This window comes from Adiantum capillus-veneris, chromosome 18 (assembly GCF_014529385.1).
Source record: "Adiantum capillus-veneris isolate H3 chromosome 18, ASM1452938v2, whole genome shotgun sequence".
Taxonomy (NCBI): Eukaryota; Viridiplantae; Streptophyta; class Polypodiopsida; order Polypodiales; family Pteridaceae; genus Adiantum; species Adiantum capillus-veneris.
Window position 1 is genome coordinate 137,567,190 of NC_140948.1, and position 72,089 is coordinate 137,639,278.

At 41.5% G+C, this 72,089-nt stretch overlaps 1 protein-coding gene, 1 long non-coding RNA gene and 2 pseudogenes across 6 annotated transcripts; 1 reads left to right on the forward strand and 3 right to left on the reverse strand.

Moving 5' to 3' along the window:
* The first annotated feature begins 29,828 nt into the window (after nt 1–29,828).
* On the forward strand, nt 29,829–34,978 carry LOC147436497 (uncharacterized). 4 transcript variants are annotated; one of them, XR_015185196.1, is made up of 5 exons: nt 29,856–30,126; nt 30,854–30,925; nt 31,321–31,407; nt 33,903–34,081; nt 34,839–34,978. It is a non-coding gene; the product is annotated as an uncharacterized LOC147436497 (long non-coding RNA). The 4 variants fall into 4 exon arrangements; XR_015185197.1 differs by lacking the exon at nt 30,854–30,925 and having other exon boundaries at nt 29,860–30,126; XR_015185195.1 differs by lacking the exons at nt 30,854–30,925; nt 31,321–31,407 and having other exon boundaries at nt 29,875–30,126.
* Nucleotides 30,133–40,167, reverse strand: LOC147436498 (uncharacterized; annotated as a pseudogene). Its single transcript, XR_015185193.1, has 11 exons — nt 36,021–40,167; nt 35,069–35,896; nt 34,729–34,962; nt 33,875–34,059; nt 33,191–33,536; nt 32,999–33,110; nt 31,930–32,720; nt 31,601–31,843; nt 31,343–31,446; nt 30,834–31,173; nt 30,133–30,751 (listed from the first exon to the last, which is right to left on the reverse strand). The product of XR_015185193.1 is annotated as an uncharacterized LOC147436498 (transcript).
* A 22,761-nt stretch (nt 40,168–62,928) lies between these two features.
* Nucleotides 62,929–67,104, reverse strand: LOC147436499 (uncharacterized). Its single transcript, XM_086488176.1, has 5 exons — nt 66,776–67,104; nt 65,169–65,226; nt 63,652–63,689; nt 63,456–63,524; nt 62,929–63,376 (listed from the first exon to the last, which is right to left on the reverse strand). Exons 1-5 carry the CDS (start codon nt 66,915–66,917, stop codon nt 63,297–63,299), a joined length of 387 nt encoding a protein of 128 aa, XP_086344302.1. The 5' UTR covers nt 66,918–67,104; the 3' UTR covers nt 62,929–63,296.
* Nucleotides 67,105–71,962: 4,858 nt separating this feature from the next.
* The window catches only part of LOC147436500 (uncharacterized), a 1,020-nt pseudogene continuing 893 nt past the window's right edge, over nt 71,963–72,089 (reverse strand).

Genomic DNA, 72,089 nt, shown 5'->3' on the forward strand with positions numbered 1-72,089 from the left:
ATACGTTTTGTTTGCAGATGATACAACCTGTAACCTTTGCTTTCAGCACTATAACCAACAAAAATACATTTGACAGCTTTATCATCCAATTTTCTGCGCTGCACTTGTGGCACCAAAGCATATGCCAAACAGCCAAAAACACGCATGTGCTCAATAGAAGGCTTTCTATCATGCCATGCTTCATATGGAGTAATAGACTGCAAAGCTTTCGTAGGACACCTGTTAAGTACATAAGTGGCACACATGATGGCCTCAAGCCAAAAAGAATGCGGCAAAGCTTGACTTTTGACCATACATCGTGCCATTTCCGTTAGTGACCTGTTTTTCCTCTCAGCAACACCATTTTGCTGAGGTGTATAAGGCACTGTACATTGGTGTTTTATCCCACGACTAGCCAGAAATGCATTAAATTCATCAGACATATACTCCCCCCCTCGATCGGAACGGAGGGTGTCCATAGTACATTTTGAGACATTTTCAGCCATAGCCAAAAATTCTTTGAAGCACATAAAAACTTCGGACTTCGCTTTAAGTGGAAATACCCATGCATGCCTGGAGTAATCATCAATGAAAGTCACGAAGTACAGGTAATTGCCCAAGGACGGAGTTTGCATGGGCCCACAAACATCACTATGTACAAGCTGCAACCTGCATGTGGCCCTAACTGTGAACCATCCTTTGGAAACTTAGAACGCTGCATTTTACCGAGAATACAGCCTTCAGAAACATGTTTGACAGGTGCTTCAAGAGGCGGCAAAGAAGCAACCATATCAGATTTCTGCAAACGCAGCAAACTGGCAAAATTCAGATGACCAAAACGTGCATGCCAAAGTTTTGCATCTGAAATAGCCCTTGAAACTGCAACAGCATTTGCAAAATTTTGTCCACACTTGTCATACAAAGTGAGCTTATACAGCCCATGGCACAAAAGCCCAGATGCAACAATTTCATCACCAAAACTGAGATCATGAACTGTACATCTGTCATCCACAAATTTGACTACAAGTCCAAGTCTAGCAAGTGCGGATACAGACAAGAGATTCTTCTTGATCCCAGGTACATAAAGTGCATCAACAAGTGTGAAGGAACTGCCATTAGCAGCAGTGAGCACAATCTTTCCAACTCCCTGAACTGGATAAGAGGCGTTGTTGGCACAAGTGACTGAATTCCCATGAGGGACAGACTCGAGAGAGGTAAAACAATTCACGATGTGAGGTAATGTGCTTTGTAGCACCACTGTCGAAATACCACACATGTGAATCTGCAGCAACTGACAAGCATGCATCATGGACAGCAGGATTGTAAGTGCACTCTGCGCTAAAAGCCCATTCTGCATCAACATCAGCATCACAGTCTCCTTTCACAGAAGACTCAACAATGGCTGCATTTGTAGTGGAACCAGCATTTGCAGTGGAACCACCCACTTTCTTCTTAGCCTCTTTGGCCTTCAACTTAGGACACGACTTGATCAAGTGATCATTGGTTTTACAATAATGGCAACGCATCTTCTTTTTGCCCTTATCACCAGAATTTCCAGACGAAGTGCTGCCACCAGAAGCATTAGGAACAGAATTTTTGCCACTCGCAGCAGAACCATAAGAAGTGGCTACATTGCTGTTACCACCCTTTCTTTGAGAAGCAATAAAAGCCTGTTCAACTGCACGTTGTCTAGTCCTTTTTTTTTTGGAAAGTGACTCTTGCAACAGCAATGTGCATAATGCATCAAACTTGACAACTTCTGGATTTCCTTGGGTCATAAGTCTCCAAGTACTAGCAAAAGTCTGGTAGGAATCTGGTAAGGCATTAAGAACAGTCTGCACAAGGGAACTGTCTGAAATGACTTCACCTGCAGAAATAAGCTGCTCATTGATATCCTTGACACTAGCAAGGAAAGTGTCCATATCATCTTCCTCATGCATAATCTTCGACTCCAGCTCTTTACGCAACAAAGCAATTTTAGCCTCATTGCGGCTTGCATAAAGACCTGCTAGAATATCCCAAGCCTGTTTTGCAGATTTTGTTGAACGGATGTGAGGAATAATGGTGCGCTTCATAGACAACACAATCAATGCATGAGCATGCGCATCCTTAACATCCCAACGATCTTGTTCTGCCGTAGGCAAAACAACTCTAACAGCTGCAATCCTTGCAACAAGACCTGCAACATCCTCAACATCGCCTACATCCTCAGAACCAGGACGTACATCAATGCCCTGCACAATGTTCCAGACACCTTTTGACACAAGAACATGTTGCATCATATAAGCCCACATAGGGTAGTTGTCCCCATCCAACCTGTCCTCAGCAGCAAACATCTTGAACACATCTGTGTTGTTGTTGTCAGCCATGGTAAATGCTGCACCTGATGTGAAAACTGCCCGAAAATAGGAGAAATGGAGCAGGAACAACCTGTGCTATATAGCACAAACCGTAGAAGACTATAAGGCACCTATTATGCAGAAAACGGCACTAACAGAAAATCTGCACAAAATGACAAAATAGCCTATGCAGTACTGCCTGTAGTGGAAACGGAGGCCGAAATGAGCCCAAATCAAAATTCTGAGCAGACCGAGCTCTACGATTTCTCCCAAAATATTTGTCGACCTGCGAACGCTCGCCAAAGCTCAATGAAATCGGAGAAAGTGAGCAGGCGTGTGCTGGAGCAGCTGGCGACTAAGCCCGGGAGGACGTGACCTCCTCTGATACCAATTGTTGGAATTAGGGTTGCAGAGAAACACACACAGCTTGGAGAAGACGAAGGAAGCTCAAGGCACACAATAGAGAGTGTGTTACTTAGTGTGCAATGGAAAGATAGATAGCCCTAGAGTGATGGGCGTATATACAATGCACAGGGGAAGAAACCTCCTAAAGAGGGAAAAAATGCCCCGGCGGTCCTAGTGTGTTCGCACACATCACTACCACATGTATATGGTAACATAACCTTGGGCGTGAATGGCTACAACCTTCTCTCCCATATCCTCTGCTAAAGTACGAAGCTGCTACTATCAACAAACGGATAAAAGAGAAGCCAACAATGCCATTGTACAAAGCAGATATCTCCAAACCTGAAGGGGTCAAGCTGATAGTGGATTCTCAACCCAGGTGGAGAAAGGCATGGCTCACAAAATATCCTCAATATTTAATCCATCTGGTAGAGGCACCTAAAGTGATCAGAGATAACCTCAGATTCTGCCCTCTACCAAGGATGAGGACATGGAAAGCCCACGATCTGCTGCAGAGAAGCCAACCCACTTGGCTAATTACCTAAAGCTGCCAAGCTTGAAGGCAGGCGAGATAATAAGTGAGCAATACATGGTGAAAACCCTAACGGGTGCCATCAAATTGTTCACTGGCTCGCCTGACCTATCTTGCATCATGATGAGGAAAATATGTAAAACCCTTTTGGCAGTCTTCGAAACATTAAAACCTGGCCAGGCGACATACAGTATCTTTTTCTTTCAAGATGCATACAGATGTGCATACGATTTGTTTGGTCCGCCTTCTCACGAGGTGAAACATGCATTGTACCAAAGAATTATGTTTTTGCCTTCTTATCACCTCCAGGCCTTTGAAGAAGCCTTCTACACTGGCTTCTTCACAATCAGCATAGATATATTCGACCTGACGCTACTGACTCGGCATGCAAGATATGAGTCCCTCTCAAGATGAGAGAAAGCCTACACTGAAGAAGCAGCTCAACAGCCATGTCGGGGACGACATGATCAAGGAGGGGGGAGTGTTAGCAGCAGGACACAACCTACGAAAAATGACTGCTCGGTGGAATATTATTTTTTGTAATTATTCTTTGAGAAAAACCGACATTTCACCTTTGTAAATATTGGGGCTTACAGAAGTTTCCAGATTGTATCCCATTTTTGACATTTAGATTGAGTAGATGGTTAAATTGGAACATTAGGGTTTGAGATTGTAAGGTATTTATACCACTTTTGACCTTAGTGAAAAAGCCCTTTGTCATTTAAAAAAATTTATGTCTGTGAGTGAGCGTACTGTGTACGAGAGAGAGTGAGAGATTCATCTTGACGCTACGCATGCACCGGTGGTCGGAATCGAGTGCGGAGAAGTGTAGCGTGTTGCCCCCGGTGAGAGCTACGCGCCGATACCTACATTGCGGGTGTACGGTTTGGTTTTGCAAGCTCGACCTACGAGCTTCATTTGGTGATTCGGTGAGCATACGTTGTCTGTTTTTGCATTTCAACATATCCACGCGTTCGCATTGAGTAGAGCTACACATTAGGCACTTTAGTTTTTGAAAACGATGACCTGCAAATTTCGACCAGATATCCTACGTGATTTTGCACCAGGTGTTTAGGGTTGGGATTTTGGTTCATGGACCTTAGGGAGAGCGACCTATTGGTGTTAGTAGGGTCTCCTTCAAGTTCTGTGGCAGATCGAGAACGTTTGATGGGTATTTGGCTCTTGGAAGCGTTGTAGGAAACCTCCTCTTATGCACTCCTGAAGGCTGTAGCTTAGACATTGGGTAGAGACCTCTGTAGGAATTAGTCGAGAGTTGCTCGAGTGTAGATCGATGCCCTATGCTTGCTTCCATGCGCCTACGGGTCGATCTTCGTCCTTAGCTGACAAATCTTGTTAGATGAGTTCTCGTTGTGCCGACATCCGTCGCGACGTATCCGCTAACAGATCCAATGTGCAATCAAAATAGAAAACATATTTTTCCTAATCTTTATTCCTAGAGTGAAGTGTATGGTATATCATCCTTCAAAGCACGTTCATCTAGTCATGCATCTAATTCAAAGAGAAGTCGTATCCATGTATTGGAAAAGGGATACCTACTGATCAGACTCTTCACCAAGCTTTTGATAAACAATGGTTATACATTGCTGCAATTAAAGACACAAGCATTTCTCGCATGCGGTATTCCATTCAATGTAGTGTGCAACTCTATCTTCAAAGATACATTGATGAGCAATGCCAAAAAATAATTTGTGATGTTGGATTATAATAAAATATACACAGAGTATGCGGACAAAGTAAAAGATGAGGTAGAAAGTACACTCAAACGTGCAGCGTTGGAATATGTTCCTACCTTTGGTTGTACTATAGCCTTGGATGGATGGCCAATTGTCAAAAGAATCCTTTGATCAATGTGATGTTAATTTGTCCCCGAGGTTCAATATTCTTAAAAGCCATCAACACATCTTTGAAATAAATAAAAATATCTCTTTCTAATAGAGATATATAAGCATGCCATATCAAAAGCTGGAGAGCCAAGGAATGTAACAGCCATCGTCACCAACGATGCTACAAATTATAAAGATGCGGGCCTTGCAATTCAAGCAAAGTATTCAAAATTAACATGGATACCATGTGGTGCGCATACTATCAATTTTCTTTTAAAAGATATCGACAAAGTTGATAAAATAAAGAGCACTCTACTAGAAGCAAACACAATAGTAAAATCCATTAGAGAGCATCAATTTTCATATGCTCTATAGAACAAAGTCACCCAAACAGGCATTATAAATCTTTTGTGCAACTAGGTTTTCCATTGCATATTATGTTTTGATGACACTAAAAGAGGTTCAACATGAATTGGTGGAGACAGTTTTCGCAAGCTTGCAGGTGTTTCTCCTTGGATTGCTAGGTCAACTCTCTAGCTTGCCACCTCCACTATGACATCATGCTCTTCTGGTAAAAGGACGACTCGATGCTTTTGCAATTGTGATGGCCTTTTCTTGGCAATGTGGCCGCAAGAGTTTCTCCTTGGATTGCTAGGTCAACTCTCTAGCTTGCCACCTCCAATATGACATCATGCTCTTCTGGTAAAAGGATGACTCGATGCTTTTGCAATTGTGATGGCCTTTTCTTGGCAATGTGGCCAAGTCCAACACACGTGTTTGGAGGCTTATCATCCCAGTTAACCCTTTTGCCCAATATGAATGTACATAGCATTGTTGAATGAAGTAGATGGCAACTTGGTTATTGTTGGAGATAGCACATTGTTGGTAGATAAATCATTGGAGAAGAACTCTTGTCAAGCCAACATGTTGCAAATCCAAGAGCTTCACTGGAGGATTTCCCTTTGCGTGGCCACTCATTCTGAAGTGATCATGTCGAACAAAGTATTTGGGACACAATTCTTTGCACTTTTGGTGACTTAAGGGTTCACCTTCTAGCATGGATTCATCCTCTTGGATGTTGGCAATGTGATAGGTCCGCTCGGCCACATCAAACTTGCTCCTTGCTGACAATTTCTTGTGCCTCGTTGTAGTCAAAGTCCTTAGCTATATCTACAAACCAAACACCAAAATTTAGCATAATTAAAAGCAATGGTGAATGTTTGAACAAGATGAAATTGTCACTTAAATCAATTTAAAGACGCCAACTTAAAGGCAATACCGTAAATTGTCACTTATACCATGATGTGACACTGAAATTAACTTTAAATTAACAACATAATGACAACTTCAACTCAAAAAAAGAGGCTTATATTTATTCATCTTTCGGTCGTAGACCTGAAGAAGCTACAACATCCATGCCAACTATGTGGGATCCATTTATACACAACAACAAATCAAAGGCAGAAGGTCAGTTTTGGAGATTTAAATCCTTGTCTAAATGTAGTGTTCTATGTATTTTTTTACAAAGGCTCTCTGTTTCAAGGTAGCTTGCTCAGGCATGCAATTAAGTATGCGCTTCAAAACCCAACATAAAGAATATACATCCGTAGCTTTAGAGAAGGGAGGAGGGTTGGTAGAGATGCACTTGGGGGTAGCCCAAGGGTAGTCTCAAATGTGACTTTTTCAACATTCCAAAGATAGATTTTCTAGCTTTGGAAATTTCTTTATAGTAAAAAGCAAGCTAGAAGTGTCCCAATCTGTAATGCTGTAGTAAATATCCTTGTCGAAAAAATGTAACATAATGTTACAAGGGTGAAGGTCATTGTGTAGAAAATCATGATGATGTGGATACTTCAAAGTTTGTAGAAGCACATTGACAATGCGTAAAATATTCTCTTGGAAGCGCTCTATACTACCGGTTGTCTACAAAAACTCCTTAATGGAAAACTTGCTTCAGAGACTTTCCTTGCCGGTGTCAAGGATCAACAAGAAACGTATGTTGCAGGCAAAGTCATTTTTGACAGCTCCCTTATGCAGATTGTTCTTAATGCTTTGCCAGATTCGTACCAGAATTTTGCTAGTACTTGGAGACTTATGACCCAAGGAAATCCAGAAGTTGTCAAGTTTGATGCATTATGCACATTGATGTTGCAAGAGTCGCTTTCCAAAAAAAAAAGGGCTCAATAGTGTGCAGTTGAACAAACTTTTATTGCTGCTCAAAGAAAAGGTGGTAACAACATTGTAACCACTTCTCATGGTTTGTCTACAAGTGGAACATATTCTGTTCCTAATGCTTTTGCTAGCCGCACTTTGCCTGGGAATTCTAGTTATAAGGGCAAAAAGAAGGTGCGTTGCCATTATTGTAAAGCTAATGATCACTTGATCAAGCAGTGTCTGAAATTGAAGGCAAAAGAGACTAAGAAGAAAGAGGCTAGATCAACTACAAGGTCCAATACAAGTGCAGCTATTGTAGAGTCTTCTATGAAAGGAGATTGTGATGCTAATGTAGATGCAAAGTAGGACTTTAGTGCAAAGTGTACTTATGATCCTGTTGTCCATGATGCATGCATGTAAGTTGCTACAGACTCACATGTGTGGTATTTTGACAGTGGTGCTACAAAGCACATTACCTCACATCGTGGTTTGTTTACCTCTCTGCAAACTGTCCCTCATGGGAATTCAATCACTTGTGCCAACAATGCCTCTTATCCGGTTCAGGGAGTTGGAAAGATTGTGCTTACTGCTACAAATGGAACTCCTTTCACACTTGTTGATGCATTGTATGCACCTGGGATCAAGAAGAATCTTTTCTCTATATTTGCACTTGCTAGACTCTCTTGTAGTCAAGTTTGTGATGACAGATGTACAATACATGACCTCAATTTTGGTGATGAAAGTGTTGCATCTGGCATTTTATCCCATGGGCTGTATAAGCTCACTTTGTATGACAAGTGTGGGCAGAATTTTTCAAATGTTGTGGTGGATTCTAAGGCTGTTTCAGATGCAAAACTTTGGCATGCATGTTTTGGGCATCTGAATTTAGGAATTTGATATGGCTTCTTCTTTGCTACCTCTTGAAGCACCTGTCAAACATGTTTGTGAATGTTGTATTTTGGGTAAGATGCAGCATTCAAAGTTTCCAAAGGGTGGTTTAGCTGTAGGTTGCAACTTGTGCATAGTGATGTTTGAGGACCCATGCAAACTCCATTCTTGGGCAATTACCTTTACTTTGTGACTTTCATTGATGATTACTCCAGTCATGCATGGGTATATCCGCTTAAAGTGAGGTATAAAGTGTTTATGTGCTTCAAACAATTTTTGGCTATGGTTGAAAATGTCTCAAAATGTACTATGGGCACCTCCATTCACTATGTACTATGTACTATGGAAAAGAATAAGAAAAACAAGTAGATCTCTTACGAAGAAATGTGCCCAAGGAGGAGGCATTTTCCTCGATCAAATAGGGATACGCGACCTATGAGGCCGAGTTACAATTGAATTGTAATGGATACCCATGGATTACGGGAGTTAGCATTGATGAACTAACAAGCAAAGCCGATGTTGTACTTCTTGTTGAAACTTGGGAGCATGATATACAAAGGATTAACGGCTTGGAGGATTACATTCATTGATGTGGTCAAAGAATGTCAAGCAATGAAGAGGGCAAGGAGGGGTAGCATGTATGGTTAAGAAAGAATTGAAAGATTTTGTATCAATGTGAAAGATGACAAGTACAAACGTTATGTATGGATGAAAATTATGACACCAATAAGAGCACCCATTTTTGTAGCCAGTTGCTACATTCCTCATCATGATTCCCCCTTTTATGCTTGCATGGATAGAGATCAACCATTTTTTTTATTTAGAAGAGGACACTGCTTATTTCAAAGGTGAAGGTGATGTTATTGTATTTGGGGATATGAATGCTAGCACAAAAACATTGCAACATGATACTCAACAATTTGATATGCCATTCATTTCAAGGGAGTTGGAGGAAGTTCACTTGTATGATCGTACTTCAATGGATGAGAAGAGCCAGATCACTATGGAAAGTTACTTTTACATATGTGTAATAGTACAGGTATGCTCATTTCCAATGGTGTATCTTTGTGGAGTGGAACCAATGGATTTACATGTAGAAAACATAATGGGGATAGTGTGATTGACTATATGCTACTCTCCAAAGCCATCATGTATCACATAAAGAGTTTAATGTTTGGCCAATGGACCCCGGAATTAGACCATCAGACCTTATGTATTGATATTGCATGCCGGAAAGCAACTAATCATGATAATCTCAACCAAACGGAAGAGAAGTTATCACTATGTATAAATTTCAAACGGGCACCAATGTACACTGAAATGTTTGAGCAAAAGTTATGGATGACAAAGCTTCAATATGATGTACCATTGAAAACTAAATGGAAAGCTTTCAATAAAGTTATTTGTTCTTGTGTTGAAGAATGTTTTGCCATAAAGCATCTACATGGTATCAATGAAGATAGATCACGCAAAAGATGGTTTGATAAAGAATGTCAAGATGTTTGAAAGTCCTTGATAAAGCTTGATCCAACTATGGACAAAGAAAACTGTCAAAGTCATTTGAATACATATAAAGCATTGATTCAAAAGAACAGAAGAAAATGGGAAGTTCAGCAATAACTTTTTCAAGTCCAAGAAAAGGCACGTGCATGTGGAAGATTTTGGAGAAACTTGAGGGGCAAGTGGGTTGAGAATTTTGGTATTTTGAGTCTTGTGGATATGTACACACATTGTAGGCAATTATATGAGCAACCAAATGTTGAAAAAATATCATTTTATGGTTCACTTCCATGTATGACCTCTTTTTTTTACTATTGAGGATGTATGCGGTGGGCTTGAAAAGTTGACCACTCGCAAAGTAGGAGATCTTCAAGGTATCAAGCCGGAGATGATCAAATGGATAGGAGATTGCACCCATGAGTGGATGTGTGATATGTTCAACCTTGCACTTCAACATGGTATGCCTTATGATTGGAGTTCTAATTGGGTAAAGCCGTTGCATAAAGGAGGGGATGTTAAGAATGTAAACAACTACCGGACTATAATGATTGGGTCTCTTATGGAAAAGTTTTTTGGGTGCAGAACGGAGATGAAATTGAGTGATTTGGCTAAAGAGAATGACAAGCGTGCAAAAGGACAAGCGGGTTTTCATCGATGCCATAGCACCATTGATCATCGTGTCACTCTTTGTGTTCTCATGGAGGAAAGTCGGTTGAAAGGCAAGTGATTGTATTGTTGTTTTGTGGACCTTCCTTGGTTAGATTATACTTATTGGAAGGGTATTGCCAGCTTTTGAAACCAATCATTCTAAGCTGTAATGGGTGAAGTCTTTGACCCATATTTTTCCAGCACCCTAGGCACTTCATCAAGTTGCAAGGGTGGTAAGGTACTCTCCCATGATCTTACTTGTAACATTGCTGTAGGTGGTGAACTTACAACAAAAGGTGCAAATTCTTTATTGTTTTTATGGATATTTACAATGGTAGGTGGAGGTTGTGTAGGAGTATGTATTGATATGGATGAACTACATGAAGCTTCACTTCTCTCCCATATTCTTGAGCTAAGTGGTACCAATTGTTCTTGTCATAAATCAAATATCTAGCTAACCCAAATGATTTTCTCATATTAAACTGATCATTTAATGTGGGAGAATAAATGGGAACAAGAGTTAGAATAGAGACATGTGCTTCTAGACCTATCTCGGTAGGGGACCAAAAGGAGAGATGGTTGCATCTCAATAGGGGTCCAAAAGGAGATGGTCTACCAAAGAGCAGTGTATAATAGGTGCTTCTAGACCTATTTCAGCAGGGAACCAAAAGGAGAGATGGTTGCATCTCAACAGGGGTCCAAAAGAAGATGGTCTACCAAATAGCATTGTGAAATAAGTGCTTCTAGACTTATTTTAGTAGGGGACCAAGAGGATAGAGATGGTTACATCTCAATAGGGGTCCAAAAGGAGATAGTCTATCAAAGAAAAATATGCATCTAATGAAGCTTAAAAGACCTTAGGGTTAGCTTCATTAAAGACCTTCAAAGGTTAGTGTCTTAAGGAAGCCTTTGATATGATTCCATGAAACAATATGTGGAGAAGGATGAAAGAACTCCAAGTGCCAAGTGAGTTTATGCTTGTGGTTTCTCGAATCTATGAGAAGGTGATATGTCAATTGCGCATGGAAAGAGGAATTTCAGAAATTTTTGTAAGCACTATTGGGGTTAAACAAGGATGTCTGTTGTCACCAACTCTTTTTGGTCTATGCATCGATCAATTGGAAAAAATGATACTTGACTTTATGCAAGAAGAAGGTATCAAAGAGGTCACTATTTGCAATGCGGCAATCATGCTTTTGTTGTATGCGGATGATGTAGTGCTTCTAGCACACGCTTTAGAAGATGCACAAAAGTTGTCCTTGAGAAATTTTGCTTGCATAGTGGGCTGATTGTGAAAATCCAAAACAAAGGTTATGAGCGTGAAAACCAACCATAAGGAGAAGCCATGCATTGTGTACAACCATGAGACACTTGAAGTTGTTGCAAGCTTTAAGTATCTTGGCCTTGAGGTTCCATCCAATTACAAGTGGCATGAATGTGCTATGTGTCGTTTGGAAGTGGGAAAGAGGATATATTATGCATTTGAGAACATGTGTAATGCGGGAAACGTCAAGTGTTGGATTCTCAAGTAGTACCTTTTTGATGCATTGGTGACACCGGTTCTTCTTTACGGAGTTGAAGTGTTGGGCTGGAGCATCTCAAAGTCTACATGGAAAGTTTTTGAGAATGTCCAAAAGGGTTTTCTTACGAACTTTCTCCAAGTTAAGACACAAACACCATATATGCTCTTACTTCTTTAGTCGAGATCTCTTCCAATTGAGGTTATGGGCATTAAAGGGTTGTGGAGTACATGATAAATATGTGTCAAAACCCCTCACATTAACTTCCTACAATTGCATGGGAAGCAAGCAAAAAAGTTCAAAAGATGCATAAAAGCAAGATCTTGAGCACCGTATGGATGCAAGATATAAAGAAGTGGTTTGGGAGATGGGATACGTTACACTTGCTACATGATGCTTTAATTGATTCCCAAGTGATTGAAGCTTTTCTACAAGGCCAATGTATTACGGCTTGGGAGAAATCCGTTGGAAGAAATCCGGTGGGCCATGCTTCATACATTACACCACCCATATTGCCCCCAACTACAAAACCATGTTCTTCGCTGAAAGAGAAAACTGTACTCACACTTACATGATGCTTGAGCCTATCCCCTTGTCAGCAATACGCACTATTGCAGCTATTTAGCTTAGCTTCCATTCCCTTCGATGAGAGACAGGGCATTGGGATAATGGAGAAGAGTCAAATCAATTGTGCACATTATACTCATTGTAAGTTCAAGAGTATGAGTACCACACACTACTAGAGTGCTCAGATTTTGGTCACATCCAAACTTGCTTCTCTCACATTTTTAGCCACGACTTAGACCTACACATTTTCCTCTCCCAGCCACAGTGTGGTCTCTCCATTGTGACTCTCATCACCACAACTTTGGAGCATCGAGAGTCACTCATTATCCATACACATACTACATCACATGTAACTTTGGTCCCATAGGTCATATTTGACCTCCGAGGAAGATAATAAAATCTATCTCTCTCTCTCTCTCTCTCTCTCTCTCTCTCTAGCCATGGACATAGAGAGAGAGAAGGAGGAGAGTGAGAGAGAATATAGTAGAGGTGATACACACACACATATATATACATACATAAACACACACACATACATATACACACACACATACATATATACACAGACACACGCACATATAGAGAGAGAGAGAAAGTATAGTAGAGGTGACACACACACACACATATATATAAATACATACATAAACACGCACACATACATGCATACACACACACACACACAAACACGAATACACACACAGATATTTGTATATATGTATATCTATCTATCAATCTAAATATAGATATGTGTGTGTGTGTGTGTGTGTGTGTGTGTTGGAGTATTAAACTATATACTTTATTCACAATTTGAACAGTATATTCAAAAAGAGACATGACAAATCTTAATAAAAGTGATTACATACAAAACAAAATTACTAGAAACAAAATTTATGTATATTTGAAATGGAGTTTTGATGTTTTATTACATCTAAAAAGTAAAAATGAAGTAGCAGCAGTAGAAGAATTATCCCTGCCAACAATATTATACGAACAACACTTGAATTCAACGATAAAAGAAGCCGGAATCCTTACCTGCAACCATCATGTAAACAAAAAAATCGTCAGCAATTTTGTTTAAACATGGAATGTAGGTATAGGGCGGATCCGACAGTTATCATCCATGTCCCTTTTATCTTACATTCAAACAAAGTTCAATGATAGGCGTGTATCAAAGGGTAGTCACTTAAGATTGAGTTCAAAAGTGTAAGACGGTGAAAGCTTGGTAAGGATCAAAGATAGGTTAAACTTGCTTCTTAGCTAGTCAAAGAGCCTAAACAGGATTTAAGCTCTTATGAAAAAAAACAAGTAAAGATTTTAGTAGTCTTTATGGGCAACATAATGAGTTAAAATTTACATACTATCTTTGAAAATGTACAAGTATGCAAGTACCTTTCTATGAATATCTGTGTTTAAATGAGGTCTATTTACACATCTTAAGGATAGTCTTATTTGGTTTCTGAGTTATATGGCATTTCTCATGACTGAAAGTAGTGAAATTGCTACTATTACTATCTAAGATAATATATGGCAGTAAGGAAATGAAAATTTCTTTAGCTATGTCACAATTATGCCAATCTGAGGACAAATTTCCACAGACATATTAATTTAGCAGACTGTAATGTGTAAAGCTAAGTATAAATAATCTATTAGGTTCTTAAAGAAGGAGAAAACTAAGAAATTTTTAGGTGAAAATCTACCTGAGGGAGGAAGAGTATACTCTCAATTAGCAAAGGGTCTGAACATATTTAAGAATTTGCTCTCAAAAATAAATATGAGTAGCAGCATAAAAAGAAATTTAATTATTTCTATGTGCTTGGGTTACGTATATAGAATTTGTGTGATCTACTACCAGCATGAGCCCATTTAATTTATAAAAGATTAAAATTATGTTATATAGAGAACGTAAACCACCTGAGAGGAGGAGGATGCGACCAAGGATTCAGTATCCATTTGTTTATCTGCCATGAGTGCGGTACTTAGTAGATGCTTTGTATCCCTTTGGCACTGCAATTGTATGCTCACCCGCTTTCTAGTCCTTTTTGAGTTATTCCTCTTTCAAAGGTCAGTGTCTTGCATGAGAGAGTAAGCGAGATTGTGAATGGAGGTTTTAATGCATATGTGCAAATTGAAATATAAGGGGATATAGAGTTATATTGCTGTGCTTCAACAAATTATGAGTGCCTATGCTTCTGATAGATATTGTTTGAGAAGCTTAAGGCAAAATAATCAATGTATCGCTGATGTATAAGGGCAGTACAATGGAGTTCAACTTCCTCCCAATATTCGTGTTTAAATAGATTATAAGTGTGTGTGTGTGTGTGTGTGTGTGTGTGTGTGTGTGTGTGTGTGTGTGTGTGTGTGTGTGTGTGTGTGTGTGTGTGTGTGTGTGTGTGTGTATTTGAGCGAGAGAGAGGGCAGGAAAGTAATGAGCCAAAGTCCATTCCACAACTTGCTACTGTAGGCGGTTTTTTATTGCAAGAAAATGTCACCTATGTCAAGATTTTTCGAGTGCAACCAGATTCTGTTTTTATTACCTCGCGAGTAGGGTGCCCCATGTGAGTGTGATTGTGTGTGTGTGTGTGTGTGTGTGTGTGTGTGTGTGTGTGTGTGTGTGTGTGTGTGTGTGTGTGTGTGTGTGTGTGTGTGTGTGTGTGTGTGTGTGTGTGTGTGTGTGTGTGTGTGTGTGTGTGTGTTTATTGCAACCAGTTCGCAGGCGACATGGCTTGTAGTCGTGCTGCGTAGAGGTGTTGCCAAATAGTCCAGGTGATAACCTGTGTGTGTGATTGTGTGTGTGTGTGTGTGTGTGTGTGTGTGTGTGTGTGTGTGTGTGTGTGTGTGTGTGTGTGTGTGTGTGTGTGTGTGTGTGTGTGTGTGTGTGTGTGTGTGTGTGTTTACTACAGCCAGTGCTCGAGCGACCTGGCTTGTAACAGTGCCGCGTAGAGGTGCTGCCAAATAGTCTAGGCGGCTAAACAAACCCGGTTTTTTTTATATCTTGAGTTTTCAAAAAGTACAATAGCCAATTTTGCAGTAGTTCCCACATTCCTATAAATCCCTCATCCGTGCTAGAAAAGACTATGTATCAGCTTTATTTTGTGTTTATTTTCAAATTTCAAAACATGCCGGTTTGAGAGCGAGGGGACGGGAAGAAATTCCGCTCCCCACAAAAGCAAAATAACCTAATTTTCAAAAAACTTCCTTTATGTAGAAATCCGGAAAGGGGTATAGATCGTCTCTAAACAGTAATTTAGTATGACAAGCTTTACAGACATTTATGCGTTGTCATTTATAATAAAAAAAACCTAAGCGACCACCTTAGCATTGCCAGGTAAGTTCGTACCCACTAAGGAGAGGTAGGTATATGTTGAAACATTTCAGACGCATTTGTGAGTAGTCAAAATATCATGTGTGCGTGTGTACTCCTGGTTTTAGCATTTTAAAACTCAATGTAATAGTAGGAGTTATCATACAATGTGTGTGTGTGTGTGTGTGTGTGTGTGTGTGTGTGTGTGTGTGTGTGTGTGTGTGTGTGTGTGTGTGTTTGTTTTTAGACTTATACTTACACACAAAAGAACATAACAGTTCAAAACATAGCTAGCTTTAGACAAAGGACAAGGATTAGCACAAAAATGACTCAGTTTTTTATTCATTTCTATACATCATATGAGAATAAGGTATCATTCTAGTGTTTTGTACAAAAAATAATCAAGAACAACAGATTCTAAAGTGATAAAAGGCCAAGTTTAACAGTGATGGACAACAAGAAAGCCAAAAAGATCTTTTTTTTTTGTGCAAAACTCAAAATTGTGAGTGATTGTATTATAAAGTCACCTATAGATATACAAATCAGCCTCAAGCTCAGATCAAGCCTTACGGGATAGAGGGTTACAAAGGAGCTTAGTTATAAGTACCTAGTAGCTTACTATTGTGCACGACCGAATGGTGAGGGTTGCCCTAAGCCAATCATCCAAGCTATACCTTTTACTTACCACATATAATATCTCCTTGCTTTCTTCTACAATCTTTGAGAAGCTAGCCACAGAGAGGTCGCTATAAAAGACATGACAGTTCTTGGCCTTTCAAATATTACTAAAGAAACAATATCTGGTGATTTGAGTACAAATTAGAAGCACAGAACTTTCAAAATGTTCTCCACCAAGGCACAAATACCTCTTGAAAAACCCTTTCTTCCACGTCCTTTGTATCCATTTGCACATCGTTCCTGCAAGGCCTCTAATAGTCGGCATTCTATGAAAAGGTGGCCAACGTCTTTGCTAGTAAATCTACACCCTGAACATATATTGGGTTTGATACCATGCGCTTGAATATTGATGCCTGTCGGCAAGGCCCCCACCTTCCCCCAAAGTACCTTCCATAGAAATATCTTCATAAACCAAGGCAAGTGTGGATTCCAGATGTTCTTTGTGACCTCTACCCATTGAGCCTCCATCCATTGCTTCTTCCACTGCTTGTTTAAAGGGGCAAACCAATCAGCCTCATGAATCAACATTTGGTAAATTCCCTTGGTATGGGTTTAGAGAATTAGCTACTCATGGGCCATTTCCAAGCTTTCCACTCAAAAGTAGATTCACAGGTCGGCATGAAAAAACAATCCAGGCCTTCTATAATCCTATTGATGAGTAGCTTCTTGGTGCCATTGAGTTGAAATTGGGAAACCACCTGGTCAATGGATTTCCATTACTTGCTATTTCTATTCCATAAGTGGCTCATCCGTTGAGATCCTTTATTGTTCATCCTTCTTGCAACTTCTCTCCAATAATGGTTCAAGATAACCCTAGCAGGTTTAGATATCCAGGGGGACCAATGTGAGATGGAGTTCAGGAAGCATCTGGTTCATTCACCCCATTCCAGTGGCCATGTTGCTCTATTGCACTTTTGTACTAGCTTTCCCATGATGCCACTCAGTCTTAAGCTAGCCCACCTCGGGGCTAAAAGTTTAGCGTGCACCTCAATCCCTTTCCACTAACCACCTTCAGAGCAAAGTTTTCCTTGTCAAACATATCCTTGGTCATGATAGCCCAAGACTGGTCTTGGTTTGTGATTGAGACCACAAAATTGGCACACAGGGTCTCAACATGAACAACAGGGTAAGGATATAGTCCCCACTTGCATTCATATAAACAAGACAATAGATTGGTAAACCTTGAATATGTTTTACAAGTGTCAATGAACCCTATGAGTTATTATCCATGTCCTACTTAAAACCTTTCTTACTTATACCTACCATCTAGTTGGTGTAAAATACCTCCAAGTATCCATTCTCAAAACAATTGACATGAAGTTGTCATTGTGTTTCTTTTGTAATCAAAAGGCCAATACTTCTCTTGTAAAGTGTTTCACTTTTAATTTGTTTTAATTTGTGATCTCAAGGTCATCACTCCTTCTGATCCAAATGAGATCATAGGTTATAATTAAGGTTAGTAGTAACCCCATTTATTAAGGAATTCATACATATTTATTAGATTGAGTCTGATCATAAGACCATCACCCCTTCTGATCCAAGATTTTTATTCAATCTTTTGACCTAGAGAAGTTAAGATATGAAGTTTATTTAGCTAAACCACTTCTAGTTTACAATTGTTCATGTTTATACAAAAGATGGAATCACCAGAGCTGTGTCACAGTCATAATCTTTTAACTCACTAGAGTCGGCAAGGTGATTTGTGAATCTTAGTGCTCAATAACCATTAAAGTTGACATTTTTTAATTGATAACCATAAACCTTTTGTTTAAAATACATCATTATTGTGGGAGTTTCTCAAATCATACCAACAGTTTGAGTATCCTAAAGATTTCCCAGTTTTATCAACTGGGTAAAGACTAAAGATTTCGACAACTAGCTGGTAAGGTTTAGGTAAACCAAATCCATAGCCATTTCATAGCTAGCCAACCATCCTAAGTATTACCCTCAAATCAGTGAGAGAATTCAAAGTCCAGTAAAGATCAAACCTACATAGTATTCAAAAAAGCTTAAGCCATCTGGCTACCTTCTCTACTCTTGACATAGATTTGTTTTAGAAGATCATTATAGTATGAGTGAACAGATATTCTTGCAGTACAATCATTTTAGATAAAGACTAGATGGAAAAAGTATGATCAATCTTACAAGAGTTTATGCAAGGTATTTAGGTTTCATTTTATAGGAATGGGATTGTGCTAGCTATAGTGGATGAAAGAGAACATCATGCACACAATTGAGTGTGTGTTGACTAGATTATCACTCAAGCGAATTAGGTTCCAAGATCAATTAACTTGGACTCATAAACACGACCTTGAGTATAAATGCTAATCCATCACAAGCTCACCATAAACAAGGGAGATGTGTTGCATAATAGACTTGTTCTTATTCATTCATGAAATGAGCTTTAAGTAGCTCTACATCCTTGCACCACTGCATGTGGGATAATTCCTTCTCTTCTCTCCTTGACTCATATTATAGCTCACACTTTACAATCCTCCCCTTGACTAGGAAGAAACTGAGAACTTTGGCACACTCCAATCCAGGAGCAGAAAAGAACATCTCTAATCTAGGAGACCATCCCCAATCCAGGGGTAAAACTATCTCTAATCCAAGAGACACTCAACATCTCCCTTCAAATAGATGTATAAAATTGAGACCAAGCTAGTCCAAGCTAGATCCATACAAAATACAACTGAAGGGGAAATGCCAAAACAAAATCTAGAGAATGTCATCGTAGACTAGAAGGCTATTGCCACCTTCTTCCTCATCTTTATCTTTGTCCTCTTCTGCCAAATACACTTTGGGCCTTGGATTTCTGTTGGTGCTTCCTCTGTCCCTTTTGAAACACTTGAAAGAAGGGTAACCCTTCTTCTCACAAATACTGCAAGTCTTCAATGCTAGACAGTCCTTTGCTATGTGCCATTTTTTGTCACACTTGAAACAAATTTTGTTACTAGAGCTAATTGCAAAAGCTCCTCCCCTTGAAGTAGAATTCCTCAGCTAGTTGTGTGGTCATGCTTTTGAGGCGATTGACCAAGCTTGCAATATCTTCGTTATGTTCCATTTTTTATTTTTATAGATCTTTTTTAAGCTCACTTTGCTCTTCTTTTTTCTAGATCTCCAAATTTTTTCTCTAGTGCATCCCAGGCAGTTGATGAGGTATCACAATGATCAATAAAGTGTACATAATTTTTATGTACCGTAGTAACACCATATTAGAGAGTTTGAGACTTTAGAATCAATTTGGGGATCACCAATGTCTTGAAGATTTTGACATATGGACAAATCTCAAACTGTTTTTTAAGACCAAAGTCTTCCACAAGGTAGTACTTGAGAAGATCTTCTGAGCCATGCTCTCAAAACTTTGGCAAAGATTTGGCCATATGGTCAAATCTTAAGCTTCTTTTGAAAGTAGGAATTGGAAAATTCCCAAATTCACTAATATGGTGTTTAGTGATTATGATTCCTAATTCCTGCTCATCCTTGGCTTGATTTTGTGCACTCATAGCTCTTGGCAGTACTTGTGCACCAGTAGTAGATGTCGGATCAATGAGCGTTGGCTGCTTCACTACTCCCCACAACTGCTTTTTCATTAATATTCTTGCAACTTGGTTTGAACGTATGAAAGCCCTCCCCATTAAATTTCCCAAACCCCTTCTCTTCCATTGGGCTAATAGAGGGGTCTTAGCTGAGGAGACTCTCCTAGCCAATGGCTACCTCTTTACACAAGCACAAATACCTCTCTTTTTTTCTTGATGTTGTGAAGTACATCTTCACGAATATGAAGTCGCCCTTCACAAAATAAAAATAAAAAAAATTGCCTTATTTGATTGCTTGGAAAGCACGTTGTGAAGTTTCTTTTAAATCGTTTTTGAAGCTTTGATGAAAAAACCATTGATGCGCTTTGGACTTGAAGCTTTTGTTGCAATTGAATGCCTTGGTGGAGACTCGAAAGTTTCAAAAATGGTTTGTGGGAAAGCTTTTGGGTTATTGACGCAATGTGGGAAATTGCCTTTGTGTAGGGCTTTGAACTCTGGTTATGCACAAAGTGTGAAAACTACCCTTGCTTATGGAGTGTTGGAGGTGAGAGCTTTTGAAGCTCACATAGGAACTAGCACTCCACGGCTTGTGGGGAGCGCCCCTTGAAATAAGAGATGTAAGCACCTTTCTTTTCTTTTTTGCTTTGAGCTAGGCTACAGGAAGGGGCTCTTGCCGAGATGAGGATGTTGGGGCCAAGTTACAGCAACGCAGTGGCAAGGCAAGGCAAGGCGCGTGATGATGAACGTGCAGAGCGGCAGCACCGCGTAGGGGGTGGGTGCCAAGTGGCACAAGGCAGAAGAGACAATGTGAGCCAGCAGATGATTGATGACGACCAAGTCAAAATGGCAATAGCCGTTTGCAGAGCAATCGGACCCGAAAGGAGTTATTCAATCCACTTTAGCGCCATCTTTTTCATGTCCGTCGGCCAATCAAAAAATGGGCACCCTCTTTTTGGGTGAGGCCTTTGACTTTGGGTTGTTGGTCTTGCTGCCAATGCAAAGCAAATGAACAAAAATATTTCTCACAAAAATTGTAAAATTTAATCAAATGATTGATGAACCTTGGGGTGATTTAAGCATGCACAAGCTCATTGGAAAGCTCACAAAGAGTACTATGCACACACATAAATCAAACGTGCCAATTGTGTCAATGCGAGCAGATGTAGGAGGGTGTAAATATGCAAAATCCTCATACAGATTAGGGAAAGATAATCACACAAATGCATAACAAGAAACCTAGCTAGCATATCCCGGTGCTTTGATACCACTTGATGGGAATGGGATCGTGCTAGCTACGGTGGATGAAAGAGAAACAGCGTGCACACAAGTGGGTGTGTGCTGGCTAGATTATCACTAAGCGAATTAGGTTCCAAGATCAATTAACTTGGACTCATAAACATGATCTTGAGTATTTACTAAACCATCACAAGCTCACCATAAACAAGGGAGATGTGTTGCAAAATAGACTTGTGTTTATTCATTCATAAAATGAGCTTTAAGTAGCTCTACAACCTTGCACCATTGCATGTGCGACAATTCCTTCTCTTCTCTCCTTGATTCATATTCTAGGACAAAGCTCACACTTTACATTATTAGAGTACAAATCTTTCTTATTTGTAAACACAAAGTGCATTAAAAAATAATATGATAGTGCTTAGTACTCCAAAAAGAAGTAGTTCCTAACTGAAAAGCTTTTTAGCATTTAAAGTAATCCTTAGTAGTATAATATAATACATTTCATAACTTAAACCAATCCTAATTAGTTCACCAATACAAGGTAGGTAGTAAAATATCCCTTAGATTATTAGCCGTGAGTGAAAAAGTATTACTAATTTGGTATTAAGTTATGAATTAAAGTATGCGCTGTCAAAGTCACGCGGTTCTCCAGGGTCGGTTGGGAAAGCATCGGGCCTCTGGCTATACACAGAAGCTTAGTAGACACTCAAACTAGAATAAACGAGTGCAGATAGACTTAATTAATGGTTTAATACACGTAATACTAGTGATTAAAGAGATTTTAAGAGAGAGAAGACGAACGCTAATAATTGATATGACAATAAGAAACCGAGATTCAAGACTCAAGAGATGTTGTCAACTGACAGCAGATACAACTTCAATTTTTTTTATTGCCCTTTTTACAATCCGGTTGCATACGCCACATCGGTACGCCCTTCAAATTGCAAACCTTCAACCAAAAACTTCCCCAAATTGCACCGCCATCCAGTTCTCTTGTGCTCTTGATGCTCTTCTCAATTTTCCTTGATCTCCCAAACTGCTCTCAAGAATAATAATTGCCTCCCTCTGCATTCGGTTCCCCAAAAAGCCCTCCCAATAACCCTTAAAAAATGCAAAAAAATGATCCCTAAAATGATACAAAAATGGCCTTTAAAGGAAGCTTTGCTCATTTTTAGAAAATGGCTCAACTAGCACTTTAATTTTGGAAATTTTTGATCCGCGCCGTTTGCATGTTCTAGCTCCATTTGCTCTCTTCTTTGTGACTTTCTCTCACTCTTTTTGGAAACCCTCCTTTATTAGAACATGCTCTCCATTTGCCCACCTTGACCGGCCATATGAGTTGTCCCGACTCACTTTGGAGTGCTCTCTCCCTAGCTCATACCTCTCACATGAGCGCTTCCTCACCCCGAGATGTAAAGTGCCACCAAAACTTCATGATGTCGGCATTGAATCATGCCAATCTCGTCGTGTTTCCTCTTTGCCATAGCCTCAAACGGGGCATTGGAAAACCAGAAAAAACAACATGCACCCACCTGCCCGCCGGCATCAGCTCACACCTTTGACCCACCCTATCTTGGCCATCAAGAATCCGATCCACAAGCTGTCATTTCTTGCCGACTTCACATGATGCGTAATACCTTCTAAATCACTGTCGAGGCCCAAAACACATCAGATGACACAATTTCCAAAGTGATCAAACCGGCTCAAAACTGGTCCCTATCGAAACTTCATAGCTCTATAACTTAGCTTGTGAGACTTTGATTTGTTGACCTGAAAAGACCGATATGCGCCATAATTTAAGCCATGTGTATTTGTCACTTCAAACGAAGTTCGACCATCTGTCCCCATTTGCCCTACCCGTCTCATATCTGCAACCACTTCCAGCTTTAAATTACAATAACTTTCTCACCGGGGCTCCGTTTGATGAGCCATCTGGACCAACTTGTAAATCACTTCAAGCACCACAATATTGGCCTATGAGACCACTTTTTGACAATCATCACTGCATCATGGTCTGCAGGCAGCAACCTCATGTGATGGCCTCAAGACCACAATTAGCATTCTTTCCAATCATCTCTTGACGTCATAGCAGAATCTGGCCTAAACCATCAGTTTGTCAAAACCCCTTGAAAATGCAGTTAGGTCGTTGTATGCCCGCAAAGTGGCACAACATCCACCCCCTCTAAACCTGCACATTCTCCGGTATGTGCCAATATTTATTTAAACTTTGAAGCAAAACCCTATAAACACATAACCACTACCCCGCTGTGTGCATGCTTTGAAAAAAAAATCCAACCTTCATTAGAATATAGCCTCCTCCAGGATCATAGGGGAGACATAAGAATTTCCCAATAGTAGAACATAAGTATGAATTGACCCATAAACCATAATGAACACCACTTGGATCATATGGCATAGAAGTCAACCGCTCCAGGTCATGAACATCTCGAGCTCCACCCAGATCAAATGGCATATCCATCAATTGGTTTGGAATATGCATATAACCCTCTCTGCCTGGATCAAAAGCTAGCAAAAATTCCCCTATATCATAGGGTAACATTAAATCCCATAAAGCATTAGGCATCATTACATATTTCCATATCCCTTGTGCAACCTGCTCCGCCAATTGTTGATCATCAATTATGGGTAAGAGCATTGGTAATGTAGCTTCATCCCCTCGAGCAGTAGAATTTTGGTCCCGCTTATCAGAGTCCTTGAGTGCTCTGGAAAACCTCTCTTCATGTGGTTCCCGAAAATCATCACGAAAAGTTTCCCTTCATATCCAAAGTCTAGTAGAACCTCATCCAGCAATTGCATAAGGTACTCATAAGTTGCATCTGGATAAACTTGCTTATGCACGAAATCAAATTGCTCAGTACCCTTAGCATCCATAACTAAGAATCCTTCCAAAGCTTCGTTCAATAAACACATAAGCTATCATGAGTCCACCGCTTTAGAAAAATTCTCTACCATGCACATCTCAGGCAGCAAACTAGGCTTTCGCATATGGTATGCACAATATTATCCATACGTGCTATAGATTGATCTTTGAATCTTCTCGTTCTCGCTCAAATATCTTTGAACTTCTGTAGCACAAAGCTCAGCATGCTTATGGAAAATTGCATCCACCATCCTATCCATATGATCAGCACAATGAACCCAATTATAGGCAACACCAAGAGATTACACTTGATCCTGCACCCCCTCTGAATAGACACCATTAAATTGAGGATCAATCTTCCACATTATGATCCCTGCATCACCAAAGCTTGATAAAGAAGGAGTCTACACCCCCTCTAAATCATCACCCTGCGGATCTTCAAGCACATTCTCTTGCACATTCAGGCCCTCAAAATCTAGTGTATCCAAACCCTGTAGATGTTCATGCACATCTACACCCTATGAGCCCTCATGTGTGGATAATCCCTGTGAATCATCATGCCTTTCTCGACCCTGTAAGTCTCCTTTATGATAATAATCTATAAAATCCCTTTGCGACCTGGTGACAACAGATTCATACTATAGAGATTAGATTCCTCATCCAAGGATCTTCTTTTCATCATTAGAAAATCCTACCTAGTCTCTTGGTCCACATCCCTCATGAAAAGGCTAATTTTACTCCTAGTCATGGAAACCATCTTAACCCATATCTCTCGATCTCTCTTCACAACATCTTTTACATCAGCAATCATACATGCAAAAATTTACGGATGCACAATCCCTTCCTTTCAATCACGACGCCCACAAGTTTCACAAACCCAGCATGATCCATGACACACAAAACACTACCTTGATAAACATTGCACATCTCAAGTTCTTGTAGTTGATGCCCTTTTGAAGAGTTAGGGATGTGCCATCTTGGTCCCTCTTGCTTTGATTTGGTGTGTTCATGATCGTCATCATTGCCAACATATCCATTGTATCTATCCCTAGAATCATCATCATGCTCTTTGTGACTCCTTCGCTCATTGTCCTTGTGGTGATGATCCCTTCTATAATTGTCCTCTGCCATGGTCTCTTTGTCTTTCATACCTTCTCCCATGTTGATCATGTCTTCTGTGATCTCCATCCAACATCATGTCAATCATGTCTACTATGTTCAATTTTGCACCACCATATTTTAAAATCTTTTGATGCACTTGATGGTCAATGGTGATCAAAAAAGCATGGATCATGTCTTCGTGCATCGAAGAACTCTTGTGCACACATTGTATGGTGCAAGTAACATCGAAGAAACAGGTTGCAGAGCGTGGGAATTCCCAAAATCATGATGTCGATGCCATTCACTTAGTATTATGTGGTTATATAGGTTTTAAAAAGGGTGTCTTAGAAAAGTAGTAGGTTATTAAATCCATGGACAATATTGTCATTGCAAGAGAGTTATACCTAAAACAAAAGCATGGAGTTGATCCAAGACTCTAAGTCTGCATCATGTGATGGTTGTTTTAAATCAACGATAGAGTTTTGTGTTACGTGGAGAAGCCTGTGAACTGTAATTTCCTCAAAATTGTTTTAGACCAACCAGGCAAAAATCCCTACATAAAGTGTGTGCTTACCCAAAAAATTTGGGATGTGACACTCTAGGAAAACCAATAGGGAGCTAGTCTATCTCTTTTTTTAGTACATTGTTCACATCAAGCATTGTATCTGCACAGGAATTTCTTTATGATGCATCCTTTTCAATTCTCTATACCAAGTCTCCCCAACTTTTTTGCATGTGAACTTCAAGTTGATTGCTTTAATGTGCAATACCATTGTAGATCAGTATGTATTTTAGAATATTTAAACTGAACTCGAACTAAACTCTATTTGTTATTCTGCGATGCTCCTTGTGAAAGAAAAACTATTTCAATATATATTTACACACACTTGGAGCCTTGAGCATTGCTAAATTAGGATTCGTATAACTGTGATTGTAAAGCCTTACTAGTAGCATGAAACTATAGTGACTAACATGTGTAACTATAACTAACATTACCTATATTACCCCTTAAATGTACCTACAGAGTAACATGCATAACTTTATGGTCAATGCATAACTACTCTACACAAAGTAGGCATAACTATATGGTCAATGCAACCACTTTGCACAAAGTAGGCACCCTTAGGCATATCCTTACCATTTGGAATCCTAGATGCAAGCTCCTCCTGAAACCCCCCGCCCCCCTTTTACCCAACCCGCAACCACACACATGGTATCTACCACCTTATCCTGAAATATTAAATCCTATTTCTCTATCAAGATAGAGTACATTAACACATAGAAATATACTTCATAGGCTTTTCCTATAATAAATTGTGAGCCCAATTGTGCCACTTATGCATTGAACTTAATTTGACTATCTAATCTTACCCCTACCTATACCGCTTTAACCTTAGATGTTAAATGTTTTCGTTTATTGTTGGGGTGTGATAAATCCACACCACCAACTGGTGAAAACCTCTCTACATTGGAAGACTACACTTTGACATCATTGTTTACATCATCATATGCTCTCCCTCTACTCTAGAAAAGAATCCTAAGCTACACACTTTGTATCCCACTCATTACCCATCATTCTAGCCTACTTTGAACTCGTGCTTTGCATCTAGTTTAACATTAATCTACTCATGATTTTCTACTTCCGTTAGTGTCAATCTCTCTATTTAATCTTTTGTAATTAACACAGTAATCACACCATGAATGACACTCATTTTTTGTATAACCCCATTCCCTTATATTTACATAGTTAAACCTTATTCAAACTCTAAGCCAAGCTAGATAACCACTCTCATATTCCAATTTTTTACACACCACCTACCCACTCAATCTCTTCCTCTCTTGCCTCTAAGATAGTACAACACATTTCAAGCTTTAGATCTTTCCATAGTGGCTCAACCTTTTTAACTTCTTTGTCTACAATAAACCAAGCAAGGTTATGCTCTAGCCTAATGCAAACATCTTCTTCAATACATCTTTCTCATTACACTCCCTCTCTTACCTTTAAGATAGCGCAACACATTCCAAGCTTTAGATCTTTCCATACTAGCTCAACCTACACTGACATGGATCACAAATGATAGGTTCTTTTGACACTTGTAAAAGGTATCCAAGGCTAACCAATCTGTTATTCCTTTCAAGGTAGAGAACTCGTTCATCTTTATCGCTTCATGGGCAACATGTAAGTATCTTTCCTTCAATGTTTCTTTAATTTCCCTCCAACTCTGAGAGTTCTTCACTACTCCCATGTCACGACAATGTTGTTTCCACCATATATTTGCTTCCCTAGAGAGGCGAAACATTCCTAGCATTGCTTGATTTACAGGTGTGATCCTTACAGCAGAGAAATAATCATCCATACTTTTGCATCTTTCTCAATATCAACACCTTCTTCTTAAAAAGAAGGTGGTTGCATTTGTTTGAGCAATAAGTTCTTTTCCTGAATTTTTCGTATACATAGCATCGTTCTGAGGGTTTTCCATCGTAGGAGTGCTTTGAGGATTCCCCTGAGTGTAAGATTTAAGCAAATGAAATAGACAAGTTTTCAAATTTGAATATCGATTTTATCAAGGTCATGGAATATGAGAGTTAGAATGTAATTTGATGCTGCTTTGCAAAAATGACTTGAGAGTAAAAATAAAAGCATCACAAAATAACTTAAGTTAACACATGGTATAACTACTATAGTGCATGCATATCAAAAGGGTTTTATGAAACAAAGACAACATATATTAGGAGAATTTGCAATATGATTATTGCCTAGTACCAAATAGTCACTATATTGCGATGTAGAAAGGCATGCTTGCTACATAGTAAGTGCATTGGACTAACTAGAATTTGTTACTTCTAGCTAATGATCACAAAATTACTATAGTTATTGCATTGGACTTAGGATTTGCTACTTCTAACTAGCAATTCAACATAGTTACTATACAATAATTTTGTTGGACTTGGGATTTGCTACTTCTAACTAGCAACTCCACATAGTTGTTGTATAGTAATTGCATTATATCAAGGATTTAATACTTCTATGTAGCAATTACACATAGTTATTATATAGGAAGCCTAGAGGTACTTGGAAGTTGCTACCTCCATCTAACAAATATAGACTTCTCACATAGGAAACCATGACTTTGGTAGTTCAATCTAGCAAAAAGCTCCTTACTTCCTACTTCAATCTAAGAAGTACATGGAACCCACAACTAATTGCTATATGGTAACATGTCAAAAGCTCCTTGTGTCCCTTCTTCACTTGGGGTGATAGTGGCAGAAAAGGTTGTAGATGATTTTATCACTCCAACCCTTTTTATTATAATTTCAAAGTTCAACATCGCTGTAGAGGCGTTTTTTGTAAACAAGGGAGTTCATGGATGAGATCTTGGCAATTTTATCCTACTTCTCACTTTTAGATTTCCATCGATACCTTAGCATTCTCTTTCTAGCATGTTTTTTGGTTGAATAAGCACTACCACACTAAACCCATTGGAGAAGAGATGCATGTCGTCAAAATTGTCACGTCTTTGTCATTACTATGTAGTTCTTACATCCCTTCCTCACGTAGCCATTTGCATTGAGATAACGACCTAATGCTTTGCTTAATGTGGGAGGACAAGATGTGCCTATGTACCAAGAACATAGCACTCAACTATAATCTCACCTCCTACCAAGATAAGGGTGCATTCGCACAAAGGGGAGGGCAAGTGTAAAGCTATGCTCAAATTTATTTTTTTGCACCTACCCAACAAAGCTTTTGCAATACTAAGTTTGTTGTTTTTGGCAAAGTTAACCCTACGGGTGTTCATTTTGGAGCTACGCGACACCATGGCAAGTTGTAACAAACCTTTTGCAAATGAAAACTTCCAAATCATCTGACACGCTTTGCCCCCTCTAGCTTGGCAAGCAGGTGCGCTCTAAGGGACTGCCTTGTTAGTGGAAGGCAAGATGCAAGCCTAGCTTGATCTCTTTTTGGCTTTTTAAAAGAAGCCTTAGAGGAGAGTTGAGTTAGGCATACTTTCAATGTTTTCAATGATGATTGAGACTTACCTTAAATGTTATTTCAATTTTGAAATGTTAAATGGATCTTTTTATATCACCTTTCATTTCACATGTTGACATGCCTTGATTTTTCTTGCATTCTATTGTTTTAGAATGCTAAAGTGAAAACCTTACATAATTTTAATAAATTTTATTTATACATATACATATATATACTATTTATTTATTTATATTTATATATAAACATACAATATTATTTATTTATTTATTAATGAGCTTTTTTTATTTCATCTTTCATTTCACAACCTCACATGGTTCGACTTTTCTTGCATTCTATAGCTTAATTCCAATCAATGTTTGGGAAAGTCTCTTTTATTAAACGACCAACAATGTTTGAGAAGGTTTTTTTTTCCTAAGCGGCCGAGTCTCTTGCATGTAAAGATGCAAACCGGAACTATTGGTAAAAATTTCAAATTTGCAAGATTTTGGACTATTTTCTCATGTATTTTTTCGGTTTTTTTCCCCTTTACCGTTGCTTGTAATCAGCTATCTCGATTTTCAGCAAGCTCAAGGCTAAGCTGAGGCACACCTCTCCTAAAGACTGGCAACCAAGTTTCCTCCTCACAAAGAAGAAAACAAAAAATTCTAACGCAAATTTTGAAATTTGCAAGATTTTTGAGCTATTTTCTGACATATTTCACTGGTTTTTCTCCCCTTTACCATGGTTTGCAACCAGCTAGTCTCAATTTTCAACTAGCTCAAGGTTAAGCTGAGACGATCCTTTCCCGAACAACAGTGACTCCAGCTGAGCTCAACATAATGATGTCATCACCCTCACACTTTTTTGCACTGTGGCATTGAAAGTGAGAATGTACTAATTAATATATAAGTGTCTTCCAATCTTCATCAAATAAGTGTCTTCCAGTTTCCAGCACTTCATAGTCCAGACGTTTGAGATGAGGCGTTTGATGGCCTGTGCAGAAATATTCGTGTGATGCAAGGTTATTTGTGCTTCATGCAGGTGAGTTGCATTTACGCAGTCTGAGATTTTCGCAAACTATGCAAATCTTCAAATCTAGCATTCGCTCTTGGAAGCCCTTGTAAAACACAATTCAAATCGCTGCAAAAATCTTAAAAGCACGATGGATTTTTCCCTGTTTGCATGCATCCAGGAATGTTTTCATCGCATGTCAACCTTCTGCACAGGCAGATGGTACATATTGGGCACAACAGAAGCTGAATGTTCACCTTTACTGGAAATGTACAATGTACTTGGGAAGCAGCTGTTCCCCTTTTGTCACCACGTAGATGTCTTCAGAACCGCCTTTTTTATCATCTTCACCCAACTTACCACACATAGCATTTGACAGGAGCATCATTCCACTCCCTCCAGAGTATGGGATGGAAGTATCTGGGTTTGCTGCTGTATAGACACCATGCCCATAAGCTGTCCCACATCTGATTGGCACACCGTCTGTCCCACCTACCTTAAATCCTTCCTTCACTATTTTGTCAATGCTCTCTGCGTTTGTTCCATGAAAGACAAGTATCTCATCGACTGGTTTTCTTTCAGCTAAAAATTGCTGCTTTACATTTTGATATCTATCGTACAAGACTTGGTTCCACACAAACTCCACTTTCTTGACCTGCAATTTGTTTAGTAAATTAGAAAGCTACAATTGGGAGAATTGAACAGATTTGCATACGAAAGCTTCCAAGGAGGCTTACTTTTCGTATCTTGTTTGTAGACATCCTGAAAAACTGCGCTTCTGCAAACCGAAAATGCATCTCATCGATGGTGTCACCCTTGTAACTAGAAGGTGAAGCATCTAGGACTCTCCTTTCAAAAGCAAGGTTTGCCTTGTTTTGTAGAGTCTGCAGAGTTAAAGCATTGCTATCCATGTTCTTATAGTGGACTACATACTTTGGTAAAGCTTGATCTGGGTTGTAAATGACATATTCATCAAACTCGGTGCCTCCCGATGCTTTGCTATTTCTCACGGAGAACACTGAGTCGTAATTTTTCCGGACTGTTTTATAGTCAAGATCTGGCCTTGCTGAGGTTAAGCTGCATCCCAATTTATGCATGAGTGCTTGACTTACACTGAACTTCTAGCTCTACACACATTTTCCAAATCTAAGCAAAGCCTAATTTTCTTGTGCATACCATGGCAACGGAATTTCTTGTGCTGATTACTTGTGCATACCATGACAGTGGATTCAGGACAGAAGTTTACCTCCATGGTCTTCCAATCAGGACCTCGCAAAGGAGTAGCTTGTTGGAACCCTTTGTGTACAGCTGGTGGGCACTCTTTGATGAATCTGTAGCAAAATAGACACCCTGCAAGAAAATAATATGGCTCTATTAGGCAGCTCATTGAAAAGGTGATTTTGACATGGGCAGGTATTTATCACTTCTAATGTGTATATCCTGGGCAGATTTATCTTGCCTATCCCTTTTATCTTGGGAAACTCACTTTGTGTTTCTATCTTACCCTGCCGAACATGTTGTTCTTGTGTGGAGGAGGCAAACGAAAGCCGTCAGTTGTGATGCCTTTAATGCCTTCATCATTGGTCCCATGAAAGAGGAGCTGAGTTGGTTGTAGAACATCTATCGAATCTCTCTGAGCCTGTAAAAAATTCAGCTGAAGCTTTGTGTTTGTGACTTTTTCAATCTTTGTCACAACTGGGAGGATGCTGTGCGTAGGTTGAATAAACTTTTCTGTTCTGTCCTTAACCTGTCACGAGTGCGTTTTGAGATGTTAGTGAGCAGGATTAATGGGTACAATTGACTTCTAATTGCTACTAGATATACACAACACACCATATGATACTCTGCTGCAGTTTCTTTTTCTGAGCATAGGGTTTCCAAGAAGGGTCCAAGGACAGTTTCACTTCTAAGCTTCTTAATTTCTGAGTCAATAATTAACCGTTTCTCTTTTGATTGTTTCCATATCAATTCTTTCTGTCTCTGTGCTTTTATCTTGTCAATCTCCGCACATTGTTTGCAAGGCTTAGACCCACATTTTTCACTGCATAACAAAGTGCACGGATGCTCACAGGTGAGAGTCTTCCCGCATGGAAGTCTGCACATCATTGCATGTGGGATCTTTTCAGTCACTTCCCAGCACACACATTGCTTTTTATGACCACATGAGTCGAGAGTGATCCATATTGTCTCCTTACATTTTAGGCTCGTTGCTGGCTGTGAACATAACCTTATTGTGGAATGTTGGCATTCAGGAAAAATGTGGGAAACTTCAGCTTTGCACAGAGCATGTTCCCCATTATGGCAGGTCCTTGTGCAATGATGGCCGCATGCCATGGTTGCGTTGCAAGGTTTAGCACATACGTCGGGAGAAAATCTTACCGCCCTTTCATGGTGCAACGGGAATGGGGGATCATTAGGGTGCCTTGGACAAACTAGAAATATGTTTTCTCCAAGGCAGTTATGAGCTCTGAAGCACTCATCTACAAGAACCTTCCAATGCGGAGATGCTTGAGACAGAGTTTCAGCATTTCCGCAAATATAAAACCCACCACGCGCTCTTGATACTGTCACACCAAGCCTGTTCTGTGCTGTGAGATGCCCAATTTTTCTGTTCAATGTGAGTACTTCAAACTGCTGGCAGCTACACTTTTGACCACACAAACGCTATAGCCATAATTCTGTTTCTTCTTGACACTCCGGTTTTGGTGAATGATACACACTTTATTTGCCTAGTTACAATGCTGTATAATTTGTATGAAAAAACACCCAATCCTTAGGCTGCGCTTGAGGGTTTTAGAAAAAACTGGAGGGACTTTTTGTAAAAGGAACTGCACTAGTTTCTATGCCATCGTACTTGTCTTTACCTGGTTCTTTGGATTTAAGCAAGCCTCTTCTAGCAAACCAACAACATGGTCTAGCAGGATTATTGTTACCTGGAATCGATCTATTGTTTGGACATCCACGGACTCTTCCCCTTGTTTGTGCTCACTTAATAACTTCCGTATTTCTGTAACCTACATAGGCAGTAAGGTCTTTAGAACTATAGGAAATTATTTTGTAAGAAGTTATGGCATGTATTCAACAATAAGTGAACCTGTCCGTTATATGCACAAATAACTGTAATCTCATGGTGCTTGTGCCCTTCCGAAAGAAGCCACTTTATTAATGCGAGCACCATGTATGCTTCTCGCTTATTGCTGGGGCTGCGAGCAGCTGTTTCCTCGACCGGATGATTCCAGAAGTAGAAAGTAGATTTCATACACTTTGCTGGTCTATTTCTTACTCCGTTGACCACAGAAAGGTTAGATCTGAGATTAAGATAGATTGGTTGAATCATCTGGAGAAACTCTTCCCGCATTCTTGATTGTAGACCAAGAGTCTGGAAGGGTAGTTGGTTATGTTCTGCAAGCCTTTCCAGCATCGAAATTCCCAAATTATGCCTGAAATTAGAGTGGTGTTCAAAAAGCACAATGAGAAGCTTAGGTCCTGTCCATTGACACAAGAATATTTAGAAATTTTCTCGTGTAGGAAAACAGAGTCCTTTTCAGTGTTTTTCATACAATGCATAACATCATGAGCTTCTGTGAGGGAGGCACGGCATACCTAGCTAGGTACGATTGGGGGCAGGGGACCGCCGGCCCGGCGGTTCCCTGCCCCCAATCGTACCTAGCTAGGTATGCCGTGCCTCCCTCACAGAAGCTCATGATGTTGAAGTAAGTCACAATGTGAGAATTATTGTGAGAATTTGTCCAAAACTTCGTGTGTGAGCTTTGCATACCTGACCTGAAGCTGGTGACATTTAACAGATGGTCTAAGCTGCTTATGATCTCCCACTAGTATAAGGTGTTTTACATTTGGAGAAAGGAATGCCATCAGGTGGGGCTCCAAGATCTCTGCTGCTTCTTCCACCAATACAATTGCAGGTGAAACTGCAGCCAGAATGTCCTGATTAATGGCCGCACCCTGTATGTACACAATTAACGCGGTTAGTTTATTCACTCTTTTTGGTCCAAGAATACATATTTCAGTATTTCTGTAATATGTTCTACTGGTTTCAATTTGGAAATTGGACACATGATTCTTTAGTAATTTTGCCCTTGAATATTTATCTGGGATGCGTACACATTGATTTATGTTGTGGGGAAGGCAACACATGCATTAGCTGACGTAGCTCATTGCATGGACTACATAAACCTTTCATGGAAATTATATAGATTCCACCAGCCTGCAGTTTTTGTGAAACAGTTACCACTCAGACTGAGGTTGTGGATCAAGAACTTTCACAAAAGAAGATGAGCTTGTAAGCAACAATCTCTCTTATGGACTTGGAAGGAGAAATTAGAACTAGAACAGTTCGCAGGTTACTTGGAATTCTTAAATTTCTAGAAAACTTTGGTTCATGTATAGCCCCTTGTTGTAAGACTCTAGTATCTGTAATGTTGAAATTCTAGTTGGAAACCTCAATCGGGGTTATGTGCAGCATCGATAAGTATCATAGTTCATGCCAATGAATCCAGCACACAAGTAAACCGTCAAGTAATCCTGATTGACCATTTCTCGATGCTCGATCTGGTCCTGGTTGACCTAATGGACATTAACAAACAGTACCATTCTCGGGATGGGAGAACTTACTGTCGTTGTCATTCCAATAACTTGTGCTTCTCTCAGAATAGCAATTCTTCTTTGTTTGTTGATTTCAGCATTTTCAAGGCACACTTGGTCATATTGTTCTTTTATTTCAGCAAATCTCCTGCTACAGTCATCGAGGTTTTTCTGCATAATAAGCAGTATGAGGATGCATCGATGCTCGCTTGACAGCTCCCATGGATCAGCCTCCAGAAGCCAACTATACCCATTCAGGTCAAACTGCATGAAACATGCTGATTGCTCACTGCTATATTGAAGGGAGAACATGCCAAAATAGAAAACCAAAAGCTTTATAAGCTAGCTGGCAACGCGAAAGAGCACTTACGTTGACAAGTGGAAGACTCTTGAACAGCTGTGTCTTATGCTGTTGAAGGTCTGGTAATTGTAAGAAGTCTTTGGATAGCCAATTTGTGTCTTCTCTATTCTTAGATCTAGTATGGTCTACTCTCTTAATGTCATCCCAGAGGTGATCGTACTCTTCTTGCTCTTCATTGTCTTCTTGCGAATCCTGTTCCTTGATAGCTGCTCCTTTTTCTTTAATTGGATTGATAGATAGATTACTTGTGGAACTAAATGGCATGAACTTAGAAAAGCAAGCCTGCACACAATCGAATACTGCCTTTTGCGGCATCCATTTCTTTAGTATCTCGTCAAGCTTCTTCTGGGATAACTCTGGTTGGCCTTCTGCCCTGCCCGGTCTGGATCACTGGGTTTCTCTTATTTGGATCTTGAGACATGATCAGATCCTTACCACCCTTCACAATGAACAACTTCTGCAGGAAGCCTCGTAAGGATGACTGTGTTGATATTGTCTTGACATCAAATGTTTGACAGTTATGTAAGCTGCTCAATGCTTGCCTCAGTTCTGCTTGAAGCTTCTTTAGCTTGTCACAGTTGGCTATCCAGTTACTGTGCGAGAGCTTATTATTTCTGCTATTTATTAGAAGATAATGCAGGTTGGAAGGTGCCAGCTTGTCAGATTTACACTTTCCTCCAACACGCACAATGCTGTTTAGTGGACAGAAATCTAGACATGACTCCAAGAATTGATCAAGGGCCTTGTTCTTGTAAGTCACGATGAGCACTGACTTTGTTGGTAGCGTACTTGCAGAGAGCAAGAGCTCTACAATTTTGACTGAAAGAAACGTTTTCCCTGCAAGATAATATGGTTGTCTTTTAAATCAAATATACCTCTTCATTTTTTTAAGTCCTGGTAATTACAATAGTTAGCTATAACAAAAAGTCTACAAAGAGAAAAAATTGTAGAGTTTTAGCACCTGTCCCAGGAGGACCTTGGATCATGGCCAGCTGGTGTTGCAGTATGTGATTTACTGCATCAATTTGGGTATGGTCCAATATAGATTTAAATCCTCGTGGTATTGGTGGCACCATTGCATGGATCCCAGCTTTGAGCTCTCCATAAGTAGAGCTGGAGTCTTCTGCACACAGGGAACTCCAGTTGAGTAGTGTTGAGCCATTCAAGTAATCAGGAGGCTTCTTTGAGGGTTTTGCAAGCACAAGCTCGCAAGCAAAGGGTATCATCTCTGCATCCAATTGTTGCAGTGCTTTAAGCACAGGTTCATATGCTCTGTAGTACGCAGGAGATTCAGCAACTACCATGTTTGACGCATGCAAGATTCTTGCCCATGGCGACCCTTGTGATGATGGAGAGTCAGATGCTGGGCTGTCCTTTAGAACTTCCACAAAAAGAACTGTTTGTGTTTTTGACTTCAATTCACACCGGGCTGCTGTCGCCCAAATTGGGTTTCAGAAGCAACCTCCATTGTCACATATACAATGGAGGCTGCCAGGAAGCGGGAGCTTTGGATGTGAGTGATTAGCCTGACCATCTGTTAGTTGGAGACCCACCACAAGGCCAGGCGAAGAATACTCAAAATGAACCCCCATTGCAGAGACCCCGAACCAAACAGTCATGTCCCTGGGATCAAGATGGCCGCTGGTGAAATCGGCTAAGCCTTTCTTGATTGATGCAAAAGCATCCTCTCGCAAAAGCCGAAAATAGGTGTCAATATATTGTTCTGCGCTGTCATAGCTTCCCATCAGTTTGGCCACGGGTAGATGCTGGGCAGAGGATACACAATTACCCATCTCTGAATCAAGGGGAAGTAAGGAAAGCTTGTTCCAACTGACTTGTAGATTGCCTACTTCCAGGCCTTTTGCATGTGCAATAGCATCTATCACTTGCATAGAGAATGAAGTTTCTTTTGTTTCTGAGAGACTCTTGTCAGCTGGTTGCTGAGGCTCCGCACGCATGTTCAAAGTTCGGATGAGAGAGAAAAGAAAGGGTAGCTCTTCTGGGAGCTCTTTGAGTATTCTAAGCACTAGAGTTTGGGTTGAGACCACCAACTTTGATAATGGTTCCCCCCATTCTGATTCAAGGGCAAGCTTGAACTGCAGGTTTGCAGGTTTGAGAATAAGCCTTTGGAAGAGTGGATGTGAAGGCTCACATTCTGCCTCCTGCAATTCCATGAGGAGTTTACAGAGTGATGCATTTTCTGCTGTCATGAATGGGCTTTGAACCAAGAGACGGAAGAATTCCTTCGCCAACTTCAATTAGAGTGCAGTGAACACTGTTTTCTGGAACTGATCGCAGACTTCAAGAGCAAGCCTAAGCATGAGAAGAATCAATTTTCTATCAGGGTTGGGATGACAAAGAATTAGCAGGATTCCATGTGGACCTTTAACAAGCTCTTGGACGATGGCATCTATATGCACATCTTCGCTGTGAATCATGGAAAGTAGTGTGTTCAAGTATGACATCATATCACTGGTGCTCCGTGCTGAGCAGGCCACCAAGCCTGTGTATATGGCGCGGGGCTTTTCAGAGCATCTATTGCAGATATACTCCAAGGTGTCACCAACTTGGAGGGTTATAAACCCAGTGTGGCAACAGCTGTCGGGCGTATCAAGCAAAGGAATTCTGAAGTAGATATTGATAGGCTGCTCTGCTTCGTGAGGATGGCTTTGGGGCCTGTCAGTACAGGTTTTGAGAAAGTTGCCATAGTCAGATGTCAGGTTGAGTTGACAGATGGTCAGTTGAGCTGACAGAGAGTGCCTCGTCTGAGCTGAGGGCGGGACAAGGCACTGCAGCTGGAAACTTGTGATTGCGAGGATGAAGGCCCACGTTTGGATTGAGAAGATGACATTGCACGCTCTGGGCACGGATAAACGCCAAGGTCTTGCTTCCTGGTAAAGGATGGCGAGCTGGCTCGAGTGAGAAGAGCTAATTAGCCTTGGAACCGATGGCAGATTGCCATCATGTTTACAAGATCGTTTGGAGGTGATTGTCATTGTCAGATTCTGTGAGTGAGAGGCCTCAGAGCGTGAATAGCTACGCTCTGAAGCTGCGATCCCCCGCTTTGGGGGATTGCCCTTTAAGAAGGCGGCCATCCCTAACCGGTGAAAACAAGAGGAAAACAAGTGATAAAAATCATAAGGCCCGCCGTAAAATGGAACGACTAAGGACCTGGTCGCCTGCACCCACTATGCAGCCCGCCTGCCCGGTTTGCCGGTAGTGCAAAGTCTCATGACTACGTGGGCTGGGGCAGGTCAACCGTTGTTGGGGAGGGTCGTGAAAATAGCTCGACATTGTGGTGGGATGGCTGCCCGGCGGCTACGGCCCAAGCGAAGGCGATTTTTGCAATTAAATGAGGATCTTGCTGATTTTGAGGGCATAAGAACAAAAAGTTTCGACTTTTTATGTGACGTGACTGAGCTTTAATGGGTGCCTTCTCTCTCTACTTGACTGGCTAGCTACCGGCTGAAGGGCAGGGTATCAGACCACGCGACTAGGCTCTAAGTAAAATGCATAAGTAGGGGCAAAGAAAGCTTGGATCATCATTTATGTAGGCTCTGCATTTAAATCTAAAATTAAGAGATTCTTTTGGCAAGCTGTTAGCTCATTAAGTGTGTATTGTGGAAATAATTGTTCAATGCCCAAGTGACATCGTAGCAACATCCATCAAGTCTAGGAATGCCCATTGCCCAATCTAGCTTTCACTTAGCCATTTTGATTAGATATTTCATTGCAATAACAAGTGATAAATCACAAGGCCTGCCATGTGGAAGATATATAAAAGCTCATGTTGATCATGTGGAAGAATCAAGATATAAGTATTAAGCAAGTAATAAAACCACGAGACCTGTGCTGCAACTAAAATTGAAAGCAAAAAGCAAACAAAACTATCAAGGCATGGCATAACCGTGCCTCTTAAATATAAAGTGTTTTAATAATGCCTTGTTCTTAATATTTCAAAAGTTCTATTATTAATTGTTTTTGAAGATGCTAAAGACGGTCAAAGATATTACTACCTCCCCTTCCCCAAAAAAACATCCCCTTCCTCGTCCCATAAAGATGAACGGTGTTGATTTGCAATGCACAGCTCGAGGCTTAGAGAGAGAGAGAGAAAGAGGGTTGAATCATGAGGCTTGCCCTGCTGTGTGTGTGTGTGTGTGTGTGTGTGTGTGTGAGAGAGAGAGAGAGAGAGAGAGAGAGAGAAAGAGAAAGAGGGAGGAGCAGAGCTATCCTTATAGCATAAGCTGCCTTGCTTTGAGAGTAGAGGCACGTTCGGCTGGCTACGACCTGGCCCGGTACGTGACTCTACCAAATAAAAAATACGGCGTCCGTCCTAGGTGATAGGAATGTGCGTGAGGGTTAACATGGCGCCCTTCCTGGTGTAGATTCCGTCCTCGAAAGCTATTGAGTTGAAGCTCGTTCGTCGAGGTGGAAGAGCATTTGAGGTGAATGTCCTTAGTCTTCTTCAGTCATTGCAAAATCAAACAACATTGGCACAATAATTGCATTCTCATATACAATTAAAGAGCATATGCAGTTGTAGGCAGACAATTTGATTGGTACTAGAATTTTAAACCATTTGTCAGCAATAAACATTAAATTGCAATATAATCAAACACATAAACAATTGTAAAGATAAAAAATTAAACAAGTTTGGGGTCGCTAATTTAACGATCGAAAGGCACTAAAGATCGACTATTAAATCCATGGGCAAGCTTCTCAATTTTCTTTGGTCAATTAAGTTGTTTAATCGCGAGAGCCAAGTATTTCATGTCCGAGGGCTGACTGGAGGCTATACCTAGAAGACCTCGTAGTTAAGCTACGATAAAAGGAATTCTCATGAAATCATTGCCTGACTTATTTACTTTTCTTTGACCCCCCAAAGTTTTTTCACAATGATTCAATTTTGATGTGCGTGTTTATTTTGTATGCCTTGGGTTTTTTGCTTTTCAAGAAAAAGCACCCACACTGGGAACCTCTAGGTCTCTAGTACCATAAGCGATACATGTGAGTGGAGTACCAAATCAACCTGAGGTTTCTCTTCCAGCTTAAGATTTTACATTGTGGCACTTTGATTTTTTTGTTTGTTCGTTTTTAGCATTTTAATTTTGTAACTTTGAGGGGTCATATAACACTGTTACCCTCCCCACGCTCATCACACTAGTAAACTCCCTTTATAATACTTAAGCTAAAGGTCAATAGGGACTAAGTCCACTAAAAAGCCCTAGTACATTGCACACAATGCTGCCTAAATCGGATTAAGAACTTAAGTAACCATAGATTATTAGGAAGGCATTCCCCATGGTATTAAGAGAAGATCTCTAACACCTAGCTTGGTCAAACTAGTTTAGTCGGACTGTTTTATTTTAAACCTAAACAAGTGATTATGACAAAAATTACATTGAATTTAATGTTTGATACTAAGCAAATGCATTGAATATTATGCTACCAATCACTATTAAACTAGACAAACATGGATGCAAAAAGATAAGGGGCAATGCTAATAGACAAGAAACACCTGTTTGTGTTGATGGTCGTGCTTGATTCGAAGTGTGAACGAGAGAAAGATTCCATGAAGATCCAAATCCTAACAATAGCAACACGTTCCTGTACACACTGGGAAACACAAAGAATACCTCTAGGAGGCACGTCAGTGGGAAAAGGTACCAACACTCATTGAACACAATTAAAAAACATAAGTAACCCTAACCTAATTATTTGCACTCCCCCTAGAGAGTCAAGGGAATGGGATATTGTAGAGATTGGGGGGAAACCCTAAGACTAAACCTCTATCCTCGTCGTCGAAGTTATCATCCGTGAAACCATATGTGCCATCCGTATAGTCATGTAGATCTTCTTCATCATCAGAGGCACCAATGTTTACTAAGAAGGTCACTAGACGCCTATAGTCATCTTGGTCAAAAGGATAGGCTTGTGCAATGGGAGATACACTCTCTACTAAGTATGAATCAGTCGTGGTCAAGAGACGTAACAGCCATTCTAACTCCTCGAAATTTCTCTCGCATGCTAGCGTACCTACCAAATCCCATTCACAGGCAAGCACCGGAAAGACCATGTGAAACATTTGTGAGGGTACCTCTCACCCAAGGCAGGAGTGGATGACTCTAGCGTACTAGCCATATCTATACACGCAAATAGATGATGATTAGAGTGCAAATATTACAAGGGTCGTGTTCTTGTGCATAATGTGTTTTTATGATTTTGTGTTATGCCTCTTGCTCTTTTACTTTTTTATCTTGTTTTTGTCAGTATAAGGCTTTATATATACATTCCCTAAGATTGGAGATTGAGAGGTCAGGGAGGAAGGTTGAGAGGGAAGCAAGTGAATGATGGATTTCAGCAAACACTCCTCCCTTCCTTGGGTAGATCATACCTTTTGGAATGATGTCGTCACATTTTGAAACCAATTGTTCCAAGTTGTTATGGGTGAAGGCTTTAACCAATAGTTTTCGACCGCCCTATGCGTTTCATCTAATTGCAAGGGTGGTAAGGTACTTTCCCATGATTTTATTTGCAACATTGTTGTAGGTGGTGAACTTACAACGAGAGGTGCAAACTCTTTCTTGTCTTGTATGGATATGTACAATGGTAGGTGGAGGTTGTGTCGAAGCTTCTATTTCCATATAAAAACTATACAAAGAGCAAGAAGCTTCATTTGATTTCCCTGTTCCTGAGCTAGGTGGAACAAATCGTTCTTTCTTCGGTACCCAAACTAGCTCTGGAGCAGATGTGTAGCATTCCATGATTTTTTCCTTTCCCCAATCTTCAATTTGTTTTGGAGCAATAGGATTGAGCTCACATGGGTCCGGTGACAAGTAAGAACACAATTTATATTTTGGCACCCATATTTGATCATTTCCTTTATAGTAGCCTCTTGGGCTTCCAATAGTTTTTTAGGAATCCAACGCAGCGTTTCTTTACATTTCTTGGGGCGAATGGGACGTCTCTTACCAGGCTCCTGTCTTTTAGCATTGGCTATGGTCGCTAAAGAAGCTTTAGGGACCACTTGTATGTTTTCTTTGTTGTATTGGGATGGGTCTTGTGTGTCTCAAGCTTTATTTCAACTACATCAGTTGAAGATCTAGAAAGTTGGGCTATGGGGACATATGGTTCAACCTCTTGGACATGCAATGTTTTGGGTTTTATTTCCTTAAGAGGCAATATCTCAGGGACTATTGCTTGAGTGGCAGGGCTAGAGTTGGTTTCTGTGTTGTGCCACCCCCTGTCCCCCAATCAATAGTGCATTTGGTGGCTATCATCCACATGCGTCTTAGGTTTATATTACCCTCCATAGTTCCAACATGCATGACCAAAAAGTCTTGAGCTACAACCCCATTGTCATAACTGACATAAGTGTGCAAGATTCCAAAAAGCGCAGTTTTTTTCTTGTTGACACCCTTCACTTGGATAATACTCTCAGATAGAGGTGGCTTCCCTAACTGACACCACACCCCATATGATAGCAGATAATTTAGCACCCGTGTCCAATAAGGCACTATATAGCACTTTTCCATAGGTGCTGTTTAGCAATAGGGTATCGTAGAGGTGTGTCAGAGTCCAACCAATCCTCATCAATTTCAACGTGGAATGCATGTGTAACTCCAAGGTTAGCCTCTCGTTTTTGTCTTATGCGTTGTTGTCGCTCCTTACCCCCAGCTTGAGCTTGTATCTTCTTTAATTCTGTTTGTGCCTTGGCTACCTTTTCTGTATGGATGGCATGTAGCTCCTCTTGGCTTAAAGGATCATAGAATCTTTTAAATTCGCTCCCATTGAGGAATCCAATGGTTTTAACTCCATCAAGAGTCTCCACACAAATGGATCCTTGTGGGGTGATCTCACATACTCTATATGGTCTTTTTCTCGCATATTTCAACTTTTTCTTTTCGTTACGCACTCCATACATATGGACTTTATCACCAACATTGATATCTTTGTTCTTTAGATGATGGTCAAACCATTTCTTCCTCCTATCTTTCTCCACAAGTGCATTTTGCACAGCTAATTGCCTCTCTTCATCAAGCCTTTCAAGGATATATAATCGCTCAACTAAGGGGTTACCATCCCAATCTTCTTGAGAAGCTACTCAGAGACTAGGAACGACAAACTCCCATGGCATAACCACTTATTGGCCATACACCATCTTAAACGTGTGCAGTTAATGGCAACTTTGTACGCAGTACGATAAGCCCATAGAGTTGATGTGAGCTTTAAATCCCAATCTGTGCGATGAGCTTCCACCGTTTTGGTCAAGACAGAGATTAAGGTCTTGTTGGTGCTCTTGGCTTGGCCATTTGCTTGTGGATAATAAGGTGTGGACTTATGGTGAGCTATCATAAAGTTGGTAGTGAGTTCTTTTATTACTCCATTTATAAAATGAGTACCATTGTCACTCACAATCTCAAAGGGACAACCAAATCTTGTAATAATGTTCTCAAAGAGAAACTTGGCAGTTGACCTCGCATTGGCCTTACGTGTCACCCTGGCTTCCGTCCACTCTGTCACATAGTCAGTGGCAATGATAATATATCAAGATTGAGTGCTACGAGCTGCCGTACTAATTGGGCCTACAAAGTTCAAACCCCATTTTTCAAATGGTTGAGTCACTTTAATAGGATGTAAGGGCATCTTATCCTTTTGTTGTGTGATCTTGTAACGTTGGCATTCATCACATCCTTTTGCAAAAAGTGATGCATCCTTGAATAAGGTAGTCCACCAATAGCCTGATTGCAACACCTTTCTAGCTGTTAGTTCCCTTGAGAAATGTCCTTCGGCTATACCCATGTGGGCTTCTTGCAGTATGTATAAATACTCATCGTCACGAGAACAATGTCTAAGAATATCATCCTTCCCTAGCCTAAGAATATCATCCTTCCCTAGCCTGTAGAGAGTTCCTGCAATGAGAGAGTAAGGTTCACATTCTTTTAATAGTTTTTGAGCTATGTCCTTACGAAGCTCTTTGGGTGGAAAACCATTAACTAAAAAGTTCACAATCTTCTCACTCCATTCAGGTATGGTTTCGACTAGGAATAGTATCGGGCAACTCATCATCGACTCCAGTAGGGGCTTCACCATTGGGTATGCAAGACAAATGATCCACCATGACATGTCTTTTACCAGGTCTCACCACAACGGTAAATCAAACTCAAGGAGAATTAACAACCATTGTGTAATTCTTCCCGTGGAACAAGGTTTATTTACTAGATACAACAAGGCTTGATGATCAACATAGAAAACAAACTTGCTGGCCAGAAGGTAGTAGCGAAATTTATTCACTGCATAAATCATACATAAACCTTCTCGCTTTGTAGTGGTGTAGTTTCTCTCGGCACCATTCAATTGACGACTTGCAAAGCTAATGGGGTAGTCCAGTTTATGTTCTCCTGGTTGAGCTAGAACACACCCAATAGCAAAGTTCGATGCATCAATATGCACATGGAAAATTACATTCCAATCGGGCACTCGTAGAATAGGAGCGCTAGTCAAGGTCTTTTTCAATGACTCATAAGCATGGTCACACTCCGCGGTCCATTGAAACTCAATAAGAAGCTTGTACAGAGGATGAGCTATCTCGACAAAGTTTAAAATAAACCGTCGGTAATAACCAACATGGCCCATAACCTTTGAACTCCTTTATAGTTTGTAGGTGGTGGCAATTCAACAATGGCTTTAATTTTGCTATCATATGTGGAAATCCCATTTTTGGACACTATATGTCCTAAAATGACTCCATGTTTAACCCAAAAATGGCATTTGAAAGGGTTTAAGGAGATGTGATACAATCTGCACTTCTCAAACACTTTTCGTAAGCATGATAGATGTTCTTTCCAAGAGGAATAAACACAAAGGTCATCTAAGAAAGCTTTGCAAAACTCCCTCAAATATTCTCTAAAAGCAGTGTTTATTAATCTTTGAAAGGGTAGCAGGGGCATTGGTTAAGCCAAAAGCCATAACACGAAATGCGAACACTCCAAATTCGGTTATAAAGGCTGTTTGAGCTTGGTCCTCCAGCGCAATTGTGATTTGATTGTAGCCAGAGTACCCATCTAAAAAGCTATAAGCTTTCTTCCCTAGAACTCTTTCAAGCACATGTTCTGAATATGGCAAGGGGTAATGGTCCCTCCTAGTGGTGGCATTGACCTTCTTGAGATCCACGCACACTTTGAGTTTCCCATTCTTTTTTGGCCCAATCACTATTGGAGACACCCATTCTGAGTGCTCAATAGGGTATATGAATCCGCATTTCACAAGCTTTTTAATCTCTTCTTGAATGATTTTTGCATATTTAGGATTCATTGGGTAGGGTCGTTGTTGAACCGGTTTAGCCATGCTATTCATGGGGATTGTGTGTTGCACCACGGAAGGTGGAACGCCTTTCATATCATGATATGTCCATGCAAATATATCCTTGAATTCCTTGAGAAGTTCTTTAAGTACACACTCCTCAATCTCTGTCAGATCTTGGGCAATGAAAATAGGTTTGGGCTCTTCTCCTGGGTCTGCTAACTCTATTTCCTTAACTATTGTTGGACTATCATAGATTTCATTGCTCCCATCGATAGGTTTTCTTTGAGCCTTTGTATACACAACCTTACGTTCCTTGTGGTATATGATTTGAAATGTTCAAGTGCAGAGTGTAAGTTTGTGGGCTCATATTGTTCTATGGACTGTGATTTCACTTCCAATTCCTTTTGTTGTTGAGCTAACTCTCGACTTTATCGTCTCCTTACGGTACGGCTCAACTTTGGCTTCTCTGTAGCCTCTAGTCCTGCAATGTCAATGGGTTGTGGACTACACCACATAACGCTTTGAAGGTATTCACCCCAGTTATCTACCAACTTTGGATGAGCATTACATGTCCTTATATAATTAAGCCATTCTGCGGTAGATTTCTTTTCATTTATTCTAGCACGCACATTTTCTCGATATCATCGCCTCTTATATCTCTTACTCTTCTTGTCTAATTTTCGATTACAACCGATCTCTAGTGAAGAGTCACTAGATGAATCGCTTCTTGTGTCTTCTGCTCCCTTGGATAGATTGTCATCTGGGGGACCACTGGGCCCTGAATGGTTTGTCCCCACATTTGCACTAAGATTTAACTCAGATTCTTCGTCCTCAGAGTCAATTTCAATTGATGATTCTGACCCCAAATCGTGTGGGCTATATAGTCTTGTGAGGCGCTACTGGTTCCAATGCCAATCAAACCTTCATCTTGTAGGTCATCAGAAGCTATATGCATTGCTTCTAGCATATTTAAGGGTACAAGTGGTGGCATTTCATCCCCCTCAGGTGTTACCCAGGTCGTCCCCATATTTCCCCAAGTGTCTATGGTTGCTGCTAGGTGGACCCAATCCACATTGTCCGACTCAGTCATCCCACGTAGTACATCCATATAGGAGAATCTTTCCCAACATCAGTGTCCGCTTTACACGTGTAACAATACTGCAATGGGGCCGAGTGAACTGTGGTGTCAGATCTATGATCAATTATAAACCTGTTTCCTAGAGGGTGTGCTCGACTAGTTACAAGATCCACTCGAATGACAGAATCTTGGAACTGCAAGTAGACATAGTTTTTAGACCAGTCATGCACCATTTTTGCTTCCCTCATGAAAGGACATCCTAAGATCATCTCCGATGCCATAGTGTGTTTGGAGAAATCCTTAACAATGAAGCTAATTCTTATTATATGTCCAAAGACCTTGATCTTGAGATCTTCTAGCATCCCAATAGGTTTAACAATAGACTCATTGGCCATCTTCACTACTATGGTTGTGGTCGCAAGGTGAGGTCTTCCCATAGATTCCTAGCAATTTTTAGTCACAATGCTAACCCCAACGCCACCATCAAGGATTCCCTTCACAGTTAATCACTTAGTAGTGATTGATATGGTCACATTGAATTCATCACCCTCAAAGTATTGTCCCAACTTGTTAACATGTATTTCTATAACAAGGTTCTCATCTAGGTTGGGTTGTGGGTCTAAGTGTTCCTCCTCTATTGGCATCTCCCCAGCTCCATCCATCCATCTGTGAAAATTGTGGTAGCCCAAACTTCAGTTCTCCATTGAGGAAGGCTCGAAGAGGTGAGACTAGCTCAGGGTCTTTATATAGTTTGGACATATGATGGTGGTTCTAACTTTTGAACACATGAAATCCATCAATTTGTCAATGTTTAACGACACCTTTTGGGCTTCAGCCCCTTGACGTGGGGAATATGGAATCTCCATCTCTTCGATAGGATCAGGTAGTCTCTCTGTAAACATTCTTTCCATCAAGAAGTGAGTACGCCCACTTTCCCATGACTTTAAGTCACTTTCTTCTTGGATGACACTAGGTATGGCTAAGGGTCTATAGACTTGGCGAGGTTGTTGTTACGTAGGGAACACGGTGTCTGTAATCTGGATCTGCCTAGGTGCTGGTTCTAGATCCCTTTGGGTATCTTCTACCAAACTCCTTAATTGCTTGACTCGCTCGATCTCCTCTGTAGGGTTTGGATAAGTTTCTATCTTCTTCTTGGATCCTGGCCATTGTGGCTCATGAAGATCTTCCTTGTTGGTTCTATCTTAGTGGTCGTTTTGGTCTCCATGGTTTCACCTGAATTAGAATCCTCTTCAGCGTTGTTCATATATACGGGGTCGTCACCAGTCCTTATGTGGGTCTTTGAATTGGGGTCTGACTTCACTGCTTTTTGCAATCTCTTCCTTCGTGTTTTCTTCTTTTTTTGAGATCAGGCAATAGATGCCGTGTCTCTTTCCTCAAGAATATCATTTTGTTTTGGGAGCATCAATTGTGTGAGTACGTTTACTGGTACCATAGGTGTACTTTGTGATGGCTCATCGATAACCTCAATCAAGTTTAATGGCGTGATCTTCGGTGCATTTGGATTATTTGGACATTGGGCAATCAAATGATCTATGCCACATCGATTATACATGAGTATCGGCATTGTAGACGTGCTCACTTGATTGGTTTCCATTAGTGTGGCGTTCTTTTGTAGCCTAATAGGACACTCGGCCACACGATGTGGACCTCCACACTCATAGCATTGAAGAGGTGGTCTCTTAGCAGTGTAATTGATATTTTGGCCTCTTGCCACAAGAGCAGCTACTTGATAGACAGGTTTGACTTGTCCCCAATAGTCCTCCATGTAATATTGTGGACTTTCTTCAAGCACATCCATCCCATAGGTAATATTCGGATCTATATCTTCCTCACAGCCTTCCAAACAAGCAATAGATGACTCACAACCCACTTGATTCACAGAAGTGATTCTCGGATGTGGTGGTTGTGGTCCTAGCACTGGAGGTGGTAAGGGTGTTTTTTGAACAACATTTTGGGCCCTAGGGACCATGTGTTGTGTTGTTTGTTCAAGAGGTGGGGCCTGCATCAATGCAGGCACTTGAGGTGTGTCTGTCCATGCTAAGGTTGGTCTATTGGCCATCGCACGCTTAAATACTATGCAATCCTTAGCTTGATGACCATACCTCCCAGAGGCATTGCAGTTCCCATTGAATTTTACTCTAAAAGTAGGGCATTCACTGGTACTATGCGGTCCATAGCATACTGAGCACCATTGTTGCTCCCTTCTTGGATACATATGATTGTTTTGCGGTGCATGATTGTCTCTAAGACTCTCTTGAATAGCCTTGGTGAGACATGCTAAAGTCATCTCAGATATCTTTGGCTCCTTAGCAATAGGCTTTAGGGTCATTGTCTGATGCCCCGATGCTTGCGAGCTAATAGATTTAGGCTCAACAGACACTCTTTCTCCTTGAATCATTAAATTATCCTCCAATTGGATCGCATTGGTGGTGACTGCTTCCCAAGTGGTGATACCTCTAATGACTAGGCCATTGTAGATATCCTCATGTCATAATCCCCTAATGAATCTATCAAGCAATTGGTTATTGTTGAAGTGTTCATTTGGATTACAACAAGAATTCAAATGCTTTAAGCGACTAATAAAGTCTCTCACCGACTCTCCTTCCTCTCATTGGGCTTTCTAGAGCTGAGAGGCTACACCCCAAAGCACTCCCTCTTGTATGTATTCTTTCAAGAACAATCTCCTATGAGTAGGGTAAATCGTTTTTTCTTCCACCCTAGGGTTCTATACCAATCCCCAGCCTTCCCACTTAAGGTTAGGCTTAAAGCATTACTCTTATGCAGGTCATTGTGTTCTCCTAGAGAATCTCATATTTGTTCAAACACTTCGATATGCTTTCTCACATCCCCGTCTCCACTAAATTTCTGTGTGAGCTTGGCTATTTGTACTGCCTTACTTCTAAGCTCTCTATCAGGCGTGTTTGCGCATATTCTCAGTGATAGATCGACCGATAGCTTGAGCAAATGTTACAAGTCACCTAAGTGAGCAGGCACCGTGGGTGAAGGTGCTCCAGAGACTACATGTAGAGTAGGTATTGGCATTGGGCTTGGCGCATAGGAATCCCTTGGGTTCCACATTGGGTACAATGTTGTGCCATGTGGTGGCCCAAAGTTCATATGTGTGGCCCTAGGCATATAATACGTCGGATGTGACATGTTAATGCTAGCCATTATAGTCCCATGGAAATAAGAACTTGGGTGTTGTGGTTGTGGATCATAGGTTGTTGAAACAATGGGAGGGGTAGGGACTACATGAGTACAAGGACCCATGGGTGTATACAATTGGTACACACTTGTAGGTATTGTTGCAGGCATTGAGCTACCATGTAGCGGTGCTTTACTAACAAATGAGGTCCATGGCATGTTTTTTGGCATGCCCATCATTGGGGTAGGCATGGTAGCCATGGTGTCATCAAGGGAAGGATGAGCTAGACATGGAAAGGTAAAGCTATCACTTGTGGGAGATTGCACTGAGACCCCTGGCGAAACAACATATGGAGGATCCATCGGACTTACCGAGGGAGTCTCCATTTGTGATAAGGTCGGTTGTTTAGCCTTTTTTGTATCCAAGAATCTCATGAGACCCGTTGAAGGCATGTTGATCCCCTTGTTCTGTCTCTCTAATGCAATGACCCTATGGATGACCTCACAAACTCTTTGTTGTTGATCCTCCACACTAGTAGCACCCATTGTGGATTGTAGAATATCTAACCAACCCATGTGATAGGTGTGACATGTGTATAGGTCGGTTATAGTTTTCATTTATAGTTCGTACTCCCAGTTCTCATTTAAGAATGCTCCATCTAGGATTGAGGTGCTAGGGGTGTCCTTTGAGCTCCTGGGGTCTTCACTAAGGATTACCGTATGGTGTCACGTGAGTGTACAATAGGGGAGGTTTATGAGGCCAAAAAGGTAGATTTTACAAAGGAGGGTACCGTATATAGGGGATAAAATGGCAGTTTTGGTGCACATAGGTGACGTCTTCCTAGTACTACTAGTGAATCCCCCAGGTTTGAGCTAGGTGCAATGTTGCTTTCTAGGGGTTGGCCCTTAGCGGTTGCTAAGTCAGGAGCACTCGGTTGCTCTCCTAGCAAGGTTATTGACATAGGGGCTTTCGCTTTTAACTCTCTTCATTGCTCCGCCTTGCGTAAGCTCTCGATTTCCTTTTCCCTAGCTACAATGATATATCGCTCAACCTCTTGCACTTCGGCAAGGCTTCTACCATCGGATAATATGACCTCGGAGGGGAATAGCTTTGAAGAGTCAGGGGGTGCAGTGAATGAAGTATTCACTTGCACACTCTCTAAGGACATAGGGTCTACATTGGTCATAAATGGAAAATTTACTTCCCCACCCCCCTCATTTACATTATTAGCTCCATGTTCGGAGCGAGTGGCTCTACTAAAGGTTTCCTTCAAGCGGCTAAGCACGCTCAGCCCGGACCGTGGACCCATGGCATGCATGTCTTGGCTTAAGCTATCGGGATTAGGTATTGGGAAACCCTCCATGATGTCGTAGTCAGAGGAAGAGTCACTAGCCGCTATGTTTGGGTCTTGATTTATACTACCTTGGGTCCCCGCCGAGGGCCCGACTACCTTGAACCTAAGGTAGGTGGATAATGAGAACTCGCGTACGTCAAAATTCTCTCTAGTTGCTCCGTCTCTAGCACACGACCAGAGCGTAGATGCATGTGCCTTTGGCACTCTACAAGCATCGGTGAATAACCTCGAAGGTTAAGCGCTTACATTTTTAGACGTCCATTTTTACTCATTTTTGATGTTTTTAATGTTTTTTAATGATCGATTTTTTTATTAAAGTATGTGATAGCTTGAAACAAGCGTATCACTCAGAGGGTTGTTGCGTGCTTTACAACACAACGTTCGGTCATCTGAAGCTTCGTTGGTCCTCAAAAAGGTCATTTTTTGCTACGTGTGAGGCTAAAATACGTAATTTTAAAGGGCGACTGAGGCATGAGCCTGAGTGTGAGCTTGGGCTTGGGTCTGGGAGATATTCCCGATTCCGGTCCTACCTTTAAAATTTTTAAATTTTAAATTTATTATTTTTATTTTTTTTGGGATAAGGTCGCCGCGGTGCAATGCGCTCGCGAGCACACACACACCTAACCTACCTACTTACCACTAATACAGCTACTGTTACACACTAACACACTACTACAACAACTCACTAGCTAACATAACTACTTACTGTACTTTACACAGAACTTACATTATGGATCTAGAACCTTAATACTAACACCTTATCACAGAGAAAACACAGTACCTTTCAAAACGTTATTAACAAAGAAAACACAGTACCTTTCAATTTCTTATTAACAAAATAATACACAGCAGCAAAACAAACTCCTTCTTCTCAACACACACACCTTCCTTCTCTACTTTTTCTACAATTGAAATTGCACCACAAAGAAGCACAGAGTGCCATTCAAGCTTAGTGTATGGCATTCCCCGATAGCGGCGCCAAAAATGTGCGCGCATCTGTTGCACGTGTCAATGCAATGAACTTGCCAATACACTGTGTGCGAGCCACAAATGGCTCCAAGCACACAACTAGCCTAAACTAGTAAGCTCAAAGATGGCGATGGTGTGTCACTTACCGCTCTACGCTTGCTGTTGTGGAGGATTCCTCGCCGCGAAGAAGAAGAAGGAGACACCGCTATGCCACGCTCAAGCGCCTCGCCGCTGTCATGCCGTCGATGCAATGCTCAATCGCACACACTCTCTCTCTCTCTCTCACGCATACACACACACACACACACACACACACACACACACAAGGAGATCAAGAAGAAAAAGATGGAGATGGAGCAAGAGCACTCTTCAATTGCACAAATGAGAGAATGAGGGAATTTTAGGTTTAGTTGACTTTTATATGAGCTCGCCCCATTCACACTTGGGCGCCCATGCTTAGCCAACTAATCCCTTGAATGTTCCAGTTAGAGTGCGCCTCTCATCGGGGATCACTCTTACCCTTTTCCTATTGGACCGACAAGCCCGGTACGTGACTCTACCAAATAAATAATACGGCGTCCGTCTTAGGTGATAGGAATGTGCGTGAGGGTTAACAGGAATTGTGGAGCATGGACCAGTTCCTAATGAAGATGGGCAATGCTGTGAAGGCTACAATATTGCAACCAGTTCCATCCTCAATGCTCGCCTTTTGTGATTCCATGGTAGCTAGCCTATCTCAAATTCATCTTAGGCTACCTCTCTCTATCTCCTCTGGTGATATCTACCTATGCCATGTCCATTCCACCTCTTGCATGCCTTGTTCTGGATCCTGCGTATGGCCAGAATCTCTATAGTGGTGCAAGCAATGTCTATTTTAACCCTCAATTTTGAATCTACAACCTCATGCATGCAGAGCATTCCGCAAAACAACACTAACGGTCAGTGCCGTGACCACTACACTTAGCCCCTAACCCTTTGCAATATCCTACTACACTGCTCTCCAATGTAAGCAGCAAGCTCCCTCTCTTTATCCTTTGCCTATCGTAGATCACCCTAATGCTGCTGTAGTCCTTACCTCTCCTTCAAGCACCTCTCTGAACTGCCTATTGAGCCTAGATGTTCCTGCCCCTAAAGTCGTGCATTGCGGCTCTAGCTTTCTGCCCACCATTGTGAACGTTCATTACAAAACTACACCATATTCTACGGTAGTGATAAATTCCCTACACAATGAATATCACTTGAAATGTGTAAAGCTAACAGCCAGTGACTTGTAAAAGTCAGCCATGTCAGTCGGTTGAGCCACTAACTGCACCAGCTTTGCCAGATTAATGTTGTACTACTGCAACAAAGGCAGCTGGTTCATGAACAAGCTTTTCATCCAAAGGCTCGATGATGTAGACAATGTAGACGTGGGCATAAGGTTACATGAAAGGCTCCCTCCGAATCCTTGCAAAGCTCTTCACAACGACAATGCTCCACACATGCTTTCACAGAGATACTCTGAGCCCACAGACAAAGCACGCACACACACACACACACACACACAGAGACTTCCTCACCAAACTTGCTATGAAGGTGCAGATAAAGTGGAGAGAGGGAGAGACTCTCCGCCTACAAACAAAATAGAGAGAGAGAGAGAGAGAGAGAGAGAGAATATGGCTTGCGCCGTTGCAATTCCAGCTTGTCATTGCCCTATCCCTGCATGGCCCGCTCTGCCCTGCACGTTCCATGCATACTGCCCTCTGACTCCCATTTGCACTCCCATTATTCCCATAAGGATCCTACGGATCTCACTAGTTTATCATATATGCAATCGGAAGGACATAGAGGGCTATTCTCCCATGTCACACACGCTCGTGCCTTCATACGCTTGTTATCACCATCATCTCCCACACCACAGCTTCGCTTGGCAAGGCGATCACCATCCAACACTTCACACTCACCCCTGCCATTACACACAGACTGTCGTAGCATAAACGAGAGAGAGGGAGAGTCTTTGCCCATGTCCACTTCCTATAGCGAGATGGATATTTTGAGAGAGAGAGAGAGAGAGAGAGAGAGAGAGAGAGAGAGAGAGAGAGAGAGAGAGAGAGAGAGAGAGAGAGAGAGAGAGCCCTACACAACTGTGCATTTGCGAGACAGAGAGAGAGCCATAAAAATGTTTAATCAAAGTCCCTGGACGCGTGTTCAAAGAGAAAAGCACTTTTTTTTCAACCTACCCTCACACGACTCTGCCCTCTTGAAATCAAACACGATATCAGATACCCTTTAAACAACCCCAAAAGAATTGTTTGAGACAATTGACACTCAACTTTCTTGATAGCCTTCTTCTCACAATGAGTGCCCACTAACTTATGCATTATGCTTATTGAAAAAAACCACACTCCTAAACTCTAGTAATGAGTGATGAAAATATATTATCTTTACTCCCTTTTTTGGTAAAAAAATTATGCTTATTGAAATAATTCAAAGTTTTATCTTCTTTTTAACAAAAAAATCTAGATCCTCATTGGATCATTGAGACCTTACTTTAAAAGCTCTACATCCTTAAGTTCTAACTTAGCTTTAAACTCTTTAAAAATAAAAATAATTTTTTTTAAAAGATTTAATCTCTAGAGGTTAGATGCCTTCTTTAAAGTTTGAACCAACAAAAATGATAACTTTAGTGACTAGTCTATCACCTCAAGTTTCAACCGGTGAAAGAACTTTTCAAAATGAAAAGGTGAGTCTTGGGATTTTTGGAGCCTCTAAGGCTTTATAAGTTTATCATTTAACCTATAAGGCTGTCAACGTTTCATGCCTTTTTTTAATTATAATAAAAACCATAAAAGCTTTGGGAATGTATTAGATAAGAGACACTGTTACAAAATGCTGGGGGAGATTACAAAAACCTTGAGGTAAGCTAGGGGAAATAGTGCTCGATCGAGACACTTGATCAAAACTACATAGCTTATTACAATCACCAATTATTTCCATCGGGTAATGAACTAAGCACTTCCTGTAGGTGAGCTATGAGCCTTAAGCCATTGAAATGCTGCCTTCTTAACTTTTCTTCTTCGGCCTTACAGTCATCAATCATCCTCTGCAAGTGAGTGTATGAGCCGTCTAGCAATACCTCCTGCTATTTATTGATGTTCGCGCTGTTGTAGAATCCCATGCAGTCATGTAGCACCTTTTGGTTAGCTTCGTAGATTATGCACTGGTCCAGTTTGAGCTTATTAACCTGCAAGGAGAAATGAGCAAACCGTACCCTCAGACTTTTCATCTGGTAAGCATTGTTAAATATGCTATCATTTCTTTCAAGCCAAATTAACCAGAAAAAAGCTCCTCTTATCCTATTCCAGATGGCTGAATAAAGTGAGACCAAATCCCCCATGAGTAATTGCTTCCAGTTGGGGGTGGAGCCGAGAGCCTTACATAAGGGATACAGTATATTAGAGTTGGCTGGGCAATTGAGGAAGAGGTGGGGGATGTCCTCCTCGACTTGTGAACATCTTTTACAGGTCCCTAGGCCCATCCCAACTTCCCTAAGTCTGCTTCCAGTCCATACTGCCTTGTGTAGAATTAGCCAAAGAAGAACAAAGCTGCGATTTCTTTGCTCCAGATGCTCTGAAACATGAAATTCCATTGTTTCTGAGAATAAATTACCTTCCCATTTTTGTTGAGGATGGTGTGAACCGGGGTCTGCAGACAGGGAGGAAGATTAGGTGGGTGGTGGAGAGCACTACCATTGACCCAATAAAAGGCTTTTTGGGATAGGTCGAAGGCTGGTGAGAGAGACCACTCCATATCTTTCGGGAAGAGTTCTTTTTTTGAGTCAATAAGCATTAGCTCCCACGGCTGCAGTTGGTGGGATCGTAGGAGTTTTGAGTGGGTTAGCCATCTTGATTCCTCTGAAGACCAAAGGTCTTTCCAGGAGGATATGCCTTTGTTATATATTCGTCTTGCTGACCTAGTCTGGGCTTGGGTGAGGGGGGGGATAGGGGGAAGCGACCACCATACTGATTCCTGAGACCTGATGCCGAGACTGTGTTTAGACTCCCAGTTAACTCTTAGGCTCGGTTTGTATCTGTTCCAGGCCTTCTAGATTGATTTGAGAAGGTCAAACCCTTTAGGTATGACATCGATATGGCAAAAAAAAAGGGTGCACCATGGGAGGTTGGTGACACCTTTGATCCCTTTAAGTTGGAACATGTCTAAGTGTCAAAACAGCAGGGAGGCCCATTCCTCTTCTGGTTGGTCGAGAGCTCTAAGCACTAGTTTTGCGGCAATTTTGTCGGCCCAATCGATGATGTTGGTTAGCCCAAGTCCACCTTGTTCCTTGGGGAGGCAGCATACTTCCCATTTGACTTTTGCTACTCCTTTCTTGAGAGGGTCCCCTATCTAGAGGAAGTTTCTGCAGATCTTGCTGATGTCTTTTAACTGCTCATCGGGGGGTCTCCAACAGGAGAGGAAGTATAATACATAACTAGTGATGTAGTGCTTGATCACTAGAACTCTTCCTGCTAGGTTTTCTTGGAAGCCCAACCAACGATTCATTTTAGCTGCAAATTTCTCTAGGACCCAGTCCCACCTTTGCTTCATGGTAACTTTGAACCCGAATGGTATTCCTAGCAGTCGAAAGATCACTTCATCCCTTAGGATCGAGCAGCCTTGGTCGAGGATATGGTTGATTTTTGATCCCGAGGCTGTGCAAAAGATATGTAAGCAACTCCAAAATTCCTGCAGGGATTGCTCATCATTTTGAAGAAAGCCATTGGTGTCGTTTGCAAACTGCACTAGACATTGTTGCCTACCCCTGCCGAGTGAGATGCCTTTGATACCGCCATCCACCATTTTCTTTTTAATTAAACAGTCGAGAGAATCAGCTGCAGTAGCAAATAGGAGTGGGGCCAGCGGACATCCTTGTCTTCGGAGAGGGAGTTAGCCTTGGCATTGCCAAGTAGCGTAAGGACAAACCTGACCATTTTGGGACCAAGGCCCATGATTTTTAGGCATTCAATGAGGAATGACCATTCTAGCCGATCGTAAGCTTTGTCGAAGTCGACTTTCACAAAGACGTAGTCTTGGTTAGACTCTTCCACATGCTCAATACCTTCCCAGATTGCGATGACGGCTTCCATGATTCTTCTACCTTTAATGAATCCCTTTTGCTTGGATGAAATCCATTCGGCAAGTGCTGGCGTTAACCTGATTGTGATTGCTTTGGCAAAGATTTTATAAGCCACATTGAGCATAGTTAGAGGCCTCCAGTTTAAGATGTCTTCCTTGGGCCCTTTTTTATGCAGAAGTTTGATGACTCCCTTATTTATATGGACCGGTAGGGCTCCATACGAGAGAGCTTCTTCCCAGACAAGAATCAACATTGGTGCCAAAGCGTCTTTAAACACTTGATAGAATTCAGCAGGCAAGCCATCCAACCCTGGCGTTTTCTTGATCTTGAGAGAGTCTATGGCTCGTTTAATTTCCTAGATCGATAGGTCTGAGTCTAGTTGGGAGGCAATAAGAGGAGGAATGACCTTTTTGCTGCAATTCTTTATTTGTACCCTGGCTTCAGTTTTAACATCGGACATTGTCTCCGGGGGATTGAGCATGCTCGAGAAGTATTCTTTGGCAAGCTCCAAGTTTTCAGCCTCCAATGAAGCTTTACAATTAGGTCCCTGTAGCGAAGGGATGTTTTCCCTTTGGTTCTTTTTCTTGAGGAGCTTGAACATCTCCTTAGTGGGTTTGTCGATCTTCCCTGCCCACCATACTCTGAAAAAGTCGACCGTGTGCTTAATGGTGAGATCTTCCTCTACCCTTAGCTGTTGTCTTAAAGTTGCTATTTTGTCATGAGTTTCTCTATCTAGGTTGTTGGTGGCTTCCAAGTTAATTAAAGCGTTGTAAATGCCATCTTTTCTTTTCCTTCGGATCTCAGAGACCAGCTTCCTATAATTGATAAGGGTGCGTTGGGTTTTGCCAATGGACTCCACCTAGGCTTTCGCTGGGGTAGTGCCTTTAGAGAATTCTTGCACCCATATGGCCTTGACGCTGTCACGAACTTCTTCCAGTTGGAATAGGGAGGGGTCAGTGTGAAACCAGTGATTACGGATTTTGTTACATTTTTCATCAATAGTGATGACTAATGGGTAGTGGTTAGAGGCACAAGAGGTGAGCCGAGGCTTAGCTTTAATGCGGTTGAAACTTCTAGCCAGTGGGATGTTTATGAGACATCTGTCCAGTCGAGCTTTCTTGGCGTTCTCCCATTTCGAGTAATTCTGCCAAGTGAAATCCCCGGGAGTCCCCGCATCCCATAGCTCCAAATGATACTTGAGGAGGTCCCACTCCCTTCGCTCAGAGGCAGCAATGGTTTGCCCTTTTTTGTTGATATCTGTCCTCCAGATCTTCAACCATGTTGAAGTCTCCAAACAAGATTACTTGGCCTTGAATACTGTTCAGATTCCTCCATAATGATGTCCTTTCTCTAGAAGAACCGCCTGCATAGACTGAGACTAGGGTGCATTGGAAGGGGGTTTCTATATACAAGGCTACCTAGTACACTCCAATCGAGGAAAGATTGGGATTAGTTTTCCAGTTATGGGGGATTCCCAGGGCAGTGTGTCCTGAGCCCTTCGAGTGGGAGGAGTGGGTCCACATGTGCTCCTTAGAGATGGAGCTGAGTCTTTGATCCAGCTCGACTCTCGTGGTCTTAATCTCCTGCAATCCAATCACCTCTACGGGGTAGTTAGCTATCCAAGCTTTGATTTTTCTAGCCTTAATAGGTTCAAATAACCCTTTGATATTCCATGAGAGGACCTTTATCTAGGGTTTCTTCTATTATTGAGACTTTTGTTCTGGGTCTGTGGAGAGGCCTGAGACGCTGAGTTGAGGGCCCTCTTATTATCTTTTTGAACCTCCATGGGCGCAGGTCCTGTCTCCATGGTTCCCTTTGGTTTGGGTGCCAGGTTTTCCTTGTTAGGGGGGATGGGAGAGGTTTTGTTGAGTTCTATAGAGGCTTCTCTATCGACTTTGTTGACTTGGGCCTCCAGGCGGGAAATTGCGTCATCATCCTCCCCCGAATCCTGGCCTAACGAATCAGCCATGTCTGATTCCTCCCACTCGGGTAGGGAGGCCAGAATGGCGAATCTGTTAGGGCCTCTGGTTCTGTTCCTACTATTAACAGGTTTATCAGCGGGGGGAGCCCCAGTTCTTTGGGTCTGGGGGGCTGACCTAGCCGGCTCTTCTTTATTGATATTGCTGTCTTTTTCAACAGGGGTAGAGGGATTTGGAGGGTTATGAGGGTTCTTAGCAGGGAAATCTCTGACAAAGTGGCCTTTGACCCCACAGTGAAAGCATGCGTTAGGAAGATACTTGTAAACCAGTGGCTGGACAAAAAATTCCCCATCATCAAGCGCCACAATCATCTCTTGCAGGAGGTCGACATAAGTGTCCATCTCTATCAGGGCCTGAGGGTGCCATGCCGAGATGTACTCACCCCTGGGCCTTCCTCCTAGGACTTTCCCTAGTTGGTCCCCTATGACCCTGATGTGGTTATGAAAATGCAGAGGTAGGTTTGGGAATTCCACCCACACTGGGTATTTGTGAGGGCGTCTCTTTCCGCGTTATATTCCTTATGCCATTTGAACAGACACAGGGGAGAGGTTCTTAACAACCATTGGCCCGCACTCGGAACTTTGAAAGCCATTTCAGAGTTTCTGAACAGAAAAACATACTGATTTTTTGGGAGAGCCTGGATGGTCTCAACCTCCGCTCCTAGGGGACCCTAATGATTCCTAATCCAGCCTCTTAAAACTTCCACAGGGGGACGCGGCCCTGCTAACATCCCTATCAGGGCTCTGTTTTCTAAGTCTGCTTGTGTCTTGTGAACTTGAGCAGCAAGGAGAATAACAAGGGGCTTACCGATTGCAGCTTGACCAAAGCTTCTTGGAGCACAGCTGCCGCTTCCTTGTTGGTTAGGATTTGGGGGAGCTGCATGGGCGGTTGGAGAGGCAAAGACCTCAGCAGGCAGAGGATGAAACCCTATTGCTGTGAGGACAGGAGGCGCCTGGGTGAAGCAACCAGCATCGTGTTGAGCTTGCCTTACCGCTTCGAGCCTGCTTGCGCCGAGGGGGAGGAGAGGAAAATCACCTCCGTTCAAGAGTGCAAATAGGTTATGATGCGAAAAGAACTCGTGGGTGAGGTTGCTAATACCCCCGACGTGGGGTTCGGCGCAGTTATTGTGCACCAGAGAGTGGGGAAGCCCGCCCGAGGCCCAGATGTTGGGAGACCTGGCGTCGGGGCCTTGAGGTGGTGAGATGACCTGGGAGGCCATCTCACCGAAGTGATAATTGGGAAGGCGGCGGCTCCGAACGCTTGTCACACCATTGCTATGCTTAGGGTTCCAAAACCACAACCCAAATTCACCATAATCCACGTTTCATGCTGTAGTCCAAAATCCTTTCCTTGAAAATGAGCATTCATTCATATTTCAAAACCCAAGACATGTCTATCATTAGATTTACACACTCTTCATTTAAATGAGTGTCTACTGTCTTATTTCAACCAATCATCTTATTTAGCCTATCAAAAAATTCTTGAAAATATAACTCAATCTTTTTTCTATTTTAGTCAGCAAAAAGAGAATGCGTCACTATAGCCTTGCCCTTTGAGCAGGCAAAAACTTTGAAGTTAATGTCCTCAAGCCAATTTGGACAAGTCTCCTATGTAACAAGACATTGCCATTGGTTTGAACCTCTCGTGGTTTTCATTGACACTAAGGTTGGTAGACCCCTACTAGATTATGCTTCCAATCATGACTCTACACATGGGGGGCTATGCATTTTGGAATGCAAAATCATTATAGGTGAGCTCTCGGCTTGGTCCAAATTATTAGGCTTGCCACTCTCATCATCCTTGTGTAGGCCTTGTTGTGATGTCATTCAAGGTCAGTGATGGTCTTGAGGGTAGACATACTCTAAGAGTTTGGTATACAATGTAGAGAACGTAAGGCAACTACTATTATGGTACTTGCAATTTCTTTTATATCAGTGTAACCGCCTTGTCCAGAGGACAAAGGTAAGGATATCAAAATAGACATAGTAGGTAGTCCCAATCACAAAACCCCTCTCTACACAGTCGGACAACATTCTCTCTCTCTCTCTCTCTCTCTCTCTCTCTCTCTCTCTCTCTCTCTCTCTCTCAAATAGTTGCTCTGCTAGCAAGGCTCGAAAAAAGGTACATTTGCTTTATCCAAATCAAAATATGACCGGCTCAAATTTAAGCAAGAAGGTTTCAAGGCCAGGTTCAATTTGATGATTTCTAGTTGAAAAGATCAAGTTTATGTAGGTAAAGATTTCCTTCTCAAATATCTCACAAGGGATGAAAAGTATCCAAATCCGGCTCCATAAAAAATTATTTGGAAAAATATCCCTCTAATTTTTGGAAATTCCCAAACTACCCCTCAAATTTCAAAAATTCCTCAAAATACCCTTTATCTATTTTGGTTGGATTCTTCAAGATTTTCTAATTTTGATTCCTTTTGACGATTAAGATCTATTGTGGCATGTAATTTGTTACAAATTACCTCTCAAGAAAGAGCAATTATGTTTAAAAATTATAGAGTAGATAGTTTTTGAAACCTACATAACCAACTCAATTCTAGTTTTAGCATCTTGTATTAATAGACAATCAATCTTCTTATGAAAAGCTATAGATTTTTTTATCTTTGGAGAAATTTAATATCAAAACCAGAGGTATTTTGAGATTTATGGCAAAATATGGGGAGCAATTTGGAAAATTTGAGGGGTATGTTGGTAATTATCCCAATTATTTTCCAGAGCGCTGGTGAATTTTTATAGGAGAAACGAAATAGAGAAGAGCGAAATCATGATCAAATTGCTAGTTGATGTTGTTTAAGAAATCTACGTTGCTTGGGCTATTTTGGCCGGTCTCTATGCCAGATAAGAGACATCATGAAGTTCTTGATGAGCATCACATTTTGCTATATCTTGGGTGACATTTATTGATTATGGAGGGAAGAGACACGAAGAAATGGAGGCGGAGGGAGCAGGCTATCTTGCTCGAATTGGTTTCTTTAAAAAAATTAAAAAGCAGGATAGATAGATAGATATTCAGGCACAATACCTTTTCTGGTCACTTTGGCTCATAAGGGACAAATTCTTGGGACCATTACAAGGATTTGTGCTTCCAACAGCGCAATGTAGAAGGGACTGCCTTCCCTGAGGAAGGCCTTGATCACAAGCCCATGAGGGTGTCCAACATCACTCATTTGAGAGGATTTGGAGTGTATTATACCTGATTGGTGGCAGCTACATGCTTGCCCAGGTTGCTCTGCAACTTCACTGTGTAGTATTTGTATTGAGGTTGACCAGGTCTGCAAGCTTCATGTCACGAGGATTTGGGTGAACTGTGCTCTTCATTGCCTATAGTTCTCATGTACTCCCAAACGTGATGCGCTAGGCTGCTCCAAGTTTTTGACAAAGGAGCCGCATTATAGAGCCTGCATCTTGATGTGGAATGCCTCAACCCGTCTTACAGCTCGTTGACTTGCCCTTGATGTAAATGTGGCGGGTGAGATCCACATTGTACTTGAAAAAGGATGCCAAAGTAGGAGGATCCTCAAGAGAGGAGGCATAGAGGTCTACCCTCTCGAATCAAACCACTACTACAAAAAAATCTGTCCTGTGAGTATCCACAACTTATGCAGTTCCCCTGGCATACCATGTACAAGAGACCAAACCTGCTGGCCCAGACATCCAAAATAGCCTCTGCAGAAAGTAAGCTCAATGGAAAAGAGGGAAGCACCCTACTCTATCCCAAACGGTCTGTAAGGTGTCATCGAGCCTATAGGGGCACCCGCCATGCAGTTTCTTTGATGATCCCAAGCGACATTGCCTGAACCGCGCTAATGCACTCAGTGAGGGTGTATCATAAATGTTCCATGTGTAGCTTTACCAACCCATTTGCTCAACTCCTTTTATCAAAGGAAAAGACCAAAATCTTGAAACCAGCTTCTTGGGTGATCCATTGTGAGAAATCAAGCTCAGATCGTGTTCCTTGAATGAGGATGGGTGCTCTCGCAGGTGCAAAGGTTTAGCGACCCATTGCTCACCAACAGAAAGCATTACATTGGAAACATTATGGAAGGGTAGACACTTGCAGATCTGACATCCGCAGGCTGCAGTTCTGCAGCACATCAAGATCCGCCATGCCTGTGGCTTGCAGCAAGTCGAGATCTATCGTCCGCACGACGCGGTTCTATAGCACATCAAGATTTGCCAGCGTTGTGGCTTGCACACATCAAGATCGCTCAAAAAACAGCACCAATGAGATGCCCATGTGCCCTGTAGCATGCCGATATCCATCGCTAGCGGTGTCGCTCACAGGCCGATCCTTCTGCACCAGGGTGAGACCCCTCAACAAATACATCAGCACTGCAAGCCGCACCTACAAAATGCCAAAACCCATCAGCATTGCAAGCCGCAAACAAAATAACAAACACGCATTAAAAGAAACCCTTCCCCACCATAATGATTCGAACTGCCAATCCCAACACCTGCGTGTTTGCAAGCGTAGTTGCACAAGCGAGAGCCACCTGAATGGGAAAAGCCATGGGAAAGGCATGCAAAGAGCACCATTAGAGACGATGCCATCAACAGGGCCGGGGAGGGGTAACAGAAGGGTTGAGGGGAGTGAAGCATGAAAAGGCTTTTTGGCCTTACCCTCCTTGCTTGCAGCCTGCTTTCTCTTCTTCAAGTTGCTACAAGATCAAAAAAACAAATGTCATGCACAAATCCATTGACATTTAACTGGAACGTGTAGTTTCACATCTGCGCAAGCATAACAAAAAATCCTATTGGGAAAACTACATATATGAAGGAAAAATGTGCATAACTGACAAAGAAGATGATGCAAAAGTACACTGCAATCAATCTTCTCAATAAATTGTAACTGGGTCCTGAAGTTACTCTTGAATATGTGAAATTGGGGCAAAAAGGTACATAAATTCTTGCAAAGTCTGGTATTTTCAAAGGAAGCCAAAGTCGTGTCATTTGAATTCTTTTTCTCTCATCCCTGATGTAAACAATTTTGTTCTAGAGGGAAGGTGTAGGGAAAGGACCTCTTGTGTCCTTTCCCCGTAATGCGTGCGACCTCGTGGCGACCGACGTTAGCCGGGAGTCACGTGGGAGCACGCATTAGGGGGAAAGGACACAAGAGGTCCTTTCCCGGCCGTCAATGGTCCAGGGCGAGGGGGGCCAAATATGAACTAATTTTAGGCTTGCCTTTTGGAAAAGTGTCGGCTTCAGCTAACCAGACGTGCGAGTAAAGCGAGAAGCAGATTTCGAGGGCAAGGCATGCATGAAAGGGTGGGCGAGGGCTGAGCCAAACTCTCTGAGTCAAATGGCAGAGGGTGAAGCAACTCTTATTAAGTTGTGTGTCATGTTGCAGTTATATTCCCTCTGCTGAGATGTCAATTTTCTGTTGAATTCCCTCTGCTGATGTGTCATGCAGAGCTTCATATTCTTGTTGCTGATGTGTCGAGCAATGGTGAAATTCCCTTTGCTGAGCTGTCTATTTATTATTTGATGTTGGTGAGTTGACAAATCTGTAAGTAACAGTGTGTCCTTTGACATTCTGCCTGCTAACTTGTCATACATCCAATGATTGGTTGTGACATTCCTTGATTTAATGTATCCTAGATGTATGGCTGGGATCTGCAGCCCCCCTCCCCTGGACCTTGACGGTGGAGGTGACTTCAAAACCACAAAGCATTCGAAAGTTCTCCTTGCTCATTCTCAGAAAATGTGGGCCTTCCATTAGGTGGCTGAGGTTCTCCTACTTTTCGTAAATAAAATTAGTGTATATTGCCACATTAAGGTCTCCCCTCACACAAAAGAAGGGAAAAACCAGTCATAAGATGTCCATTGACGATTGCACAATTTTCATGTGCATCCAAACTGCACGCACTCTAGAAAAAATGATGCTGTTGTTCTTCCCAAATGACCTCTACTCTACAAGAAAGATGTCCAATTGAGTATCAAGACATTTGTGTCTCTCAAATCATATTATGAACAAATTCTGTGTAAGAACTTTAGAAAATTAAAAATGTGCATATAAAAATTGTTCTCTATGCACTAGAACGGCCTTTTGTGAGGCATACTGACAGTCAGAGAAATTTACTAAACAACTCTGCGTGCTAGAGCTACAAAAACGGGAGAGTGAATTTAGAAACACATACATTTTGGCCGCCTGCTTGGAGAACCCGCTCTTCCCCTTGGCTTCTTTCATCTCACGACCTGCAGAGACAACCCACAGAACGAAATCAAACGAGAGAAAGCGCCAACCATAAGATAAAGAAGGAACTTTTCAAAATGGTTGGTTTTAAAATTTGAAGAGAGAGCCCTCAAAAGATAAATTCAACTAGTGATAAGAAACATCCTCTTAACCCTACCTCCACATCCAATCACACACGACACACACAATAAAGATTGTTTCTCACTTTACCACCAAAAAATTACTTTTCTTGAATTTTTGCAATCTTTATATTTAACCTCTAAGGCTTTCAACGTTTAATGCTTTCAAAGGCAGATCCTTAATATTTCAAAATTCAAGACACACTCTTCATTTAAATGAGTGCCCACTACCTTATTTCAACCAATCAACATTTTTGACCTGTCAAAAAATGCTTGAAAATACACCTCAACCTTTTTCTCTATTTCAGTCGGCAAAAAGAGACGGTATCTCTATAGCCTTTGCCCTTTGGACAAGCCAAAAAGTGATAAAATCACGAGGCCTGCAACATAACCTCTAATAATAAAAAGTGATATAATCACGAGACCTGCCCTTTTTGAGTAGTAAAAAGCACAAGTGAGCAAACGCCCAATATGAAGATTGACGAGCTTAGTTTCTGTCATTGCTTCAAAAATGCAGGGCAGACTTGGCCATGATAAAGCCTAATACTAAAGATGAGAATGGCTATGTCCAAAACAGACAATGTTTTTGTCATTCCTTGAAAATAAGGTACCCTATTCTGAGCCCAAATTTGTAAAAGCCCATCTAGACTCCAACTTCGGTCTTATGAAAGAGGTTTGCATTATCAAGAGTGCAAATACTCAACTAGCACAAAAGTGATAGGTTCTTAGTCAGAACAAAATGCAAATGGAAAATAGCAAGGCTCAGACTTCCAATGTGAGACCATTTGCAATAAGCGACCCGCCCAGATCCATTGAGCATGTCTTGTCTTATTGCAAAGCAAGAAGAAAGCTCCACAAGAAACTCTTCTACCTTGATAATAAGGGTTAGTGTGCGATCCACACAGTAGTAACAACAATGCATTAGTCTATCACCCACGTTTCTTTCCCTCACCAATTAAAAATTGTACTAGAATGTTTGTAAGCTTGAACCACTGATCCAAGCCGTAAAACCCCTATCAAACCTTACAGGACACCCATAGTAGCACTCACTCCCTCCACAACACCATCTGGAGAGGCTGCCTCCATGATATGGCTCAAATGTGTTTCCAACTGATCAGGAGACACACTAAGCTTTTGATGGGAGCCTCTCAAGCCCAAAACAGCTGCATAATTCGTGTGCCGCATTATCCTCAGGTGATGAAGATGCCCAGTCACACCTGTGAACCCTTCTAGGGGCCATGGGAGACTGATGATGATCTTGGTAACCCACTCACAAGAAGATTGAAAACTTTTATGATGTTGAGCCCATAGGACGCCACGATTTTGTATCAATCTCTACGAGATTCTTTGTTTGAGTTTGAAGATAAATGAAATGGAAACGAAAAAGACAGGGAGAGTCGGGGGAGGCCGTAGGTGGCATAAAATCCCTTACCAAATGTAGTGCAAGGTAAGCAGAGGGACCAACTGTTATGCGAAGGTCGCCAAGTTGCGAGATGTGTGATGTGTGCGCATGTCACTTTTGGAGACGACACTATCTGTGAGCAGACGAAGTGGGATTGCAGCATGCGAGACATGTGGCTAGAAGGCAAGAAACAAATCGGAAGGCGTGTAGCGTGTTGGAAGTAGGGAGAAGGCGGAGGATGTGATGGAACTTGCAATGGAGCAGAAGCACACGGGGAAGAGACGAAGGTGGCTGTGTCTAGAAATGCCCGAAGAACGGGGACAGAGAGGCAGCTTTGCGTTTAACAGTGCACACAGAACGCTAAGAGAGGGAGAGACCCAGTCCCTTTTGTGTGAACAAGGGCAATGGCTAGGCAAGGGCACCTCTATCTTTTTCTATTGCACATAGAGAGTCTCTCTCTCTCTCTCTCTCTCTCACACACACACACACACACACACACACACACACACACACACACACAGGTCCTGAAAGAGAGAGGGACAGTTGCGGCCATGCCTACAAAACACACAGACACACATAAGAGAGAGAGAGAGAGAAATCGTATCGATCGTAGCCCCTGCCTTGCCCTGCAAAACACAAAGAACTGCCATCATGGGTTGTGTGTGTGTGCAAGACGTGCAAGGCAAATTGTGCCTTGAGGAGGGCAAGATGCTCAAGAGCAGGGCGTCCTGAAGGAGGGCAAGATGCACAAGAGTCAGCGTTGCTTTCTTCTGTGCTCTACTGCGTGATGCGGTGCACACGATCAAAGTTTGCACTAGACAGACGAAGAGATGCAACGAAGGCTTGGGAGGGAAAACGGTTTGTCTGAGGGGTGGTATTGTGTCTCTGACCTCTAGAGGCAGACGAGCTTGATGTCGTTGGTGATGATGCATGCAACACAGAGGGAATTGGAGCGGAGATGTCATACTAGTGACCATGGGATTAACAATTGCAAACGACACAACGTCAGGCTTAGGGACATGAGCTGTCCTTTTCATGATTAAAACCACATGTATCATGTAAAGATATTGGCTTGTCTAGGTCTGGGCAATGATTATCCTTGGTTTGCTTGATCAATAAAAAATTTATGCATTTTTAAATAAATACTTTTTTTTCACTAACAAAAAGGGAACACATCACTATGGCTTTAGCCCTTTGGGCAGACCAAAAACAAGCGATAAGCCACCAGGCCTGCCCCTTGGAGGTATGAGTGCTGGAGCTCAACCTACATTGATCTATTCGTGTCACAATGACAACCCTCAAAATCTAGCTATATAATTAAATATTTTTCTATTGGAAGTTAACTTTAGACCAGATAATTTGAAAGCCTTTACAAGAATGCATGGCATTTGTAGGCAGTCGAAAATTTTATACTCTTACAAATAGGACATTGTCTATTCGTGTCACAATGACAACCCTCAAAATCTAGCTATATAATTAAATATTCTTCTATTGGAAGTTAACTTTAGACCAGATAATTTGAAAGCCTTTACAAGAATGCATGGCATTTGTAGGCAGTCGAAAATTTTATACTCTTACAAACAGGACATTGTTAAAATATAAAATCATTTATGTATCTTTGCCACATGGTCTCCTGCTTGAATTGCCCTTTTACAAGTCCTACCAAAACAACATGGTGATGGCTTTCTAACCCTATCAACATTTTTTCTTGGAAAAATGACCAAAATACTCCTCTAATTTGTGGAAATTCCCAAAATACTTTTCAAATTTCAAAAATTTCCAAAAAATGCCTCCAATATTTTGTCATAAATTTCCAAAATGCCCATTTCATTATTGACATCTAGGATGTAGTCTATCTATATAAAGAGGAGCCAATGTAGACTCTAGAGATAGAGATTACACACAGCGGTGTTGCTGCCAAAATCATTTAAAGGAAAATTTCTTTCCAAAGTATAATACATTTGACATCCATGTTGATCAACAAATTGAAAAGATTTTGGTTTTCCAATAATCCTTAGCTAGCAATTTGATCATGCTTTTCTTTGGCCCTTGCCTTCAAGATGCCATACGGATTCAAACACCACATGGCCTTACCCTTGTTTGGCATATCATGCAATTGATACACCCCAGTTAAGTACATGCTAAATGTATGCATATAACCAAATATCATCAATATCACAATAGAGAAAAGACACTCACAATGAATGAATCAGCGTTGACAGAGACCCAACATTGAGCAACAACCTTGAAAATAAGGTCCAATAAGGATCCAACAAACTTATCATACAAATGTTATATTTTGATCAACCAGTAAAATAGTCAGACTTAGTGTGTGCACACAAGCAATATGCACGCCTGTTTGTAAGTGGGTCATCGTGTGTGTGTGTGTGTGTGTGTGTGTGTGTGTGTGTGTGTGTGAGAGAGAGAGAGAGAGAGAGAGAGAGAGAGAGAGAGAAGAGACCAATTGATAGGCTGATATGAGTCAATTAGAATTTGGCTTCCGCAATAAATCCAGCTGCGAAAGCTGTTGCACCACTTGGTTATTTCCTCGAGGAACCACAAAGAAATCTCCCTCTGGGCACTTCCATGAATGACAGTCCTTCCAATATCAACAACGAAATCACCCTTGATGGTACCAGTAGGGTAGAGGAGCTAGTAGGGGGACGGGTAACTTGGGGAGCTTGAATCTCTCTCTACCCTAGCTCATTTTAATCACCTTTTCACAAGCTTTCAGGAGAAATAATTTGGGATTGGTCGGGTTTGAGAACCGGTAGTCGCGGCGCGATTTTCGGAATCCAGTGTATCAAAAATTGGAATGAATAAGAACTCCAACCAGGGCCAAAAGAGGTAAAATGCACCCACGGAGGCTTGAGCCCATGCACTGTCCAATGGAATGACGTTATTTCAAATCAGCAAGCCGTTTGGGCTTCTCTTTTTCGTGCCTTCTTTGGTCTTCAAGCGTAACATAAAAGGGTCTTATTTGTCCTGTTTCTGGGGGCCGTACCACAACTGGCGCCTCTACCCTAGCAGCTGAGTGGGCAGGCTTCATAGACCCAAGGATCTTGCACCTTGTTAGAACGACCCCATTTCCACACAACACCATGGCAACAACTAGCCCTGATGTGACATACTCCACCAAACCATCAAAGAACCAGGCCTCGTGGAGAGAGAGAGAGAGAGAGAGAGAGAGAGAGAGAGAGAGAGAGAGAGAGAGAGAGAGAGAGAGAGAGAGAGACCCTTGGCAAAGTGTGATCAATACAATTTGCTCACTTAAAGCTGTTGGCCAGCCCCTTCTACCATGCACAAACTGCCAAGCATGGACTCTCTTCTCCTCTCGCTTGTCCAGATGCTCTGCTGCTTGTCCACCTCTGTCCGAGGTCCTTTCTTGCTGCCCTGCAACCCAATGATTCTCCCCGCCAATACAAAAATTCTCTCTCTCTCTCTCTCTATCTCTCTCTCTCTATCTCTCTCTCTATCTCCAGCGACAAGAATCAACAGTTCAACAGCGTCGTGAGTTAGCAAGCATGATCAAAAGCTTCCAACAAGCAAGAATGAAGACTTTAGCAGACTAATTGATGACGTCAACAACTTGCCATCGTGCATCAACATGCATCAATAACCGTGGGTTTCATCAGGAGCTTCTCGTCGTGCAAAAACATCCCTTGTCGAAGATGATAATGAATGTTGAAGAGGTGCAGGTGGCTGCATGCAGCTCAAGATGGTGCTAATTTGTGTCACTTTAATGAGAACCCCTTATGTTCAATACAGATTCTCTGCATGATCCCCCCCCCCCCCCCCCCCCTCTTCCCTTTTTGAACGTCCCCTCCTGCTCCATTCGCCATCGCGAGAGAAGCTTTCTGCAAGTCAAGGATGTGGCCCTAGCTGCAGATTGGTTGTGTGAGCAAGAGAAATAGAGATCTAAAACTTCTTACGAGAGAGACACACATGTGCCTACCTCTTCCCTCGACCAAAGGCAGTGTGCCATCACTTCGATGCTCATCCCGTCAGCTGCCGACTAGCCTTGTCTGAATTGCAGGTCCACAAGTGTACTCAGCCTCTGCATTGCCATAGCCAGAGAAGAAAAAAGCATTGTGCTCCAATGGCCAGTATAAGCATATAAGTCGGCTCAAGGAGAACTGGTGGCCGAATGTCGTGCCCTTGTTAGCGATCGAAGCAGACTCAGAATAAGGGGGAAGCTTGACAAGCAGGGTCAAATCATACATACGAGCTCTAGAGTAGTGCAAGCGAGCAGAGGTAGCTCATGCAGGCTGTAGTTACGATTGAAGAGCTGTACGAGGCTTGAGGGCGAGTTGCAGGGCATTCATTATATACCGGAGATAGTGATCACTATCGAGCAAACACACAAGCAACTCGAGGTTGGCATGGCATGCACAGGTCAAGGCCTGCACAACGAGTCTGGTTGCATTCGTGATGTTTACGAGAGGTTCACGAGAGCAGTGTGTGCAGGGGAGGATCGGGTCATGTGAGATCAATGAATCATCATTGCAATGTGCATGACACATTAATGTTGCTCGTAGATAGAGACAATAAAACCACACTCCTAATGATGAGTCATGAAAATAAAACTTTACGCCTTTTTCTGGTAAAAAGAAAACACAAGTAAAACTCAAGACATATCTATGGTTAGATTTACACACTGCATTTAAATGAGTGCCCACTTTCTTATTTCAACCAATCACCATTTTTGGTCTATCAAAAATACTTGAAAATACAATTCAACTTTTTTTCTATTTTAGTCAGCAAAAAGAGAAGGCATCTCTATAGCATTTGCCCTTTGGGCAGGCCAATAAGGTCAAATATTGAAGCTTTTGCGAGTAATTACATAAGTTTCACTAAAACTTCTGTAAATTTCCCGGTTTTTTTTAAGGCAAGCTTAAAATCCAAGCGGTATTTTAGAATTTCAACGGTTAAAATACATTGGACCCCTGTTTTTGGCCTGCCCAAAGGGCTAAGGCCATAGTGATGTGTTCCCTTTTTTGTTAGTGAACAAGTGATAAAGTCACAAGGCCTGCCCTTTAAAGTATCACACATCGAGAGCAAAAATAACACAATCTCCATTTTCAAAAGTGAATAGTGATAGCTATTTGCGGGACCACATTGTAAGTACTACTAAGATCATTGTTGTGTTGTATTTACCTCAACATTGGTAGCTTTTGAGAGGAATACGTTGAGCACACTAAAAAGAGCTACGCTTACCTACTCCACATAGGAAAATGGTAGAAGCTTCTTGTGACACATAATGCATGCACTACATGAAAACTCGTAGAAAGAGTCCATTTGTATAGACGAGAAACTATGTGGCAATAACTCATTGATGCCCAAA

Coding starts and splice junctions, on each gene's coding strand:
- LOC147436499 (XM_086488176.1), bottom strand. CDS start 66,917: ATGTCTCGCATGCTGCAATCCCACTTCGTCTGCTCACAGATAGTGTCG. Junction 63,525..63,651: donor GCAGGCTGCAAGCAAGGAGG/GTAAGGCCAAAA, acceptor TTTCCCATTCAG/GTGGCTCTCGCTTGTGCAAC. Junction 63,377..63,455: donor TGGCAGTTCGAATCATTATG/GTGGGGAAGGGT, acceptor GGCATTTTGTAG/GTGCGGCTTGCAGTGCTGAT.